This window comes from Carcharodon carcharias, chromosome 4, assembly GCF_017639515.1.
Source record: "Carcharodon carcharias isolate sCarCar2 chromosome 4, sCarCar2.pri, whole genome shotgun sequence".
Lineage (NCBI taxonomy): Eukaryota > Metazoa > Chordata > Chondrichthyes > Lamniformes > Lamnidae > Carcharodon > Carcharodon carcharias.
In genome coordinates, this window is record NC_054470.1 from 26235766 (window position 1) to 26307854 (window position 72089).

At 43.8% G+C, this 72089-nt stretch overlaps 1 protein-coding gene and 1 long non-coding RNA gene across 4 annotated transcripts; one reads left to right on the plus strand and one right to left on the minus strand.

Moving 5' to 3' along the window:
- Nucleotides 1-4460: 4460 nt before the first annotated feature.
- LOC121277358 lies at nt 4461-19601 on the minus strand. Of its 2 annotated transcripts, XR_005942861.1 has the most exons (4): nt 19517-19601; nt 19317-19424; nt 6399-6534; nt 4461-5701 (listed from the first exon to the last, which is right to left on the minus strand). It is a non-coding gene; the product is annotated as an uncharacterized LOC121277358 (long non-coding RNA). The 2 variants fall into 2 exon arrangements; XR_005942862.1 differs by lacking the exon at nt 6399-6534.
- A 415-nt stretch (nt 19602-20016) lies between these two features.
- LOC121276846 (phosphoserine aminotransferase-like) lies at nt 20017-41635 on the plus strand. Of its 2 annotated transcripts, XM_041185406.1 has the most exons (10): nt 20051-20172; nt 23075-23107; nt 29210-29270; nt 29358-29427; nt 31553-31758; nt 31850-32022; nt 37392-37561; nt 39078-39206; nt 40564-40701; nt 40907-41635. In XM_041185406.1, exons 4-10 carry the CDS (start codon nt 29360-29362, stop codon nt 41010-41012), a joined length of 990 nt encoding a protein of 329 aa, XP_041041340.1. In that variant the 5' UTR covers nt 20051-20172; nt 23075-23107; nt 29210-29270; nt 29358-29359; the 3' UTR covers nt 41013-41635. The 2 variants fall into 2 exon arrangements, with proteins under 2 accessions (XP_041041339.1, XP_041041340.1); XM_041185405.1 differs by lacking the exon at nt 23075-23107 and having other exon boundaries at nt 20017-20172.
- The last annotated feature ends 30454 nt before the right edge of the window (nt 41636-72089 follow it).

Below are 72089 nucleotides of genomic sequence, written 5' to 3' on the forward strand. Positions count from 1 at the left end.
CCAGTTGCACCTCTCCATCATCAACAATCTTGTTTGCGAAGGGCAGAGATTCCTCGCTCAAAAAAGGATATTGCAAACACCCATGCTAGGTTTGGACTGAACTTACCTGTTTGGTGATCTTCCATCACACTCCTGCTGGAACCATAGCCGGAATTTGCTGGAAAAGAGAGTTTATGGTCTCTAGTTTTTGTGGTGTGATTGTTTAAAATTTTGACCAAGTCATTTAGGGAGTATCCATGGAAATGTAGTCGTTAAGTTCAATTTTAGCTATTTTAATTCAATTAGGGTTGCTTCCTCAATTCATTGGATGCTGATTTTTCTTTTCAAGAGGCAGCTTAAAATATAAATGCTGCAAACAAAGATTAGCTTGTCTGCCACTTGTACGCTTTCCGAATGACTTGCATTAAAATCATGTGAACTGCCATTTTTAATTAAATATTGTAGTAGAAGTAAGAACTTTGCTGGCAAAGAAGGCTTTTCCAGATTTAATTTGTGCAGAGTTTTACAATCTTAAGTATTCTAGTTAAAAGTGAATCTAATAACGTCTAGCCAAGGCTGGGATTGGTAAATGGCACCTATTCAATTAACACTTTCACTTTACATTGAAGCATACTCTTAGGTTTATCCTTGGCTCACCTTAGCATCCTGCCTTTCAACTAACGGTTTTCCATCCCTACCCCTTCCTAGAAAAATCTGTATAAATCAATAGCTATTTACATATCTTCAACAATTTAAAAACTCTTTTTTCTGAGTCAATACTTCTCCAGAAAGTCAAATAATTCTATGTAATAATTTCATTATTCAACCATTATGTTTGCATGTAACATAGCCTTTAAAATATCTTAGACTCAATTATTGTTTTACTTACTTATTATCAGCAGACAGGCTTTAGAGGTAAGTGTTGTAAGAGATTTTAGTTAAATAGATTAGACATTCTTACGTGGAAACACTGGATCATTCCAAAATAATATTCAGATTGAAGCCAGCAATGGAGATTGGTGTACTGTAGAGTATAATAACATTGCGAACAGTTTCAAAGATTACATTCTGAAACTGGATATAAAATGTTTGTCACTTTACAGGCATTAAACATTGTTTCCAGTTTTTAATGGTCTTTCTCCCTGTTTTGTCCTCACCTGGATGCAACAGCGTGGAGTCGTGTAGACTTGCATAGACACCGGCATCAGTTACTGCCAAATATTATGAGTTCTCTTCTCTTTGAAATGTAAAGAAATGAAAATCACTTATTCTATTTCAAAAGACTATCAAACTAAGGAGCTAGCTGCAGCAAAGAGAAAACTGGTGGCAATAATTCACCGCATCTTAACATATTCTCTCCCTTTAAACTCATTGATTGTTTGGCTCTGCTGGCTGAATTTGTTCCTCCTTATGATCTGGCTGCATTTGCCCCTTCTGTCATAATGGCTGTTGGCTGAAACCTCATTATTTTGCAATAATCCAACTAAAACCCTATTCTACGCAATTTAAAATAAGTTAGGGAAGAGATAGCAGAAAAACTATTACATATATATCTAAAAATTCATATGAAAAGGAAATAGTGCCAGAGGACAGGCGCACAACTAATGTTATTATTATACGAATAAGTCCAGGGAATGATAGACCAATTAGCTCAATCTTATTGGTAGGAGAGATATCGGTCAGGATTTTGCAGTTGTAATGACAATGAAGCTATCAGCTTTCAGAGCCATTGGACAGCATTGTCCATGCCTCTGTTGGCCGGTTTAATGGCGGGCGGGGATTGGGGGTAAATTTGGCGAGAGGTCTAAAAATCGGTTTCATGCCAGCGTGAAATGACAGTGGGATCTTCCACCGCTGCCCGCCATGGATCGGTCACAATTCCCGCCACAGGCCAATGTGAACCGATTTGCAAACTGCTAATGGAATGCAGATGAAGGCCTGACTGGAATCTTCACCCCTCCCCCCCCCGTCAGTTGAGGGTGCTGGGGAAAGAGGGTATCAGAGTAGTTTTTCAAGGCATTAGACGGAATGGAGCTGGAGGGTGGGAAGGGTAGGCTGTGGGTGCAAGGGGTCTTCTGCATGTGAAGGGCCATGGGTGGGCGGAGTTGAGGTGTGGAGAGGTTCTCAGGGAGGGGTTGGTGGACTCCTGGGGTGAAAACTGAGGGTAACCTTGGTAGGAGGGAATGGTGAGGGTTAAATGAGGCAGAGGGAGCCAATAGGGTGGGAGGGTGAGGGTGCAATGTCATATCAAGGGGCGCTGGGTGTTGTTAGTGGCGATGCAGAGATTTGGGGGGGCGGGCAGGGTGAGGGCGGGCAAGTCAGTGGTAATGGGGATGGGATTCTTGGGGAGAAAGAGGACTTCAATGTTTCTCTTGACATTGCTAAAGGTAATGGGAGAGGATTGAAGGGTAATGGAATGGAGGTCGAAAGTAACACCGGGGGTGGTCAATGGTTATGCAGGATATGGTGTGGGTGGCTGGGGGAACGGTGAAGTTGCAGGAGTGAAGGTAAAATATTACTACCACCATTGCTGGGCTGGTTGCAACTATGTAGAGCCTCATGGTGGAGATCTTGAGCTGCTGCATGGGAGTTAGGTCATAGGGTAGGGGTGTGTGGTGTTGCTGAGATGTTCATTTCAGCTGGACAACTGAAAGGGAACCCAAGCATTAGTATTTGCAGTGCTAGGGCCCTGGGACACAGAATAGTTTGAAGGGTAAAGGATCAGTGTGTGAGGGACAGTGCTTGCAGGTGGATCGCAAGGGCCCTGGCACGTACCTTTGCCTCCCTGCAGATGCCTTATTCCAAGGGATGGAGTGTCCGTGGAAAGATGGGGGGTGGATGAATGCTAAGCCTTAAGGATTACAGCTGAATCACAGAATTTTAATGGCACAGAAGGAGGCCATTCGGCCTATCATGTCTGCACCGGCTCTCCAAATGAGCATTATGACCTAGTGCTATTGCCCTGCCTATTCTCTGTACCTCTGTACGTTGTTTCCATTCAAATAATCATCTAATGCCCTCATGAATGCCTTGATTGAACCATACTTCCAGGCAGTGCATTCCAGACCCAAACCACTTGTTGTGTGAAAAAGCTTTTTCTCAAGTCACATTTGCTTCTTTTGCAAATCACTTTAACTCTGTTCCCTCTCGTTCTTTACCCTTTTATAAGCAGGAACAGTTTCTTCCTATCTACTCTCTCCAGCCCCCTCATGATTTTGAACACCTCTATCAAATCTCCTCTTAGCCTTCTCCTCTCCAAGGAGAACAGTCCAGACCTCTCCAATCTATCTTCATAACTGAAGTTTCTCATCCCTGGAACCATTCTTATAAGTCTCTTCTGCACTCTCTCCAATGTGTTCACATCCTTCTTATAGTGTGGCACCCAGAACTGTACAGAATGCTCCAGCTGAGGTCTAATGAGTGTCTTATGAATTCAGCATAACTTCCCTGCTCTTGTACTCTATGCCCCTATTAATAAAGCCCAGGATACTATTTGCTTTATTAACTGCTCTCTCCACCTGTCCTGCCACCTTCAATTATCTATGCACATACACACATTTCTGCTCCTGCACCCCCTTCAAAATTTCACCCCTTATTTTATATTGTCTGTCCATGTTCTTCCTACCAAAATGCATCACCTCACATTTCTCTGCATTGAACTTCATCTGCCACCTATCTGCCCACTGCACCAACTTTTCTATGTCCTCTTGAAGTTCCACACCATCCTCCTCGCAGTTCACAACACTCCTAAGCTTCGTATCATCCGCAAATTTTGAAACTGCCAAGGTCTAGATCATTAATATATATCAGGAAAAGTAAGGGTCCCAATATCAACCCCTGAGGAACTCCACTGCAAATCTTCCTCCAGCCCGAAAAATATCCATTGGCCATTACACTCTGTTTCATTTTTTTCAGTCAATATTATATCCACTTTGCTTCCATGAGCAACAAACCTTCTCACAAGTTGGATGTGTGGCAGTGTATCAAATGCTTTTTGAAAGTCCATGTACACCACATCCACAGCATGAGCCTCATCGACCTTTTCAGTTACCACTTCAAAACACTCCAGCAAGCTAGTAAAACATGATTTCCCCTTTAGAAATCCAGGCTGGCTCTTCCTTTTCGACCCATATTTTTCCATGTGACTACTAATTCTATCACGAGTAATTTTCTTTAGAATCTTGCTCACCACTGAAGTTAAACTAACTGGTCTGTAATTGCTGGGCTTACCCTTACAACCTTTTTTGAACAAGGGTGTAATGTTTGCAATTCTCCAGTCCTCTGGCAACTCTCCTGAGTCTAGGAAGACTGACAGATTATGGCCTGTGCCCCTGCAATTTCTACTCTCACCTCCTTCAATATCCTTGGATGCATCCCATTAGGTCGCAGTGCCTCATCAACTTTAACCTTAAATAAGACAGTAGACATTACTAGTGTGAAAGTAATTATTTACAAAAATGACAGTCAATTGTTCACCCTTGCAAATAGTTGTGATTTTAATATTTCTCAATTTCCCTTTCTGTGCTACTTCTTACAGGTGCTCCCCCAACATCTACAGTAAAGATGGAGGCAACTGCTGATCAGTTGGTTCTGTGGCCTTGGATGATCTTGATGGGCCGTCCTCTGGAGAGCCGAGGCCTGGAGGGCCCCAGCTTCATTTGGCTAACTTGCTGTGGGCCAGCTGCTCCCTCTGCAGTCACAGAGACGAGGTTGATGGGATCACAGGCAAAGTGGATTTGGAAGAGCTGGATAAACTCTGAGATTCTTGAGTGGACGTCCCATGGGGTGTCCAGCTGCTGCTCTTCTTCCCTTTGGGTGCCTGATGGCCCCTGCCTGACTCCTAGAGGGGAAAGGGCCCTGTCCTCCTCTCACGTAGCCACTGCAGAAGCTCTCCATGGCTACTGCAGTGGAGTGCAGGCCTGTGCACTTTTCTGGCAGAATCTGCTGGACCAGGATCTCCATGGAATCCACCATCCTTCCCATGGAGACCTCAATACATGCATAGGTCGACACCACTTCATTAGCCAGCAGGCGGACGGACTCCCTTGCATCGCTTGCCACCCTGTTGAGGGCCTCCAAAACCTCTGCCTGACTTTGCCCCACCTTTTGCTGACTCTCTAACATCAGTTGGAAGGCCGATTCCAGAGGCCCATCATTGGGCATGAACCTCGCAGATATTTGCTCCCCAGCAGTCCTCTAAGTGCCAGGGAACTCAGCTGTCCCTGCCTCCTCCTACTGTAGACATGTGTCCATGCGGTGACCACCAGAGTGTGAGACCCTTCCTGCACAAGAGCTAATACCCACCAAGGTGTCTGTCTCTGAGTGGGTGGAGGTTGCAGGTATCTGTTGTGATGTCTCTACAGTTGCATATGTCTCTTTTGTGATCTCCCCGCTCCTCTTGTTTTGGGCTTGCATTAAAGTTGGGTGGCTCTTCTTCTGGCTCAGTCCTTGCCGTCCTCCCGGTGTAAGCGAGAGAGGTGAGAGTGAGTGACATCTTGAGCTGCCTCCAACATGGAGGCACCTTTTGACCTGAGGTTTCTATCTGATGCATGCTTCCTTACTCTTTGGAGGCCCAAATCCAGTCTCCCCATCTCCAGTGGTCCGGTCCCTGCTCCAGCCCTGCCTGCTGGGCTGCCCACTCCTCGAACTCAGTCACTTCCTTCAGGTGTGGCCAAACTCCTCCTGTCTTCTCCCTCTCTCGCCAGTTATGGCTTAACTTGTCCTGCACAAAGAGAACAGAGAAGATGGGGTTGATAGGGTTTGTACTTAGCATCCATTTTTACATAGCAATTTCACATTTCTTTCTATACTTCCAGTCTTAGAGATAACCCACTGGATTGTGTGACATTTCAGGAATGCTGTGAGTTGTCCAGGAGGGTGCTGGGCCATCGGCATTGGAGGGCTGACCTACGCTGGAAATAATGGGCACTGACAGCAGCAGCGACTTTCTCCCATGTAGGGCTGGTCTCCCTGCTCGGTGTTCTCTGCCCATTAACTGGGTACAGGACATCCCTCCGGGCCTCCACCTGGTCAAGGAGGATGCCCAGGGATGAGTCATTGAACTTAGGCATGGGAGGTCTCTTCCCCTTCCTGCCATCACTTTGGGCCTTGTAAATTGACTTCTGGGCGCCTTTTCAATGTGGCGCCTGGACGTGATGACGGGGCATGTGCCATGCAGACCGGCCCGCAAGCGCGATATGTTGGGAAACCCCTGACAGCATGATTAATGAGGCATGGGTTGCACGATACCACAGGAATTCCCATCAGTCTCTTCGGCGGGAAACACTCCCCGGTCCCCAACCCCACCATGGGACTTCGTCCCTGAAGGGAGAATTCTGCCCACTATAACTGTGAAACTAACAACAACACCTGGTGTCCGGACATGCATAGTTAAACAAAGAAACCAAGACGTTACTGACAATGATTCCCTGCTCCTCCATATGGCGTGTTGTTGAAGTCACTGCAGGTAGAAATCCCTTTGAATCGTTTGAATTGAGATGTACTTCACTTCTGTGTGGTTGGTCTCGCTGAAAATATGCTTTAGCAAGTTATGCCCTGTAGAATGAGGTGTAGTTAGGCTTTTAACAGTTTGCTAGGTTCATAGTTACTCCTGAACAACTTCTCTTACCCTGAAAAACTGATTTCATATTTGTGGAATGTCAGATTTCTTCATGTTGTCAAAAATTTGCTAAGCTTTTTAAATTAATAAGTAGGTTTTTTTGAACAATTTTTTATGATATTTCAGCATCTACCATAATCTCATGTGTATGTTTGCACCTTTATTTCTTTCTGCGTAAAGTGATTAAGAAGTGAAGAATAATCATTGATTTTCATTTCCTGGTTTGCTGTCTGTGAGAACTCTTCAGTGTGACTGGCTGGAATTGACAGCATCATTGTAGTTGCACACTGGAGATCCCCCCAAGTTAATAGCTGAATTAAAGTATAGTTGCCACAGAGTGGTGAGCATTGTTGCTTCGCCGCTGACTGCAAGATTTAGGCAAATGGAATTTTTACTCAAAGGAATGGAATAACATTTAGAAACATAAAATATAAGAAAAATCAACATGGGGAGAATTTTCTCCCCATTGGGGGGCACTGTGCGGGAACGGGTGCAGGCATGCAGGCAGACGATTGTCGTCCGCGATTGGCTGAGTGCTGCCATTTTAAGGTCCGCCCAGCGTGACACACACCTGGAAGTGCTGAACGCTCCCTGTGTGGGTGGGGGTTGCCTGAGTTGTGGTCTGCGCTTTTTTGCTTTTTCGCACAGAGCTGCCTCAGAGAGATTAATTTAAGTTTAAAAAATCTTAATAATGAGAAAAAAAACTTTAAGACCTGTCCCCTCATGCAAAACTGTCACATGAGCTGGAACAGGTCTATGAATTTTATTAACATTTTTTCAAACCTTTAAAAACCTTCATGAAACCTCATCCCGCCCGTGGATTAGGTTCCATGAAAAATGCGAAGGTCACCTGGGCTCTTCACCTGCTTGCCAACCTTAAGGTTGGACGGGCAGCTCAGTTTATTGCTTTAATTGATAGTTAAGTGGCCTTAATAGGCCTTTGACAGTTTGGCGGGCGCGCAGCCGACTCGGGTGCGCGCCCGCTGAAATGAAAATCTGAATGATACACGGTGATGTTGGGACACACCTTGATGTCACCAGACGTCATTTTATGCCTTGGCGAGTGGACCCCGCCCCTACTCGCTGAGCCGAAGATTCTGCCCATGGATTTCAAAAGGCAAGGTCATGCTTGCCAACCTTATTGAATGCTTTGAAGAATAACAATAAAGCAATTTATATTTGTATAGTTCCTTTAATGTAATAAAATATCCCAAGTGATTCACAATAGCACTATAAAACAAAATATGACACCAAGCCATATAAGGTGTTATTAGGTCAGAGGACCAAATATTTGGTCAAAGACATAGTTTAAGGAGAGTCTTAAAGGGGGAAAGCGAGGTAGAGAGGCAGAGAGGTGTAGGGAGAGAATTCCAGGTCTTTGGGCCTTGGCAACTGAAGCCACAGCCATCAATGGTGGAGCAATTAAAATCGAGAATGCTCAAGAGGCCAGAACTAGAGGAGCATAGATATCTTGGAGGATTGTAGGACTGGAGGAAATTACAGAGATCAGGAGGGGCAAGGTCACAGAGGGATTTGAAAACAATAATAAGAAATTTAAAATCAAGATGTTGCTTGCCTCAGAGCCAATGTAGATTAGCGAGCACAGGAGTGATAGATGAATGAGTTAAGATATTGGCAGCGGAGTTTTGGGTGACTTCAAATTTATAGAAGGTAGATTATGAGACACCTGCCAGGACTGTGTTGGAGTAATCAAGCCTAGAGATAAAAGCATAAATGTGGATTTCAGCAGTAGCTGAGATGTGACAGGGGCAAAGTCGGCTGACGTTATGGAAATGAAAATTAACGGTCTTAGTAATGGTGCGAATATGAGGTTGGAAGCTCATCACAGAGTCAAATATGACACCAAGTTGTGAAGAGTCTGGTTTAGTCTTGGACTGTTGCCAGACGGAGGGATAGACTCGATAGCTAAGGAACGGAGTTTGGAGCGGGAACCGAAAACAATGGCTCCACTTTTCCCAATATTTAATTGAAGGAAATTTCTGCTTATCCAATACTGGATTTCAGATAAGCAGTCTGATAATTTAGCAACAGTGGAGAAGTCAAGGGAAATGATGGTGAGGTAGAGCTGGGTATTCCCAGAATACATTCAAAACCTAACCTTGTGCTTTTGGATGATGTCACCAAGGGGCAGCATGTAGATGTGAAATAGGAAGGGAAAAGAATAAATATTTGAGAAACACCAGAGGTAATGGTGAGTGAACAGGATGCGAAGCCATTGCAAGTGATATTCTGCCTACAATTAGTTAAATAAGAATGGAACCAGGTGAGATAAATCCCATCCAGCTAGATGGCAGCATGGAGGTCTCGGAGAATATGTGGCAGTCAACCATCTCAAAGACTTCAGACAGGTTGAGAAGGGTGAGGAGGGATAATTTACTTTTGTCACAGTCACATAGGATGTAATTTGTGACTTTGATTGGAACCATTTCGTATTGTGGCAGGACAGGAAACCTAACTGGAGGGGTTCAAAGATGGAGTTCTTGGTAAGATGGACATGGATTTGGGAGGTAACACCACATTCAGGGCTTTGGAGAACAGAAAGAATAGACTTGGGTAATGCTGTAGATGTAATGTATTTGGATTTCCAACAGGCCTTGATAAGATACCTCACAGTAGATTTTTGATTAGGATCAGAACATGTGGAATCAGGGCCAGGTAGCAGAATGGATAGCAGGCTGGCTACAAAGCAGAAAGCCGATAGTAGGGATAAGGGAAGATATTTAGGCTAACAAAAGGTGGGAAATGGTATTACATAGACAGGTGCATGGACCACTGTTATTTAAAATTTACCTAACAATTTGGATTTAGAAATCGGAAGTACAATTTCTAAATTTGTGGACGATACCAAATTAGTCAATGTGGAGGAACGTGACAAAATAAAACAAGTACTAGGTTCATTGCTTTTTGAGGCAATGAAAAGATTTGGATCTGAAAGTAGGAAGTCTGATTAAGAAGAATGCAGTTGATACAAAAATTGGCTGTGTGGTTAACAATGACGAAGAAAGCTGTGGAATGCAGGAGGTTATCAATGGACTAATCAAGTGGATGGAACAGTGGCAAATAGAGTTCAGTTGAGAAAACTGTGAGGTAATGCATTGGGGAAGGCTAACAAAGCAAGTGAATACACAATAAATGGTAGGATACTGAGAGGTGTAGAGGAACAGAGGGACCTTGGAGTGCATGTCCACAATCCCTGAAAGTGGCTGGACAGGTAGATAAGGCAATCAAAATGGCATAAGGGATACTTGCCTTTATTAGCCAAGACAAAGAATGATGGGACACAGGTGAAGTACTGCATGCAATTCTGGTCTCTGCATTATAGAAAAGATGTGATTATACTGGAGAGGCTACAGGGGAGCTTTATGAGGATGTTGCTGGACTGGAGAATTCTGGTTAGGAGGAAAGATTGGATAGTTTAGGGTTGTTTACTTTGGAATAGAGGAGGCTGAGGGAAGACCTAATTGGAAGTGTATTAAATTATGAGGGGTGTGGTGTATAGGAAAGCCCTATTCCCCATGTTGAGGGTTCAATAACCAGGAGTCATAATTTTAGAGTAAGAGATTTAGAGGGGTTTTGAAGAGAAATCTTTTTACCCAGCAGCTGGTGGGGATCTGGAACTCACTGCCTGAAAGAGTGATATAGGAAGAAACCCTCATAACATTTAAAAAGTACTTGAATATGGACTTGAAGTGCCGTAACCCAGATGGCTGTGCACTAAGAACTGGAAAGTGGGAATGTGGCAACTTGCCAACCAGCATGGACATGATGGACCAAATGGCTGCCGTCTGTTGTAAATTTCTATTTCTATATATTAACCAACTTGCAGAATGGATTTTTATTAGGTAAATGAATTTCAATATAGATGAGTCTGAGGTGGTGCATTTCAGCAGGGCAAATAAGAAAGCCACATACTGCTTGGGTATTAGGTCTAAATAGGGTGAGGAACAATAGGATGTAGGGGTGCACATACACAGATCACTGAAAGTAACAACATATAAACACAGGCTATTAGACCCAAGTACTCTTTGCTGGTGTTTATTCTCCACCCATACCTCCTTCCATCCTTCTCACCTCATCCTGTCATTATTCCTTTCTCCTTCATGTACTTATCTAGCTCCCCCTAAAATGCATGTATGTTATCCAACTCAACTGCACCACCTGGTCGCAAGTTCCACATTCTAACCATGATCTGCGTAAAGATGTTTCTCCTGAATTCCCAAGTAAAATAGTTAATGGTGCCATAAGAAAAGCAAATGAAACACTGGGATTGATTTCTAGTGAGATAGAAATGAAAAGCAGGCAAGTCATTTTAAACTTGTACAGCTCTTAATTAGATCACATTTGGATTACTGGTCTCCATATTTTAAAAGGGATACATGGACATTGGAGAATATGCAGTAAATATTCACATGGCTACTGGGACTGAAAGGTTATAAACCATCAGGAAAGATTGAGGAGGCTGCGGCCCTTTTCTCCAGAAAATTGAAGACTGAGGGTTGACCTGATATAAGATTTTAAGAAAATGAAAGTGATAAGTTGGAGAAAATGTTTCCACTTGCAGGGCAGACCAAAACTTGGGTGTATAAATATTAGTCACTAATAAGTGCAATGTGGAATTCAGGAGAAACGTCTTTACCCAGATCATGGTTAGAATGTGGAACTTGTGACCAGATGGTGCAGCTGAGTTGGATAGCATGCATGCATTTTAGGGGAAGCTAGATAAGCATAGACCTGATGTGCTGAATAGCTTGCTTTTGTGCCATCGATGGCTCTATGACTCTATCTACTCAAGTTAACTCAATCCCAGTACTCCAGCTGCATTTTAATTCTTGCTAAACTGGTTTCATTTGCTAATTGATGATTCTAGTGATTATTTATTGTCATTGGTGAATTGGTAATTGAATGAGTGCAGTAAGAAGCAACCTATAACAAGGGATAGCATGACGCATTTTACTTTTCAATCTGCATATCTGCATATTTGCAAAAGAAAAATACAATTGCAACATCGGATAGGAACATAAGATTCAATGTGATAATGGCTAACCTGCAACATAATTCTATATACCTGCCTTTGACTCAGTTCCCTTAAAACCTTTGGTTAACAACAGTTCATCAGTCTCAAATTTAAAGTTGGCAATTGGGTATAGGGAGTACAATGTTGAAGTTTGAGGATGATTCTAGTTAAAAGTGAGCCTAAACAAGGTCTAGCCAAAGCTTGAATGGGAAAATGGCACCTGTTCAATTGACACTTTCATTTCACGTTGAAGCATAGTTGAAGGATTATCTTTTTTCATCTCAGCAATTTGCTTTTGAAGTGACAGTCTTCTACCTCTGCCCCTTCCTGGGTAGAAAACCTTTATCAATTGCTATTTACTTACCTTCAACATTTTGAAACTCTTCTATTTGTATCAATACTTCCCCAGAAAATCAAATAATCCTATACAATAATTTAATTATTCAACTAATGTGTTTGCATATAATATATCCTAGGTAGAATCATTGTTTTATTTACTTAGGGAGGTTATCATCAATAGTGAGCTTTTAAAAGGTACAATGTTGTAAGACATTTTGGTTAGGTAGATTAAACATTCTTACATGGAAACAATGGATCATGTCAAAATAATATTTAGATTGAAACCAGCAATGGAGATTGGAGTAATGTTGACTATAATAACATTGTTTCAAAGATTATGTTTTCTAACTGAATTTAAAATGTTCATCACTTCACAGGTATCAAACCTGTTTTTAATAAATTTTCTCCCTCTTTTGTCCTCACCTGGATGGAATAACATGGAATTGTGCACACTTGCATAGACACTGGCATCAGTTACTGCTAGCTATTATCAAGTCCTTTCTTCAAATAATGTGTAAAAACATCAAACTAAGGAGCTAGCTGCAGCAAAGAGTAAGCTGGTGGTAACAATTAACCACATCTTAACATATTCTCTCCCTCTGACTAAACTCAGTGATTCGTCAGCTCCGCTGGCCGAATTATCCGGCTGAAATTTTGCTAATTTGCCATAATGGCACTAAGACCTTATTCAGAGGCCTGGCAGACAGCTAATAATCCTATATGAACAAGCCAGGGAAACACAGACCACTTGGCTTAGCATCGTTAGGTAGAAAAGATATTAGCCAGGATTTTGCAGCTGTAATGATGATGGAACTGTCAGCTTTCATTACAACTATGAAAGTGACAGCCACATATGGTGTCTGGACATGCATAGTTAAACGTAGAAACCAAGTCACTGTCAGTGATTCCCTGTCTTTTCACAAAGCATGTTGCAGGTCGGAATCCTCTGGAATCATTTGAATTCATATTAACTTCCACTTATACGCTATTAGTCTTGCAGTTAAAATTCCTTTAACATTTTATGCAAAAACAGAATTACCTGGAAAAACTCAGCAGGTCTGGCAGCATCGGCGGAGGAGAAAAGAGTTGACGTTTCGAGTCCTCATGACCCTTCGACAGAACTTGAGTTTGAGTCCAAGAAAGAGTTGAAATATAAGCTGGTTTAAGGTGTGTGTGTGGGGGGCGGAGAGATAGAGAGACAGAGAGGTGGAGGGGGGGGTGTGGTTGTAGGGACAAACAAGCAGTGATAGAAGCAGATCATCAAAAGATGTCAACGACAATAGTACAATAGAACACATAGGTGTTAAAGTTAAAGTTGGTGATATTATCTAAACGAATGTGCTAATTAAGAATGGATGGTAGGGCACTCAAGGTATAGCTCTAGTGGGGGTTTTTTTTAAATTTTTTTTTATAATGGAAATAGGTGGGAAAAGGAAAATCTTTATAATTTATTGGAAAAAAAAGGGAAGGGGGAAACAGAAAGGGGGTGGGGATGGGGGAGGGAGCTCACGACCTAAAGTTGTTGAATTCAATATTCAGTCCGGAAGGCTGTAAAGTCCCTAGTCGGAAGATGAGGTGTTGTTCCTCCAGTTTGCGTTGGGCTTCACTGGAACAATGCAGCAAGCCAAGGACAGACATGTGGGCAAGAGAGCAGGGTGGAGTGTTAAAATGGCAAGCGACAGGGAGGTTTGGGTCATTCTTGCGGACAGACCGCAGGTGTTCTGCAAAGCGGTCGCCCAGTTTACGTTTGGTCTCTCCAATGTAGAGGAGACCACATTGGGAGCAACGAATGCAGTAGACTAAGTTGGGGGAAATGCAAGTGAAATGCTGCTTCACTTGAAAGGAGTGTTTGGGTCCTTGGACGGTGAGGAGAGAGTAAGTGAAGGGGCAGGTGTTGCATCTTTTGCGTGGGCATGGGGTGGTGCCATAGGAGGGGGTTGAGGAGTAGGGGGTGATGGAGGAGTGGACCAGGGTGTCCCGGAGGGAGCGATCCCTACGGAATGCCGATAAGGGGGGTGAATGGAAGATGTGTTTGGTGGTGGCATCATGCTGGAGTTGGCGGAAATGGCGGAGGATGATCCTTTGAATGCAGAGGCTGGTGGGGTGATAAGTGAGGACAAGGGGAGGGAGGGGAAGGCGTGAGGGCGGATGCGCGGGAGATGGGCCGGACACAGTTGAGGGCCCTGTCAACGACCGTGGGTGGAAAACCTCGGTTAAGGAAGAAGGAGGACATGTCAGAGGAACTGTTTTTGAATGTAGCATCATCGGAACAGATGCGACGAAGGCGAAGGAACTGAGAGAATGGGATGGAGTCCTTACAGGAAGCGGGGTGTGAGGAGCTATAGTCGAGATAGCTGTGGGAGTCGGTGGGTTTGTAATGGATATTGGTGGACAGTCTATCACCAGAGATTGAGACAGAGAGGTCAAGGAAGGGAAGGGAAGTGTCAGAGATGGAACACGTGAAAATGATGGAGGGGTGGAGATTGGAAGCAAAATTAATAAATTTTTCCAAGTCCCGTCGAGAGCATGAAGCGGCACCGAAGTAATCATCGATGTACCGGAGAAAGAGTTGTGGAAGGGGGCCGGAGTAGGACTGCAACAAGGAATGTTCCACATACCCCATAAAGAGACAGGCATAGCTGGGGACCATGCGGGTACCCATAGCCACACCTTTTATTTGGAGGAAGTGAGAGGAGTTGAAGGAGAAATTGTTCAGTGTGAGAACAAGTTCAGCCAGACGGAGGAGAGTAGTGGTGGATGGGGATTGTTCGGGCCTCTGTTCGAGGAAGAAGCTAAGGGCCCTCAGACCATCCTGGTGGGGGATGGAGGTGTAGAGGGATTGGACGTCCATGGTGAAGAGGAAGCGGTTGGGGCCAGGGAACTGGAAATTGTTGATGTGACGTAAGGTGTCAGAGGAATCACGGATGTAGGTGGGAAGGGACTGGACAAGGGGAGAGAGAAGGGAGTCAACATTTGAAGGGAGAAGGGAGTTAACATTTTATGCCCTGTTGAATGAGATGTAATTGGGTTTTTGTCAAATTTCTCCATTGTGATAAAAAATTCCTAAGATTTTTATAGTAATGTATTTTTTAAAACATTTGCATATGACATTTCACCTTAATCTTAGGTGTATGTCACAATCTTTATTTCACTGTCCGTAAATGATTAAAAAATGAAGGCTAAGCCAGGATTTTTACTTTTTAGTGTGCTGCGTGTGAGAATTCTTCAATGTGATTGGCTGTTAAGCTTAATTGATGAATTCATTGTTGCAATACGCTGGAGATCCCATTGAGTTGATACCTGAATCAAAGTAAAATTGGAAAAGGGGAAATCCATGCCACAGAGATTGCTAGATCATTATGAGCAGCTTCCTTTGAGATGAGTGGTGATAATCTTCACTTTTCCTGAGCACAAAATCTAGGCCATTGGAATTTTTACTCAAGGTTTTGAAAGAAAAACATCTAGAGATTAAAAATCTAATTAAGAAAAGTCAACATGAATATCAAAAGATAAGGTCATACTTTGTCAATCTTACTGAATTCTTTGAAGAAGCAACAGAAAGAACAGATAAAAATAGATCAGTAGACGTAATATATTTGGACTTGGATTTGGAACTCTGTACAATCTAAATGGTAGTATTTTGAGGAGGCTGCAAGAACAGATGACTTTGGCTTTATTTTCACAAATTCTTGAAGGTAGCAGGGTAGGTTGATTAGACAATTAAGAAAGCACCTGCAGTATTTTGCTTTGTAAATGGTATATTGAAATCAGAAACAAGGAAGTTATGCCATATCTTTACAAATCACTGCTTAGGCCTCAGATGGACTATTGAGTACAATTCTGGCCACCCCACTTTCTGCAAAAAGATAATTGACCTAAAATGTTAACTCTGTTTCTCTCTCCACAGATGCTGTCTCACTTATTGAGTATTTCCAGCATTTTATGAATTTGTGAAGGGTATATCATGCCTGAATAACCTGATTGAATTTTTTGGAAAGTTGACTAAAGTGGTGGACAGAGGAATGTCTAAGGGCATGATTTATATGGATTTCCAGAAGTCATTTGATAAAATCCCTCAAAGGAGACTTTTAGGTAAAGTTGAAGCTCATCATTTTTGTTAATTCATTTACAGGGTGTGGGCATCACTGGCTGGGCCAGGATTTATTGCCCATCCCTAAAGCCCTTGAGAAGGTGATGGTGAACTGCCTTCTTCAACTGCTGCAGTCCCTGTTGTGTAGGTACACCCACAGTGCTGTTAGGGAGGGAGTTCCAGGATTTTGACCCAGTGACAGTGAAGGAATGGTGATATATTTCTGTGGTAATCTGATGTGTAATATACCTTTAAGAAGAATGTTATAATAGAAGATCACATGATCTTATTATCCAATGACAGAGAAGCGTGGGCTACATTAGTAGTCTATAGTCAGTAGTCTGGAGCAGGATTCTGTAGTGTAGGGGCAGGGTTTTAGTTGTAAGTGCAGAAGTGTAGCTGCTGAGTTTCTTTGTAAATAAATAGAATGTGTTTTACATAAGAACTGTCTACTGATCTGCTATTTCTATGGTACCAACTTGATTATCCCAAAACAAGCATGCAACCTGGATCCATTAACCCAACTAAACTTGTGACCAAGGATCCAGTAATTTCCAAGTCAGGATGGTGAGTGGCTTAGAGGGAAACTTCCAGGTGATTGTGTTCCCATGTGTCTGCTGCCCTTGTCCTTCTAGATGATAGCTGTTGTGGGTTTGGAAAGTGCTGCCTAAGGAGCTTTGGTGAGTTTCTGCAGTGTATCTTGTAGATGGTATACACTGCTGCAACTGTTCATCGGTGGTGAAGGGAGTGAATGTTTGTGGATGTGGTGCCAATCAAGTGGGCTGCTTTGTCCCGGACGGTGTCAAGCTTCTTGAGTGTTATGGGGGCTGCACTTAACCAGGCAAGTGGAGAGTATTCCCGCACGCTCCAGACTTGTGCCTTGTAGATGGTGGACAGGCTTTGGGGAGTCGGGAGGCAAGTTACACACCACAGGGTTCCTAGCTTCTTACCTGCTCTTGTAGCCACCATATTTATGTGGCTAGTCCAGTTCTGTTTCTGGTCCATGGTAACACCTAGGATGTTGATTGTGGGGGATTCAGCAATGGTAATGCCATTGAATGTCAAGGGACAATGGTTAGATTCTCTCTTGTTAGAGATGGTCATTGCGTAGCACTTATGTGGCACGAATGTTACTTGCCACTTGTCAGCCCAAGTCTGGCTATTGTCTAGGTCTTGCTGCATTTGGATATGGACCTGATTAGGAAATTGGCTGAGCAGCAGAGAATTGGGATTACGGGCAGGTACTCTAATTCGATGTGACTTGTGAGCTGGATTTTCATTCTCAAGGTGGGTAGTGGGAGTCAGGAAAATTCCCAGCTCTGCCTGCCCACTTCGGGAGAATGCAACAGGAACGACAGAATTTTCAATGTTGTTGGGAGGTTGGAGGAGGCATCAGGAAAGAACTTGGAGGCAGCCACATGGACTGCTGGGTGTGGAGGCAAGCTGTTTAAAAGGCCCACCTCAGTGCTGTGACAATTTGGAGAGAATTTTCTCCCCGTCTGGTGGGGTGGTGGGGGGGGGGCATTTTTACATGGGCGGGCCAATTAAGGCCCACCCAGCATGACTTGCACCTGGAAGCACCAAGCGCTCCCCGTGAGGGCAGGGGGAGGAGGCTGAGCCAGGGCCTGCGCACTTTTGCGCATGCGCGCCCAAGAGTGCAGAAATCTCCCTGAGGCAGCTCTGTGATTAGTTTCATTATCAATAATATTAGTAAGGAAAAAAAAATTAAGACATGTCCCCTCATGTGACAGTGTCACATGAGGTGGGACATGTCAATGAACTTTAATGAAAACTTTTATTCAATTTATAAACACTTAATTAAACTTCGTCCCACCCGTGCATGAGGTTTCATGATAAATGTGAGGGCTGCCTGGGCTCTTCGCTTGCCCACCAAGCTTTAGGTTGGACGGGCAGCTCCATTAAGTATTTTAATTGATATTTAAATGGCCTCAATAGGCCTTTGATAGTTTGGTGGGTGCACAGCCAACTCCGGTGCACACCCCCTAAACTGAAAATCGGAATGACACAAGGAGACATCGGGACACACGCCCGACATCACCGCGCAGCATTTCACGCATCGGCAGGGCCCACCCCCGCACACCGTCCCGAAGATTCTGGCCTTTGTCCCAGTTATAACTGCAAAAGCAAAGTCCTCTAGCCCTTACAGTTCACACACTCCCACCCCTTACATACACCCATGCTCCATCCATGTTACTCATGCCCCCCCCACCCATCTCCCATGGCCCCTCATGCCTCCATGCCAAGATATGTCCCCACCCACCCCTATGGCCCCTCATGCCCCAAGCTATGGCACTTCCATGCCAATTCACCCACCATACACTGTATAGAACTAAAGAACCTTCCATGTGTTAAAAGAAACACGTTTTAAAATATGTCTATTGATAACTTTCCACTTTCTTAAAAAAAGACCTCATTTTTACTACAGGCCAATAAAAGTGTCAAGCATCCTTAAAGTATCAATAGCTGAAACTGCAAGCACTTAAATCCTCTTCATCTTGTGCAAATAAACATGGTGCAATTGACAGAAGAGATTAGAGATTCAGGACTGTCAATCAAGCTATGTTTTTCTCTGGGGCTCAATATAATAGATGTCTAGGCTCTAAACCAAGAATGCATAATCAGGTGTGAAGATGGTGGACATATAGATTGACAAGTTGGAGACATCTGATGATAGGAACCTCTGGAGGTTGATTTTTCAGAGGGGCAATGGAAGAAGCGAGGAAGAACCAAGAGCTCAGCTGGCCGAGAAGACGACCCAGAGAAAGCAGAGGTCAGCAAATCCTGCACTTTCTCAGTCCACATTCCTCATCTGCAGCAAATGCGACAGAGATTGCCATGCCAGAGCCACACACGTGATGTTCAGCACAGACTTGACCAGCAAGGTGTAAACTTTGTCTCATGAGACAGGAGGCTGTCAAGGACCTGTCCATGCAATAAGTCACTAAATTCCAAAGCAATTCATTATACATAGTTAACTCTGTCATGTTCTGTGCAAATGTTGCCAGTCCTGCTGAGCATTTACAGCATTTTCTGTTTTTCTTTCAGATTTCCAGCATCCGTAGTATTTTGCTTTTTAATTATAAATGAATCATGTTTGATACTTCTGTGAAAGAATTGATCAGGTAATGCAAAATACACAAATTTTGCATGGAAGCTCAAAGCTGAGAAGAGACAGTATGTAGGAAGAGCCTAGAGTGGGAAACTGCAGACATCTTAAACAAAAACAGAATTACCTGGTAAAACTCTGCAGGTCTGGCAGCATCGGCGGAGAAGAAAAGAGTTGACGTTTCGAGTCCTCATGACCATTCAACAGAACTAGGTGAATCTGCAACTGCAGACATCTTGTTGGGAAGCAGAAGAGGAAAAATGAGCATGATGATGTCATGTGTTATTTACAGCCAGCATGTTTATAACAACCAGCCGATATACATACCTTGATTCAAAACATAGGATTCCAAATTGCCTTGTTGCAAAGCTACTCTTTGGCTAATAGAGGAACATACGTAGTGACACCACCTCTTTATACATATATTTGAAGTAAATATTCATTCCCTGTATGTTCATTGTAAATGTACGAAACACAGCATTATATAAACAAAAACAGGCTTTTTTTCTTAGACATCAGGTTTCCAGTGGGGAATTTCTTTGTAAATTTAATTAAAATATATTTATTATGGATCTCTAATAAAGTGTAATCTAAATGAGTTTGTTATACACTTGACCTATTCAGTCGGGATTCAAGGGACTAATTAATTTGCCTCGGCGTTCCACATTCACGTACTGTCTGGTGCAATCGGTGCCATTCTTGCACAAAGCTGCCGCAGTCACGCAAACAGCTCGTGTAGGAGCGAACAGCCAATTAGATAGAACATTAGCCTGAGAATAACCAATTAGAAGGCGCTGAATACAACAGCCATGTGAAAACAGCCAATAAGAAGCGTAAGCAATGTATCGGCGCAGTCTGGAGGAGGATTGCAGTTAAAGTGAAGGGAGAGCAAGAGTTTGTGCAAAAATACACAATCCGAAATGGAAAGTGGTAGGAAGCGACTTATCAACTTCGGTGCTGGTCCTTCCAAGCTCCCGCTACCGGTGAGTTACTCGGTGTCCCTTCTCTGTTAACCAGTCGTGTTGACAATGCCGGAGCATTGAATTGCAAAACGTTTGAACTTGGAATGTGTGTATGTATGTAGCATAACAAATTAATGGAAGGCTTTGCTGGAAGGCAGAAAACTATCTTGAGTCGCGCCATCGATGTCAACGTTACATATCTTTTTGATCAGTAGCAACTTGGGACGGATGGGAGGAGAGAGATTCTCCATCTGTTCTTATGATGCCACTTTCCAAAACAGTTCCTCTGACATGTCTTCCTTCTTCCTTAACCAAGGTTTTCCACCCACGGTGGTTGACAGAGCCTTCAACCGTGTCTGGCCCATCTCCCACGCATCCGCCCTCACACCTTCCTCTCCCTCCCAGAACCATGATAGGGTGACCTTTGTCCTCACTTACCACCCCACTAGCCTCCGCATTCAAAGGATCGTCCTCCGCCATTTCTGCCAACTCTAGCATGATGCCACCACCAAACACATCTTCCCTTCACCCCCCCCCCCCAGGTGGCATTCCGTAGGGATCGTTCCCTCTGGGACACCATGGTCCACTCCTCCATCACCCCCTACACCTCAACCCCCTCCCATGGCACCTTCCCATGCAACCAAAGAAGGTGCAACACCTGCCCCTTTACTTCCCCCCTCCTCACCGTCCAAGGGCCCAAACACTCCTTTCAAGTGAAGCAGCATTTCACTTGCACTTCCCTCAATTTAGTCTACTGCATTTGTTGCTCCCAGTGTGGTTTCCTCTACATTGGAGAGACCAAACGCAGACTGGGTGACCGCTTTGCAGAACACCTTCAGTCTGTCTGCAAGCATGACCCAGACCTTCCTGTCGCTTGCCATTTCAACACTCCACCCTGCTCTCATCCCCACATGTCCGTTCTTGGCCTGCTGCATTGTTCCAGTGAAGCTCAACGCAAACTGGAGGAACAGGACCTCATCTTCTGACTAGGCACTTTACAGCCTTCTGGACTGAATATTGACTTCAACAATTTTAGATCATGAACTCTGTCCTCCATCCCCACCCCCTTTCCAATCCCCCTTTTTTCCAATAATTTATATAGATTTTTCTTTTCCCACCTATTTCCATTATTTTTAAATGTATTTCCATCCATTGTTTTATCTCTACCTTTTAGCCTATTTCGATCCCTTCCCTTCACCCCACCCCCACCCCCACTAGGGCTATCTGTACCTTGCTTGTCCAGCTTTCTACCCTGAATTAACACATTCCTTAGATAATATCACCACCTTCAATACCTCTTTGTCCTTTTGTCTATGAAATCTTTTGGCTATTTCCACCTATCACTGACCCTCTATCCAGCTCTACCTGTCCATCCCTTTAAACCAGCTTATGTTTCACCTCTTTTCTATTTTTACTTAGTTCTGTTGAAGAGTCATATGGAATCGAAACGTTAACTGTGTTCCTCTCCGCAGATGCTGCCAGACCTGTTGAGTTTTTCCAGGTATTTTTATTTTTGTTTTGGATTTCCAGCATCCGCAGTTTTTTGCTTTTATATTTTTGGGAGAAGAGAGACCTTTGTTAAAAGTTTTACACATGATAATGTATATTATCTTCACGCATGCTCATTTCGTAGATTGAGATTCATTTTAAACGGATGCTATCTGCCGCCTTCTGTGCCTTTTTGAAATGCCCCCCCTCTGGTCATTTCATCCAGTGGTAAAGGGGGCTGTGGGCGTTAGAGTGCTTGTGGCTCGTGTGATCTTCTCAAATAAGTGATTACTTGATATCCTTCTAAAAACTGCTCGGATGCTTATGGCTGTTTATAGGGCTTATTTGATGTGTGCTCCTGCAGTTTGAATGTATTAGAAATAATCTTCAATAAAAACTTTTCCATAGTGCCTAGCTTTTCCTAGTTCTTGGCTAATAGTAGCCAGCGAATTACATGAAGTGACTTCTCATCCCAAGCTTGGGCAGTTATCTCTGGTGGCCCCATGCTATTTCTCATTTTATATAGTGCCCCTCAGCCACATCATCCAAAAACATAGCCCCATTCATGTGGAAATGGACGATATCCACCTCACTCCCACCTGCTCAATTCATTCAGTCTTTAAATTGTCAAACTCTTTGCCTGACATCCAGTATTACATGAGCAGAAATTTCCTCCAATTAACCATTAGGAAGACTGAAGTCATTGTCTTTGGTCCCTGCTACAAACTCTCTTGCTTAACCACTGACTTCATTCGTTTCCCTTGCAACTTTTTGAGTCTGAACTAGACTGTTCACATATTTGTCATATTTGAACTCCAAATGAGTTCCTGAGCACATACCTGTGCCATCACTAAGACTGTCTACTTCCACTGCTGTAACATTGCCTGGCTGCACCCTTGCCTCAGCTCATCTGGTGCTGAAGCCCTCCATGCTGTTGTACTTCTAGACTTGACTATCTCCAATAAATTCCTGACTGGCCTCTATATTTTCCCCTCCATGAACTTGAGGTAATTCAAAACTCAGCTGCCTATGTCCTAACTTGTCACACCCTGTTCACCATCACCTGTATACTTATAGACTTGCATTGGGTCCTAGTTGAGTAGCCTCTTGTTTTTAATTCTCATCCTTTTCAAATCGGTTTGTGGCCTCAGCCCATACCTATCTGTAACTTCCAGCTTAAAACACTCCAATATCTGTGCTCTTCTAATTCTAGCTTTTGAGTGTCTGATTTTAAATATTCCACCATTGGTGGCTGTGCCTTCAGCTGTTTGAACATTGAGCTCCAGAATTCCCTGCCTCTGCTCCTCTACCCCTCTATCCTTCTTGAAGACCCTCCCTTTAAAACCTAACTGATTGACAAAGCTTTTGGTCATCTGCCCTAATATCTCCTTATGGGATTCGGTACTAAATTTTGTTTGATATTGCTCCTGTGCAGTGCCTTGGTGTTGAAACATGTTAAAGAAGCCATGTAAGTACATGTCCTTGTTTTTGGATATTGCAAATTTAAGGTTAACTAGCATTGAGTTATTGGTAATTCTGTGATGTGAGCTTATTCTTGCTAGGTTGAGCAGCTGCTTGGAATAATTCCAGCTGTTTGATACTTTTTTTTCATCTGATCTGTCAGGGGTGGTGTGAACAAGTATCTTATCACTGATGCCATGATAAATCTATTCAGGCAGCATGCAGTAGCTACAAATGTTCAGTGGAGAATGTTATACAGTAGATTTCCTTAACCAGTTGTTATAAAACAAATCTACAAAGTTTTTGGTATTTTGTTTAAGGAAACATTATTCAGTGGGCAGTTTGGTACATATCACTGGTTTACTTTCATAGCCAGTGGCTGAAATAATTTTTCCTCCTGATAATTTGGCCCAATTTCTGTCCACTGCATACATCCTAAAATTTCTTACCAATGTGTTACATGTACTTAAGAATGCTGGAAATAGTCATCATCCCAGTCAGCATCTGTGGAGAGAAACAAAGTTAATCTTTCAGGTTGCTGGCCTTTAAGTCAGTTCAGTGCCACTCTGTGTTAATTTAAGTGACATAGGAAGAAACTTTTCCCCTTAGTGGAGGAGTCCATAACCAGAGGGCATAGATTTAAGGTAAGGGGCAGGAGGTTTAGAGGGATTTGAGGTAAATTTTTTTCACTCAGCGGGTGTTTGGAATCTAGAACACTGCCTGCAGGGCTGGTAAAGGCAGGAAATCTCAACATTTAAGAAGTATTTAGATGAACACTTTAAAAGCCATAGCACAGAGAACTACGGGCCAAGTGCTGGAAAATGGGATTAGAATAGAAAGGTGCTTGATGGCCAGCATGGACACAATGGGCCGAAGGGCCTGTTTCTGTGCTGCATAACTCTGACTTTATGACTCTATCAATAATTTTTATTGCTGCATTTTAGGTCTTGGGAGTTTTTAAATCAGTTATGAGATGTGAATGTTGTGGAAAAGCTGAGCATTTATTGCCCATCCCCAATTTCCATTGAGCAGGTGATGGTCAGCCCCTACCTTGAACTGCTGCAGTCTGTGTGGTATAGGTACACCCACAGTGCTTTGGGTGTGGAGTTCCTGGAGTTTGACATGGCAACAGTGAAGCAATTAGTTTGTAGTCCTTGTAATGTTGGCCTGTGACTTGAAGAGGAGCTTGCAGTTGCTGGTGTTCCCATGCCTCTACTGACCTTGTTCTTCTAGTGCTGTTAAAGTCTTGAGTTGCTACAGTGCGTCTTGTAGATGGGACACTGCAGCCAGTGTCAGTGGAGGAAGTGAATTTTTCAGGTGGTGGTTGGGGTGCCCATCAAATGGGCTTCTAAGGTTGATGTTGAACTTTTGTTGCTGGAGCTCCACTCATCTAGTCAAGTGGAGAGTGTTGCATCACTTTCCTCACTGCCATGTAGATGGCGGAGAAACTCCATGAGTCAGGAGATGAGTTACTTGTCACAATACCCAGCTTCTGACCTGCTCTTGTAGCCACAGTATTTGTGGTTAGTCTAGTGGGTGATGACCAAAATGTTGATGGTGAGGGATTTGGTGATGGTAACCCCATTGATGGTTATGGAGTGTTAGTTAGAAACTGCCTTCTGAGATGGTCATTACCTCAGTTACCTGGGTTGGATGTTACTTCACACTTATCAGATCAAACCTGGACATTGCCCAGGTCTTGTTGTATGGATGTTCTTGTTATCTGAGGAGTTATGAATGGAACTGAATGCTATAAACATCCCCACTTCTGACTTTTATGATGGATTGAAGCAGTTGAAGTTGGTTGGGGCACTGACATGAAGAACTCTTCAGTGATGTTTAGGATATCGCTGGATTTCATCTCTTTTGTTCATACTTAGCCCACGGCTGTAATGTGATTCTGGCAGAAACAAAACAGGACCTTTGAGTAAGTGCTGCAAGATAGGGTGTTGTCAACAGTGCTTCTGTCACTTTGCTGTTTGAGAATGGACTGATAGGGTGGTATTTGATCAGACTTTTATTTGTCCAGGTATGTCCTAACTGCCAGTTTTGCATATTATTGGATAGATGCTAGTGTTGTAACTGTACTGGAACAGCTTTGCTTGGTGTGCAGTGTAGCGCAAAGCTTCACAGTGTAGAAGGTCAGAGTGGGATGGAGAAGTCAAATTGGAAGCTTGACTGTGACTGAACTGAATGCAGGTATTTGGAGAAAAAAGTAGGCCATTCGAGCCTGCTCCTCCACTCTGATCACCTTCTACCTTAATTCCATCTTCCCACACTATCTCCATAATTCTCTGAGATTGGCTGGTCACCTCAATGTAGAGGAGTACCAGTCATAAATAATGAATATAGTGTATAAAATGATGTTACCTAACTTAGTTTTTGGGGTCTTGCATGGTGGGAAGGGAGAAGGTAAAAAGGACAGATGCTGCAGGTGGTTGAGGGGTGAACCAGAGTGCCATGGAGAGGAAGATATACTTGGAGGTAGTAGCAATGGACAGCAAATGATCAATTAAATGTGAGGCTTGTGTGGTGAATAGTGAGGACAAGGGGAGCCCTTATCATGGCTCTTGGAAAGAGAGCAGAAAGAGCAAGAAGGGAACTAGAATCTGATTTCTGCCTTTAAAAAAAAAACAGCTAGGCCCAACCATCTTCAGCTGCTTCAACAATGACCTTCCTTCCATCATAAGGTCAGAAGTGGGGATGTTCACTGATCGTGGAAGATTGTACAATGTTCAGCACCATTCACAAATCCTCAGGTGCTGAAGCAGCCCATGTCCAAATGCAGCAAGACCTGGACAATATCCAGACTAGGGCTGACAAGTGGCAAGTAACATTCGCACCACATAAGTGTCAGGTGATGAATATCTCCAACAAGAGAGAATCCAACCATCGCCCCTGGGTATTCAATGACATTACCATCACTGAATTCCCCACCATCAACATCCTGGGGATTATCATTGACCAGAAGCTGAACTGGACTTGCCATATAAATACAGTGGCTATGAGAGCAGCTCAGAGGCTAGGAATCGTGTGACGAGTAATTTAACTCCCCAAAGCCTATCCACCATCTACAAGGCACAAGTCAGGAATGTGATGGAATACTCCCCACTTGCCTGGATGAGTGCAGCTCCCACAACACTGAAGAAGCTGGACACCGTCCAGGACAAAGCAGTCCCTTTGTTTGGCACCACATCCACAAACATTCAGTCCCTCCCAATGCACAGTAGCAGCAGTGTGTATCATCTACAAGATGCACTGCAGGAATTCGCCAAGGATCCTTAGACAGCACCTTCTAAACCCACGACCACTACCATCTAGAAGGACAAGGGCTGCAGATAAATGGGAAAACCACCACCTGGGAGCTTTCCTCCAAGTCACTCCCCATCCAGACTTGGAAATATATTGTTGTTCCTTCACTATCACTGGGTCAAATTTCTGGAACTCCTTTCCTAACAGCACTGTGGGTGTACCTACACCACATGGACTGTAGCAATTCAAGAAGGCATCTCACCATCACCTTCTCAAGGGCAACTAGGGATGGACAATGAATGCTGGCCCAGCCAGCGAAGCCCACGTCCCGTGAATGAATTTTTAAAAAAAATCTGGGTTCCATTAAATGATCTTGTGATCAGTTTGCCTTGGAGCTAACCAGCAGGAGTCAAAAGGTTAACTGTAGGGGTGAGAAGGGTCTTGGCGGTGGCTCTTTTTTTTCAAGTTTAATTTGAGAACTTATAACCAGCTGGAGTAGAATTCGGTTGAAATTTTGGGTGTTGGTTAACAGAGTTCAACCTCTTGTTAACTGAAGCACTTTACTGACATTGAGTTGTATAACCAGACTGAGGAGAGTTTTAGATACAAAACTCCATGGTTAAAGAATATTACAAACAGGAGAGTTCTGATTTAAAGTGGCTATGCTTAAGAGGCCAGAGATACCTATAGTTTGCAACTTTGGGACAGTTGGAGGAAGATTGAAGAAATTAACCTTGCTGGAAATAAACAGAAGGTCCAAGCAATAGTAACCCATAAATGAATTGTTGCCACAGTAAGTATCAGACTTGAGAGTTTTGGGGAAATTGAATCACAGAATATTTACAGCACAGAAGAAAGCCAATCTGCCCATCAAGTCCATGCTGCCTCTACATATGCAATTCAACTAATCCCATTCTCCTGCCCTTTCCCCACAACCTGAATACTTTTTCAGGTGCTTATCCAACTCCCTTCTTGAAGCTGCAATTGAATCTGCTTCCACCACCCTCTGTCAGTACATTCCAGATCCTAACCACTCACTATATTTATTTAAGAAAAAAATGTGCTTCACATTGCCTTTGATACTCTTGCCAATCACCTTTTAAATAGGTGCTCTCTGGTTCTTTACCCCTCTGCTAAAGGGAATACTTTCTCTCTATCTATTGTCTAAACCCTTCAAGACATTGAACACCTCTATTAAATCCCCTCTTAATCGTCTCTAAGGGGAAGATTGCCTTTGCCAATCTGTTCATGTAACTGAAGTCCTTCATCCTTGGAACCATTCTCATAAATTTTCTCTGCATTCTCTCTCATGCTTTCACATCCTTCCTGAACACAATACAGTTGAGGTAGGACCAGTGCTTTATAAAGTTTCATCATGGGCAGGATCTTGCGGTTGGCGAGTGGGGATTGGGCCTGTTTGCTGATGCGTAAAATGACGCGGGATGATGTCGGGTGGAACTCCCGACGTCACCCCGCTTCACTTCCATTTTCAGGTCGGCAAGGATGCAGCCGAGTCAGCTGCGTGCCCGCCGGCCTGTCAACGGCCTATTGAGGTCATTAAAAAAACAAGGTAATTAATGGACCTGCCCGTCCAACCTTAAGGTTGGTGGGCAGGCAAGAGCCCTGGCAGGCTTCAGAAAAAGCATGAAACCTCATCCGCGGGCGGGATGAGGTTTCGTGAGGGTATTTAAATTTTTGTCAAATCTTTCAATAAAAGTTATGGACATGTCACAACTCATGTGACAGTGTCACACGAGGGGACATGTCAGGGAAATATTTTTATCATTTCTATTAAATTTTAATTCCGAGCCGATCTCCCTGAGGCAGCACTTAGCCTCAGGGAGATCTGTTTATTGGGGGCACCGATCGGAGGCACACACGCTCCCGCACAGTGGATAGACTGACTCTTCTGTCTGGTTGTAAACAATTGTGCTTTTGAGCTGTCCATTTACACTCAAGATAAGAGTTGGGGTCTTGAGGAATGCTCATCAGCATTTCTACCTGAATACAAGGTCCATGTGATTCACATTCCTCTGGAAAGGGTCGAAGATATCCCTGCAAACTTGCAGACTCTTAAGGTCTGGGGTGAGGGGGAAAGAGTGAGTAGTTAAAGGCCAAAGTCTCTATGCTTCACTGTGCAGGAATGCAGCTGAGATTTTGTGCTCTGATTGGAAAGACCAAATTTGTGAGGAGTTGAAATGAGGCTAGAGGATTTGCCTAGCTTGTGCAGTAGGAGGAATCTTTGGGGTTTGTGGGGGTTGGTACCTCACTGAGAGAGAGAGAGAGTTCCAAGATTATTAGTTACTAGGCTGAGAAAAGAAAAGAACCAAGTTAAACCCTCTGGAGCCAAGAATCACTTCAGACTGATTCTGGGAGAACTGAATGTTTACTTAAAGGACAATATAAAGTATACCTGTGAAGTGTGCTTTTTTTTGGTTGTGCTAAAAAGGGAAAAGTTCTGTTTCTAGTTTAAAGTATAAGTCTTCTGTTTTAATAAAAGTCTTGAAACAAAACCTTGTTATTCTTTCAGCTATTAAATTGAAGTTTGGAGCTTTTTAAAGAAAAATAAGTCTCTGGAAAGATCATGACATCTAGTTTGGCTTTGAATATATGAATTTGCCATATTACTTGGATTTTAGTATACTGGGAGTTTTTTTTAATCTAAATAATATGTTAATGAATACATTCCCTGTAAAATAAATGAGGGAAAATTAAGGGAAATTAAAACAGCAAAATTTTAAACATTTGTGGGTCAGTCAGCATTTGAGAAGTTCCTGCTTTTATGGTTCACTGTATATGTTATGATTTGATCTGTTGTTTTTCCCTTGGTTTAATGGATGATATTTCATATCTCCAGGCCTTGCTTCAAGCACAGAAAGAGCTGTTGGATTACAAGGGACTTGGAATTAGTGTTCTAGGTAAGCTCCCAAGTAGGTGGGTTATCTTCGTTAACCAACCATCATGTTTTCCATGTTCTAACTCCATCTTTCTTTTCCTCCCAACAGAAATGAGCCACAGATCTTCAGACTTCGTCAAAATTCTCAATGCAACAGAAAACGACCTGCGAGAGTTGCTGTAAGGAGCGCATGCACTTAAATTCAGCTGCAATGGTTGAAAGTTTACAAGAAAGACATGCATTTATATAGCGCTGTTCACAATCACCAGGTGTCCAAGTGCTTTGCAGCCAATGAAATACTTTTTAAAGTGTGGTCACTGTTGCAATGCAGGAAACACAGCAGCTAATTTTCAATCAGCAAATGGCAACAATGACCAGATAATCTTGTTTTTATTGTGATGTTGACTGAGGGATAAATACTGGGGATAACTCCCCTCTTCAAAAGAGTGCAATGGGATTTTTAGACATGCTTCTGGTCTGAAAGGCAGCACCTCCAACAGTGCAAAGCTTCCTCAGTACTGCATGGAACCATCAGCCTTGATTTTTGTGCTCAAGCCCTGGCGTGGGACTTGAACCTGGAACCTTATGATTCAGAGGCGAGTGTGCTACCAACTGAGCCAATGCAGATAATGATAATGTAGATACCTTGTGAGAATAACTGAACACCAGTGGATGAGATCAGCCTGGAATAAATTAGTTGCAGATTTGTAAGTGCAGAAACAGCCTGCTTGCACATTGTGAATGTACGTACAGATAAAGGCCAGTTTGATGTTAAGCTGCTTCATTTAGTTGGTGGCATTATTACACAGCACATCCAACCAGCTCATTGAATCTTTGAGCGTTTTGCATGTCCAAATGTTTTATGGTGTATGTAATTAGTTAACCAGAGAATCTGTTTGCTTAAATGACAGTTTTAACATTTGCTAATTATACTGTCAAATGGATGATTTTTTAATGCTAAGTGTCCTTTCCAATTAAATTTGCGTTGTATTTGTTAAAATTATTTTTATTGTGCAGTGTAGTAATAATCAAAACAAAGGTCCAAAGCCCACAAGGCAGTGGTTCTTGCATCACTTCTTTATGGGTGCAAGACTTGGACAACCTACTAGCATCACAAAACTACTAGAAGCATTCAATTTTTGCAGTCTGAGACATTTTTGCAACATCAGGTGGCAGGAATAAATCTGTGACACAGATTCTTGTAAAGTGCTGCTTACCTGACACTGAGACCATGCTCATGAGTTCAGCTTTGCTAGGTTGGTCATATGGTTTGCATGGAGGATTCCCACATAGCATAGGCAATACTCTACAGCCAGCTGAGCATGGGAACCCGCATCACAGGCTATCCCATCCTTGGATATAAAGACAGACCCAAGTGGAGAAATCTCTGTCATCAAGCCTTTTCAACTTTTGAGAACAACAAGAGACAAGTGCCTTCAGGATTAGTGAGTGTGGCACAAAGCCAATACCTCCTGTTATACAAGTTGAGACTTGGCCTAATATTCATGCAACAACACCAACCGGCTTTTTTAAAAAACTTGCTGAACACTCATCCGTTGAAATAGTGGGAGAGTCCATCAGTAATGGAGGTTAAGAGGATGGGTGATTTATTATATAATGTTCAGAGTCCCTAGGAATTGGTGATTTTCATTGCCACCATTGACTGAGTGAATGTTCACGTTTGGATGAGACTTTAAACTGAAGAAGACAGGCAAACCTTAGGTTGACTTGAAAGATCCCAAAGCACCTTTCAAAAATTTAAGGGAGTTGTGGTTGTTACCTTTTCCCTGCATTTAAAACTGGTTATGCTACAAAAATATTCTTATGGCTGCACTTGCTGACACCGTAACTGCAGAGGGTGCGCTCCCTACACACTGATAGCGACATCTCAGTGGGAGGCTACGTGAGCAACATAATGGGCAGCAGGGAGTGGGAAGGAATGGTGAAGAGAGCAGGAGGTTTCAGGGTGTGGGTGGCGGATGCACAATAATGACGTCAGCCTGTGTTCTGGGGGATGGAGTAGCAACAGAGTTCCTGTTTGTGGCAGGAATTAGTATATTTCTATTGGGTGAGATCATGCAAGTGCTGGATAAGTAATTTAATATGCAGCGCTACAATTGAGAGAACAGCTTTTTAATTTTGAAGTGATTGTTTTTGTGCATGTTTGCTATAAAGAATACTAACTCGTTCTAATTTTACTTCAAAAATAGTTTCTACCAAAGTTTACAACAGTGTTTGGTGCTCTCTTGAGTGAGGGGAAATTTCACCTGCAATCTTATGACTCCTGTGTGTATCTTAATACAGAAATATCCCAGAAAACTACAAAGTGATTTTTCTCCAAGGAGGTGGAACTGGTCAGTTCAGTGCTGTCCCTCTAAATCTTATTGGATTAAAAGAAGAGCGATGTGCTGATTATGTGGTTACTGGATCCTGGTCTGCTAATGCAGCCAAAGAGGCAGCAAAATATGGAAAAGTGAACATTGTCCACCCCAAGCTTGATGCTTACATAAGTAAGAACCTGCTTGTTGGCAGTAGATGCTTAATGGATCCATTACTGCTGACTGAATACATAAGACGATAAAGTTTTCCCTTGTTTTCCAGAAATCCCAAATCCAAGTAACTGGAATTTGAACCCAAATGCCTCTTATGTTTACTATTGCGCCAATGAGACGGTACACGGTGTGGAATTCCCCTTTATTCCAGACACAAAAGGAAATGTGCTGGTCTGTGACATGTCGTCAAGTTTTCTTTCAAAGCCGGTGGATGTCTCCAAGGTATGATCTAAATTTCAACTTTCGACACAACCTTTGCCTCTACATTGGAATGGGTAACTAGTTCACTGGAAAAATTATTCTGTACAAATGAAAGAGCCATTTCCCTGAGATCAGGAAAATTGGCATTGTTTTTCCTAAGAGCAGAGAAGGTTCAAGAAAAATTAGATGGAGGTGTCAGAAATCATGAATGCTTTTGATGGAGAAAATAAGGCAAAACTGCTTCCAGTGGTAGAGAGTGGAGAAAGTGTTCTTTTATGCCACAAGTGTTTGTGACCTGAAAAGGCGGTGGAAGCAGATCCTATCAAATATTTATCCAATTTCCTTTTTAGAACTTTTTAAGCAGAAACATGCATGAACAATGAGGAGAGAGTAGGGGAGCGGGATGTTGCTTTTCAAAAAAGCATGTTCAGACTTGATGGACTGAATGGTGTCTTGTGTTATATCATTTTATGAAATGTTTTGGAATCTGATGCTAGTGTTCAGGTAAAACAAAGCATGCCAGAAAACCAAAGTAGTTATTTTTGACAGTAGTTTGGTGGTGCTAATGGTTGGTATGTACCTGTAAAGGATAGACAGCTGTGCACAATTGCTAGCTTAAAATGCAGTTGGATGACAGTCTTTTGATGTTGCAAATAACACAATGGGAATTAACTTAGATGGGTAGCAGGATACTAGAGAATATTAGGATATTAGAGAATCTAAGGGAGAGTTCAGGAATATTGATGGAATCCTTGTTAAAACTATGCGGGGGTGTAATAACCACTTGGAAAACTAACTTGGGATCTGGATAGAGCACAGGTGATGGCAAGAATCTCTACCAAGCACTTTAAGCATGCTAATAAAATGGCCTGGAGAGGCTGTGGGGTGACTATTAGACCTTTTAAGGGAGAATCTGGTAATATAAGGTATGGACACTTTTAGGAGAAACCAGATGGCCTATTCAGTTGTTTGACTTTTTTTTTAAGAGTTTTTAAAAACATATATATATTTTGCCTTCTTCACAATAACCTCTAATCGCCCAAGGATCTGATCTTGGTAACTTGTTTTCTCCATTTAATATGCTACCCTATAGTGATCTCCTAAGCCATGACCTTCATTTCCACAAGTAATTTTACACCAAGCTATTTTTCCAGCCCTCCACCACACCCACCCACCCCCAAGTGCCTGCTATGAAACTGAATTCCAGTCTTCAATTTGCCATGGCTTTCTCCAGCTAAGCATTGGGGCAAACCAAATCCCATGCTATTGCTGTTGACTCCATTTTCCTTTCTCTTTTTTCTCCCCACCACCACCATCTGGGCTGAACCAGAAAGTTCCCAAGGTACATTTTTTTAGACCTCCGATTTTCTCCACAAAGACTACTTGATTTCACAGTTTAAGGAAAGTGATGCATATTACTGAAAACTTCCATCTATGGCTTTGCTACATACAAACATTCAGTAAAATTGTAGTTGTTTTCCTGAAAATTGTGACTTTAAGGGAAATAAATTCTTTGATTCCTATGGAAACCCGTGTTAGAGTCGGAGTTAGGTTCTTTCGGACATTTCTTGCCCTGGATAAACCATTGTATGAGTTGATACACTGTACTGTGCATTCCTAGCTGCAATAACTTGTATTTGGTGATTTATTTTATTTCATAAAAGGAATACAATATAAATGTAAATTTAAAAAAAAAACTCTCCAGCTGCCTGGTTTCGGATTGACCAGGGGTTGGGGGGAGACAGTTGACAGCTGAATAAGGCCCAGTGGTGGCAATGGGCACCAGGGACTTTTAAAAGTGAAAATGGAGGGTGGGGATGGGAACTGAAGGCAGGAGCAGAGGGGAGAGATGCACTGACCCCAACAGAATTAAAGAAAATATCATGTGTATGTGTGGAATGTGCAGGTCATAACCAAGTTTGTGGCAAACGACGTTATTGTGACGTCACAACATTAAAACAGATATAGTTCCTATTTTATGAATGACGTTAAAACAAAGTTGACTGAATCAGTGTTAACTGGGGACTTGCTATACTGCAATGTTGTCCTGCTAAGCTCTCACTTTGCAGCCTCCATAAACTTTAGTTTTTCAAAACTGCTCCTTAGGATTCTGTATAATATGATGGGTTAACAGTGTACTGTGAACTAGTTGGCATAAGCTATAGTCAAGGAATGTAGAGACTTGCATTTGATGCAGTTTGGTAAAAGGTTTGGAGCATCTGAGCAATAATGGGGAAAAAAAGCTTAACTATAGAGGAGATGTGTGGGGCACGCTTTTTACGCAGAGGGTAGTGAGCATCTGGAATTCGCTGCCAGAGGAGGTGGTGGAAGCAGGTATGATATTGGTGTTTAAGAGGCAGCTTGACAAATACATGAATAGGATGGGAATAGAGAAATACAGAGCCCGGAAGTGCAAAGTGTTTTAGTTGACGGGCAGTATGATCGGCGCAGGCTTGGAGGGCCTGTTCCTGTGCAGCACTGTTCTTTGTTCTAATATAAAATTCAATATTACTATACTTGAATTTGTGCTGGAGGCTAACAAGTTGTTTAGATTAGATCATTAAATTTCTATAGGCCAAAGCTGAGCAAGCAGGATGTATTGAAAATTTAAGTAAAGGATTTAAAGAATTATAGCTAGTTTGGGGGATATACCTGGCTTAGGTTGTTGTTATTTTGCAGTAATAGTGCTGTTTAAAACTGTGTAGAAATTTCTTATTTAAACAAGAGGCATGAATGGCCACCCACATTGCAGTGACAAGTACATGGTTCAGCATTGGTTTCTACTGATTTTAGCATATACTCCTCTCTTCCTCAAATGCACTTTTTAGAACCCAAATCTCTGACTGAGCTTTTAGTCAAAACCCCCCCCCCCCCCACCCACCGATGTTTCAGATTTGAGCATTTAATCTAGGCTGACACTGAGGAGGAAGACACCAATAACTCCCCAGAAATGCTAGGGATCTAAGGGTGAGAAGGAGCAATTGAAGGAAATTAGTATCACTAAAAAATAGTGCTAGAGAAATTAATGGGACTGAGCTGATAAATCCCTAGGGCTTGATGATCTACTAAGATCAGGGTACTAAAGGTGGCGGCCATGGGAATAGTGGATGCTTTGGTTGTCACCTTCCCAAATTCCGGAACAGTCCCAGCAGATTGGAGGGTGGCAAATGTAACCCCACTATTTAAAAAAAAATGGAGGAAGGAAGAATACAGCAAATTACAGACTGATTAGCCTAACATCAGTAGTAGGGAAAATACTAGAGTCTATTATAAAGGATGTGATAACAGAACATTTAAATATCAATGGGATTAGACTAAGTCAACATGGATTTATGAAAGGGAAATCATGTTTGACAAACCTTCTGGAGTTTTTGAGGACGTAACTAGCAGAGTAGATAAGGGAGAACCAGTAGGTGTGGTGTATTAGGATTTTCAGAAGGCTTTTGATAAAGCTCCACATAACAGGTTAGTGTGTAAAATTAATGCACATGGGATTGGGTGTAATATATTGGCATGGATTGAGAATTGGTTAGAAGACAGGAAACAGAATAAATGGCTACAACACTGGCATCTACCTGGCAATGTGGAAGATTGCCCAGATATGTCCTGTACACAAGGCAGGATAAATCCTACCTAGCCAGTGACTGCACCATCAGTCTACTCTTGATCATCAGTAAAGTGATGGAAGGGGTAATCAATAGTGCTATCAAGTGGCACTTGCTTAACAATAACCTGATTACTGATGCTCTACTGGGTTCTGCCAGGGCCACTCAGCCCCTGACCTCATTACAGCCTTGCTTCAAACATAAACAAAAGAGCTGAACTCCCAAGGTGAGGTGCCCTTGACATGAAGGCAGCATTTGACCAACTGGCATCAAAGACTCCTTGCAAAACGAGTCAATGGGAATTGAGGAAAATTCTTCACTGGAGTCATACCTAGCACAAAGAAGATGGTTGTGATTGTTGGAGGTCAATCCAGTTCCAGGACATCACTGCAGGAGTTCCTCAGGGTCGTGTCCTCGGCCCAACCATCTTCAGCTGCTTCATCAATGACCTCCCTTCCATCATAAAGTCAAAAGTGAGGATGTTCGTTGATGATTGCACAATATTCAGCACCATTTGTGACGACTCAGATACTGAAGCAATCCATGTCCAAATGTAGTAAGATCCAGTCTTGTGTGGTAGAAATGCTACTTGACACATCAGCCCAAGTGCCAGGCAATGACCATCTCCAATAAAGGAGAACCTAACCATCACTCCTTGAAATTCAATGGCATTACCATTGCTGAATTCCCCCACTATCAACATTCTGTGGATTATATTGGCCAGAAACTGAACTGGACTAGCAGTATAAATACTGTGGTTACAAGAGCAGGTCAGAGGCCAGGAATCCTGTGGCGAGTAACTCACCTCCTGACTCCCCAAAGCCTGTCCACCATCTACAAGGCACAAATCTGGAGTGTGGTGGAATACTCCCCACTTGCCTGGATGAGTGCAGCTCCAACAACACTTAAGAAGCTCAATGCCACCCAGGATGAAGTAGCCTGCTTGATTGCCACCCCATCCACAAACATTCACTCCCTCCACCACTGATGCACTGGAAGCAGTGTGCACCATCTACAAGATGCACTGTAGGAACTCACCAAACCTCTTTAGACAGCACCTTCCAAACACACTATCACTACCATCTGAAAGGACAAGGGTAGCAAACACATGGGAACACCACCATCCTGGAAGTTTCCATCCAAGCCATTCTGACTTGGAAATATATCACTATTCCTTTACAGGTGCTGGGTCAAAATCCTGGAACTCCCTCCCTAACAGCACTGTAGGTGTGCCAACAACATATGGACTACCGCAGGCCAAGGCAGCTCACCGTCACCTTCTCGAGGGCAATTAGGGGTGGGCAATAAATGCTGGCCTAGCCAGCGACACTCTCATCCCATGAATGAATAATAAAAAAAGCCATTCGTATGTGGAATGTCGCTGTTTGCAAGTTGGCTGCTGCATTTCCTCCTCTACACGACAATGATACACTGGTATTAAAGTGAGCTTTGGGATATACTGATCTTGTGTAGGGTGTTATATAAATGCAAGACTTTTTCCATCTTTGGCTTTTTCCCTTGCATCAACTAAGTACTTGATGGGTTTTTCTAGCTACAGGAGCCCTGGACTTTCTGGACCTCCAACATAATAACAAACCCATTCAGAGTACCTGACAGCTGAATCCAACTTCTGGTAGTTTTTGAATTAAAAACTGAAACGAGTATTTGGGAGATGGTGATAACTAGAACTTGCTTCATTTAACTCAGTAGTCTGTTTGCTATTTGGAAATTAGATGAGAGCTTGCAGATCAACAAAACTGATGAGAATTTTGTTCCTTTCTGCAGTTTGGTTTGATTTTTGCTGGTGCTCAGAAGAATGTTGGTTGTGCTGGAGTGACTGTGGTAATAATCAGAGAGGATCTTTTGGGATTTGCACTGAAGGAATGTCCAATAGTTTTTGACTATAAAGTACAAGGGAATAGCAGTTCTCTCTACAATACTCCACCAACCTACAGGTAAATAGTTTCTGTTTAACTTGCATGACTAAATGTTGGTACAGTTATTGGCTGTCTTTTTATTGTGCTCCATGTGGCAACTTGAGAAATCAAAAAATTTGAAAGAACAGATTCTAAGTGTAAATGGTACAAGCTCAGGGAAGGAGCAGATGGTTGGCTAACTACCAGTATCCAAAAGTTGTAAGCAGAGTTGTGCTGCTCTGCTGTTAACACTTCCCTGTCTGCCTCACTATTTATTTGAAATATATTGAATTTGGTTGTAGATACAAGCTAAACACTCAACAGCAAGTTAAGGCTTGTCATTTCAAGTCTGTGTCCCCATGACTTATCCTTGCATGTAGAATAGTGTACATTGCTCTCTATAGCAACATCTGGGCCCTTTGCTGTGTTTACTTACTGACTACAATGAAATACCCATAGTAGTGCTGGAATAAATGACCTCGTATTTGCCTCCACTGTAAAATGTAGAGTTGACATGATGCCCCTGAGCATTAATGGTCTTTAATACTTAATATTTTTTTTACTTGCATTCCTGCCCAAGTTTAACATGGTTTGGAACACAAAGCTCGTAATTCTAATTAACCTAGATTTTTTTCTGAAATCTAGAATTCGTGCCCTAATTATTATTATTAATATTATTATTGGTAACTAATTTCATTGGGTTGGAGCGCAACGTGCCAAGTGTGTCCTAGAGCGTGTCCATTTTAGAGAGTGGTGCCTAAACTTACCAGCATCCTTTTTAGGAGGATGTTCATTTACTTTAAGCTGATTCAATGAACTTGATGGGCTGAATTTTTCTGTTGGCGAGCTGGGGGCGGGACCCTCTGACACGGGATAACATCAGGCGGAACCCCCGATGTCATCCCGCCCCATTTTAAATATTCAGGAAGGCAGGGGGTCAGCAAGATCAGCTGTCTGCCTGTCAATGGCCAATTGAGGCCATCGATAGGATAGTTAAAACAATTAAAGGCCCTGCCCGTCCAACATTAAGGCTGGCTGGCAGGCCAGGAGCCCCAGTGGGCTTCTGAAAAAACATGAAACCTCATCCACTGGTGGGATGAGGTTTCATGTCGGTTTTTTAAAATGTTTAATAAAGTTTCTGTGCACTTTATTAACATGTCCCATCTTGTGTGTCATTGTCACATGAGGGGGGGCGTGTTAGTGATTTTTTAATTTTTCTATTTTTAAACTTAACCCTTTCAGCGCTTTCCCTGAGGCAGCACTTAACCTCAGGGAGATGTGCGCACTCGCATTTGGGGAATTCACCCCCCCGCCCCCCCCCCACCCGCACAGGAAGCGCATAGCGCTTTCTGTTGGGCGTCATGCTGGGCAGGCCTTAATTGGCCCGCCCACGTAAAATGGCGGCGACCGGCTGCCGACCTGCCGCTGAGTCGTTTGGGCCCCCCCCGCCCGTCAAGGGCAAAACTCAGCCCGATGTCTTTAGCCTTGTTTGCTCTTCCACCTGTCTGTGAAATGTATACAGGATAATAACTGGATCAGATTTTTTTTCTTTCAGCATTTACATTATGGGTTTGGTCTTGCAATGGATTAAGAAGTGCGGTGGTGCTCAAGCGATGGATCGAAACAGTGTTGCTAAATCCAAGCTGATTTATGATGTAATTGATGGATCCAGTGGATTCTATGTGTAAGTTGGTATTTTTGATACTTTACAGGCTTTGAAACATTTTTACTTAAGTTCATATCTGACCATTAAAAGTTGCTGCACTTTGTGCGAGAAAATAACATTTACTGGCCCAGAGATCCTGAATTTAAATCCCACCATTGGTAATTTGAGTTAGTATAAAATGGCTGAAAACTGCTGGATTATTTTTTAATTAATGCCTTTTTTTTCTAGGAAAGGATTTTGCCACCCCTACCTGGTCTGGCTAACATGCTATTTCCAGGCCCAGACTTGTTGGGGCAATCTTAACATTTCGTGATGGTGTAATATGGCGGATATCAGGCTGTTATTCATCTGTATTGCATTTAATGGAAAAATAAAATGGCTGGGATATGTGATGGCTGATCCGATTTTAAAGTCCATATAAGCAGTCACAAAAGTTAATTACTGAGTTGCTTTAAATTTCTTCAGTAAATAGGGATTGGCAACAACTACTATAGTACCATCTCAGATTGCAGGAACACAAATCAGTTATCTGTACTTTTTTAAAGAAATGTTTACAGACTTCAGTCTTATTGGAACGTGATGGTGAGCACCTCTCTTTAACCACTGCAGTCCTTTTGGTGTAGGAACTCCCTACAAGGACAGTTGGTGTACCAAGATTTTGATTTTCCAGTAACAGTGAAAGAATAGCGATTATAGCTCCAAGATGCGTGACTTGGAGGGGAATTTCTGGTAGGGATGTTCCCATGCCTGCAGCTCTTCTCCTTTTGAGACAGTAGAGTTTGTGCTTTGGATGGTGTTCTTGAAGGACCATTGGTCAGTTGCTGCAGTGCAACTTGTATATAGTACTTAACTGCAGCCACTGTGCACCGATGATGGAGGGGGTGGAAGTTTAAGGCGGTAGATGGGGCACTGATGAAGTGGGCTGTTCTGTCCTAGATGGTGTCAAGCTGCTTGTGGTGTTGGAGCTGTACTCATCCAGGCAAATGGTGAGTATTCCATCACACTCCTGACTTGTGCCTTGTAGATGCTGGACAGGCTTTGGGGAGTCAGGAGGTCAGTTATTTGCTACAGAATTTCCAGCCTCTGACCTGCTTTTGTAGCCACAGTATTTATGTGGCTGGTCCACTTCTGTCTCTGGTCAATAGGGGGGATTTGGTATGGTGATGCCATTGAATGGCAAGGGGAAATAGTTTGTCTCTTTTGGAGACAGTCATCACAGTATCGTATGACTCCAGTCAGTGGAGAGTTTCTTCTCTGCCATTGACTTCAAGTTTCTAGGGTGTCTTGATGCCACATCTGGTTAAATGTTGCCTCGATAGAGGTCTGTGATTATCTCCTCCCCTCAATGGAATCAAATCTTTTTGTTGTCAATTAGGTGTCCAGCTGCTTCAATCTGTAGAAGCAGAATGAATATTCCATTCCACGTTGGAAATGCTAATGGAGACAGTGCTCTTGAAACGGAGTTTCTCGATGAAGCTGCCAAACATAACATGATATCATTAAAAGGCCACAGGTAAATCTACCAATAAGCTATGCAGTTTGTATAGTGGAAGCTGTGACTCTGCTAACTTAAGTAAACCTTTGGGAATGCTATTAATTGAGTTTTATAAATATGCAGTTGCAAGTTCAAAGAGGTAGGTAGAGAGGTGGGGTCTAACGCTTATTATAAGTTTGTCTTTAAATAGCACTAATTCCATATGGTCTGCTGTTTGTACTAGGTCGGTTGGTGGAATTCGTGTTTCCCTCTATAATGCTGTGACAGTGGAAGAAGCTCAAAAATTGGCAGAGTTCATGATCAACTTTATGAAGGAACATCTTGTGTAAACATTTCAGTTTTGGTTTTAACACTGCATCTTATTTCTACAATGTAAACCCCTGGGTTTTCAGGAAATGTTCAGCAGGTCTGGCAGCATCTGTGGAGAGAGAAATGGAGTTAACATTCCTGACGTAAGATCATTGACCTTAAACGGTCTCGTGCTTGCCAAACCTGCTGAACATTTCCGGCATCTGCAGCATTTTGCCTTTGCTCTAACATTTTGTGTACTGTTGGTTATATACATGTAAGATTTAATTAGTGTTGGTAGTATCAGAAACTTTCAAAAATGCAAATCTTAATACACCAAACTAGGTATAAACTAAGTTAGTGGAGGAACTACCAATGCAATATTAAAGAATCAGAATCTTAATCTAAAGCTTTTCTTTGTCTCACCTTTCAATTCAGACTTGCCCTGTAAAGCTAGCCTTCTAACTGACTAAATTGTGGCTATGAAGCTCTTTGCAGGGAAAATGCAATGTAATAGGGTGATGGTTAAATAAAACCTGAATATGGACCATAATGTTACATAATGTCATTTATTTTTACATGGTAGAGCTGATCAGATATCCAGGCAGTGTGTGGACCACATTCAATACATGTTGAATTAGAAATAAAGCTGAAACATATGGCACTCTTTTGCATTAGATTTTTATTGATTGATGTTCCCTTTATAACCTTGGAGCTGTTGGTTTGAACCTTTGCAAAAACATTTGTTACAAATGACTGGGCTGAGGCTATCTTAACTAGTGTTTGGGTTTGGCATAATATTAACACTTGATAGGAAAAGTATCTCCATATCTGAATAATTGTGCTTCAAGAAAACTGAAGTTCAACACCTTCCATTTTTTCCTCTGGTATGTGTGAAAATGGAGATATTGGTATACTGAAAATTGTAAATTTTTTCCTTTCATGGTTCAAGTCATAATTCTTGCATTCCCTTCCCCCAACAGTATTAACATCAGAACTTATTGCCTATGGAAATGAAGATCCGTGATTTCAAAAGAAAATTGGATGGGCGCATGAAGGAAATTAACTTGCAGCTGTGGGGATAGGTTAGGGGAATGGGACTGATTGAATTGCTGTATGGAGAGCTGGCATGGGCTGAATAACCACAACCTGTGTTGTTTGACTCCAACTAGGCCTTAGAATTACTGTAACTGCGCATAACACCAAACTTGTCCTGCTGGCCCTAATTTGTATTAAATGAACAATTTGGTATCTAACCAAATGGCATAACTAGAAATGCAAATTTGGACAGGTAATGGCTAAAGTTGTGAATACATTGAATAGATATGCAGATGCAATATTTAAAGTTAAGTTGACTAAATGACCCAGAGCATTTATGGAAATATTCTGATAGCACTGCTTGTTCTATTTTGTTAGAAAATTACAAATCAATTTTGACTTTAAAACCCCTGGAAAAATGAAAATACTGTATCTGGCCCTTTTTTTGTTTGCAAATCCTGCTGGAACACTATCTTTGGATGAACAATTGCTGTAATTATTGTAACAAACCAGTTGTGGCTCCTATGTGTTCCAATGCACAATCACACTCTTCGGCAAAATGGATATCACGTGCACTCCCCACAATTGGTGTGCATTGTTTTTAACTGCTTGCTTGCAATTGCTACACCGTCACTTCCTCTCAGGTCAGTTTATTGAGATGACAGCTGAATGGGTAAGCAAATGATTTCACAAACTTGTGAAAGGTCTGTGCCCACCAATGACTTAAGTCCTGATCTAAATCAACAATTCTCGTGTATAGAACTTGATCAATAACTAAGATTAATTTGATACTCTACAATCTAACATGAGAAATGTTAAGGGGCTTGAAGGTAATTGCTGGGAGGATGTTTCCCCTCACTGGTGAGTCCTAGAACTAATCTCAGAATAAGATTCAAAAGATTGTGAGTCTTTGGAATTCTCTAACCCTAAAGGGCTGGGGATGTACAGTTCTCGAATATACTCAAGACAAAGACCAGTAGATTTTTGGACATGGAGATAGTGTGGGACAGTGGAATTTTGATGGATCAGCAATGATTATAATGAATGGTGGAGCAGGCTCAAAGGGCCAAATCTATTTGCTATGCTCTTATGGGAAAACATCCCATAAAGGCACAGTGCTCAGTCTTTTTCTTCTATGATGCATCTTGGCATGTTTTTCTATGGTGAAGGCACTATATAAATAGAAGTTGTTGAAATGTTTAAGGATTTGGGTGGGCAAGTTGGATAAAGTTTGAGGGGAAAAACTTTTTTCTGCAATGAATGGTTAGCATTTGGAATATGCTTCCTGTTAGGATGATGAATACAGATTTGAAGGAAAGAGAATTGCAGGGGTATGGGGAACTAACTCCATTGCTTTTTGGAAAAAACTCAATGGCCAGCTCCTATGCTGTTCTCGTCAATAGCTCTGATTTTTTAACTAGGGACAAGAGGTGTATGACAAGCAAGCCCACACATGCCTGCATAGTCCCAAGGTACTTATTCAAATCCTTTGCTTCTCAGGCCTCATTCCAACATCTCAAAACCTGAATCCAGTGAAAATTATGCACTGTGGGTGAGAAATGGGATATCATGTGGCAATAGGCTGCTTGCAGGGACATGAGAAAACTTCAATGGTGTCAAGGACCAAGGGTTTTACAGGTTGAACTGATGATTGCTGTGCCATTAACTCATAAGAAAATTCTGATCAACAAATGGATTAGCAAAATCAATATTGACCCGTTGCTATAATCTTGAAAGCTAATTCTGAGGATTTACTGGATTTGTAAAGGATTTAGTTTAATTACCTTAAGATGAAAAATTCTACCCTCCGGTCAGCATCAGGATGAAAATATGGCCATGGAACAAAGTGCCCATGTAGGCCTTTCATATACACCAAGGGAAGTTTTCTCATTGAGTCAGGGTGACTCTAAAAACTTGAAAAAATGGGCAAGACCCAGATGCAAAAATCCTGTAAAGTGTATCATAATGAAATCTGAGCTTTCTATGGGTTTATAAATAGAGGTATAGAGTACAAAGAAGTTTTGTCAAACCTGTGTGAAACTGTTTGACTCCACTGTGACTATTTCTCCATTCTGGGCACCCCAAGGATGTGAGGGGGATACGGTTAAAGGAAGGGAAAAGAGGCCCAGAAACAGGAAAAGCACCAGGGCCTATGCTTTCTCTCTCTGGCCCCCATTTCCTGCAAATCCCATTTTTGCTGGACGGGGTGTGATTCACACAGGAAGGAAAATTCATCAGGGCCGTTTGAACTCTGAGTTAAACAACCCCATTTTTGCTGTTAAGGCTTTAACGTGCAGTGTGGGAGTCACAAATTTATGGAGTAGATGTAAATACTCTTAAGGATGGATAAGACCTGTTTTAAAGTATTATTTATCTGAAGTTATAACACCCGGCTTTGTCACCACCACCCCTCTCAGCTCCTTCATGTTCTCTGGTTGCCTACTGCTCGTTCAATATCCAGTACTAGCTGAATAGAAATTTCCTCCAATCAAATATTGGGAAGCCCAAAGTCTTCTTGCATTGCATGTTAATGTATTAGCACATATATTTAAAACTTATTTCAAAACAAAGGTACAAATTTTAGTTGGTCAGGAAATAATCCCTCGTGGAAGAGTTGACTCAAATCTACATGATTGAGCTGTATACAACAAAGCACCTTATTTCAAGTTATTAAAGTTGGAGAAGTTAATGGTTAGTGGAGTTTGAAACCCTTTTGGTTTTCCCAACAACTTGAGGTACTTGTAATGCAATGAGGAATGTGCTCAAGGAAATTGTTTTAGTCAAACTAACTGAAACCCAGAGAAAGCTGTTGTGTGGCAAAATAAAAAAGTGTTACTTGCATTTGGAAAAGAAGATTCATGCAGTGGGAGCAAGCAAGGGGTGGTGGAAGCAAGCCAGTGGCAGACATGAATGCTTCCTGAACTGCAGGCATTAAGTGATGTCATTTTGCACAGGCATAAAACTGGCACTGATGTGAGCAATCGTGCATGCGCTGGTGGACACGGTGTGAGCTCAGCATGCATGCGCGATTGTTCCTGGCAGCAGACAGATCAGCATCAGAAGTTGGTGATTTTAAAATTCTCATTCTTGTTTTCAAACCCATCCATAGCCTCCCCTCTCTCCACCTCTTTAATCTCCTCCAGCCCTACAACCCTCTGAGATATCTGCATTCCTCCAATTCTGTCCTCTTGAACATTCCCAAGTTTATTTGCTCCACCATTGGTATCTACCAAGGCAGTAGACTCTGGAATTTCCTTTCTAAACCTCTCTGCCGCTCTACCTCTTTCTCCCTGTAAGATATTGCCAAAACCTACTTCTTTGACTAAGCTTTTGGGTTCAAACTTCTTCTGGGTAATTGCCCTGCTCTGGAACCATCCAAAAATGTGATTTAAATCACAAACTTCAGATGGTCCCAGCTGTGTTATACAAATAGTTACTCAGAAAATGTTAGAAGAATTAAAACCTCCTCCAAATTCTGGGTAACTATTGTAAAAATACAGACCGGTCCCCCCTCTATGGGACTCCCCCGACACCCCTAACCCCCAGCAGTATTCCCCCACCCTCTGACTACCCACCCTCAAGACACGGTATTCCCCACCGCCCAGGCCCCCCAAGGGATTCCCCCTGACCCAACCTAACTTCATCCCCTCCATCCCAGAAGTTCCAACCCACCCCGCCCCCCCCGACTCTCCAATCCCTGCAGGCCTGACCCCACCCCCATCTGACACGACCCCTCTCAGCAGTACCCAGCCCCCTTCCCCACCCCTGACCTGACCTCTAACAATCACCCTCCCAGGTCTGACACCATGACGCCAACACCACCCCACTGATGTCCGACCCCCGGCACCACCACCTCACCCCACCCCCAGCTGATGTCCAACCCCACCCGATCCCTGTCGATATCTGGCCCCTTCCCAACCCCCATCCCCCAAATCCTATCTGTTTACCTTAGGCACTTACCTTCTCCATGGCCTGTCAATTTCAATCAGACCTTTAAAGTTACCTGGTTTATGGCAGGTAGTGCCATAAAAAGGGGACATGCCCTTCTTCAATCCGACTCTGTTGGGCTGCGATGCTGAGCTTTGGAGACAGCTGCACTGCCTTTTTTTTATTCGATCATGGGATGTGGGCAGCACTGGCTAGGCTAGCATTTACTGCCCATCTTAATTGCCCTTGTTCAGAGGGCATTTTTTAAGAGTCAACCACCTTGCTGGGGTCCGGAGTCACATGTAGGCCACACCAGGTAAGGACAGCAGCTCTCCTTCCCTAAAAGACATTAGTGAACCAGATAGGTTTTTAGAACAATTGACAATGGTTTCATAGTCATCATTAGACTTTTAATTCCTGATCTTTGTTGAATTCAAATTCTGCTGTCTATAGTGGTGGGATTCAAACCTGGGTCCCCAGAGCGTTACCCTAGGTCTCTGGATTACTAGTCCAGCAACAATACCACTATGCCATCTCCACCCCCCCAGAACTTGCACGGCCTGAGTCAGAAGATTGGGCAAGACAGGCAGGGAAGAAATTTGCATGGGTAATTGGGCATGGAGTGGCAATCTGATGTTGTTTGCCACTCTGAGAAAGTTATGGCCCATTGAAAATACATTACTCTGGGCAATAGCTAAGTTTGGGGTACAAGGTGAGAATAGTGCTTTTAAAATGTGAATTTGGTTATATTTGAAAATTTTGAGCTATATTTGAAAATGGGAAGGTGGTGCAGAGCAGTTAAATTGAAGTTCTAAATAGATTAAATACAATTAAGTGTATATTCCTTAATAGACATTTATAATGAGAATGGCAGCACAAGCAGGGACAGAGATGTGCTTTGTGTATCAACTATTAACAACTTGCACCTTTAATGTAATAGAACATCTAAAGCATTTGACATAAGCACTAGACAAAACTGACATCAAGCCATTTGAGGAGATGTTTGGACCAGGGCCTGGGAAAGGGCAAGGTGCTAAAAGCTGGAGCCCATGCTCTAGGGGGGCCTGGGCTCATTGGCCGAGTAGCCTGTCAATTGGAACGATCGGTGTCCAAAACAGCCAATCTGGCGCATAAACCATCCCGATTTACAGGCCACAACAAAAACAAAAATACCTGGAAAAACTCAGGTCTAACAGCATCTGCGGAGAGGGATACAGTTGGCGTTTCGAGTCCATATGACCTTTCATCAAAACTAAAAAATATAGAAATGAGATGAAATATAAGCTGGTAGAGGGGGGTAGGACAGGAGAGCTCGATCGGGGGCCAGTGATAGTTGGAGGGGCCAAGAAGAAACTGCCAAAGATGCCATAGACAAAAGGACAATGGGGTGTTGACGGTGGTGATATTACCTAAAAGATGTGCTAATGGGGAAATTAAGGGTAACAAGCAGGACAAGCTAGTGGCAGATGGCCCAAGTGGGGGGGTGGGGTGGGGGGAAGGGATCGAAATGGGCTAAAAGGTTGAGATAAAACAATAGATCGAAATAAATTTAAAAATAGGTGGGAAAAGAAAAATATATTTGTAAAAAAATGATAAATTATTGGGAAAAGAGGGGTCGGAAAGTCGGGGGGATGGAGGAGAGAGTTCATGATCTGAAATTGTTGAACTCAATATTAAGTCCAGAAGGCTGTAAAGTGCCTAGTCGGAAGATGAGGTGCTGTTCCTCTAGTTTGCGTTGAGCTTCACTGGAACATTGCAGCAGGCCAAGGACAGGACATGTGGGCATGAGAGTAGGGTGGTGTGTTGAAATGGTAAACGACAGAGAGGTCTGGGTCATGCTTGCGGACAGACCGAAGGTGTTCTGCAAAGTGGTCACCCAGTCTACTCAGCCAATGATGACTGTCGATCTTAACAACAGAAATCATTGACAGAGTAGGACGCACCTGATTCCCCAGTCCCTCCTTGCTTACCTCATGGACTGTTGTGTTTGGGTGTTGTCGAGTGTTGCTTTCTTCATTCTCATTCAGACCTGGCTAGAGGCTGCTGGAGCACAAGGTAAGGTAAAGCACCTAGTGCCTTTATGTTTAGTTTACACCCACGGGGCCCTTGGCTCCCGACTTTTCCACCAAGTCCTCTTTCAAGTGATTGGGGCCTATTGCCCTTCCCAATCTCTCCTTGGTCCCTCAACAATGGTGTGTGGCCCTGGGCCTTTCTCCTCCAAACCTCTCCTCTCTCCCTCAGGTCATTGTTGTCTCTGGTCCTGCCCTGGCCCTTCCTGACCACTCCTCCACGTCCTCACTCAGTCGATGGTGTCTGTAGTTCCAAGCCCCTCCTTAGTACCTCGACACTAGTCTGGCTCTGGCCTGGCTTCCCCTGTGTGAGTATATGAAAGTATAAGTGTGAGAGAGTGGGTGTAATAGTAAGAGGGAGGGAATGAGTGTGATTGTGAGAGTGAGCATGTGGGAGAGAGTGACTGAGTGAGTGTGAACATGTGTGATTTTGAGAGTGAATGAATGTGTGAGTGAGTGAGAGAGTGAGTGAGTGTGAGGGTGTGAGAGAATGGGTGGGTGAGTAAGAGGGGGATAGAGAGAATCCTGAGACTGGGAGTGACCTGGACATACACACACACACACACACACACACACACCCTTCCACTCCCCTTTCCCTCCCCAAAGACCTATCCACACATCAGGCAGGGGGGGGAGGAAAACCCAGGCTGAAAGGCAACCCGCTTCCAACCCCCACTTTCCCATGAATTCTGCTGAGGCTAGCTCGGAGCGTGCACCACTAAAATCAAATGCAAGATTGGTGTTAGTGAAACTCAACTCCTTAGCTCGGCCGTGGTGAGCTCCTCCCCTTCCCTGGTGACCAAGACTTGGGGCCGAGTCTGTCTCTGTCTCTCTCTCTGAGAGGCTCACAAAAAGTCTGATTGCATTTTGGAGGGCTGGCAAAAAGGGTTTTTTTACTCCAATAAAAATGGAAAATATTGGAATTGCTCAGCATATCTGGTGGCATCTGTGCTGAGAGAAACAGATGTCAGTAACCTTTTGTCAGAATTAGTGCATACCAAGGACGTGAAGTGCTGATTCTGTTTCTCTCTCCACAGATGCTGCCTGACCTGCTGAGTATTTCCAGCACTTTCTCTTTATATTTCAGATTTCCAGCATCTGCAGTTCTTTGCTCTCCTATTATCTGGGCATTTGTAAGTGTGGTTAGTTTCAATTTAAAATGAGAAAATATTTATCACTCAATGCAAAAGTGTATTTTTTCTGTTAACAAGGCCCACTTGTGTGCACATAATTGTAGGTGAATTGGTTGGTGCTAATTTACTGGAAGGTTTTGTCATTTTTAAAATTTGGAAGTAAAACCAGGAATCCTGCACCTAAAATGTTGTAAAACTGGAGCAGAGCACAGCATGGAATGAATTGAAAAGTTATTTTAAAGTTGCATACAGGACAGATGATGCCTGCTTTTGGAAATATTGATGTGTCTATGATATATGCAGATCAGACTATTGCCTTGTCATTGCATGTTTTTCGAGTAAAGGCCCCACCTTATTTGGAAGCAGCTGGTTGACTTCAACACAGTTAAATTAACTGGAAATTATAAGCCTGAAAATTGGTGTGATGAAAGAGTCACTGCATAAGTACACAGTATTTGATGATACACTAAAGGCTATGTTTGGCAATGATGCTAAATTAAGAGCAAAGACCACATTTCTTTAAAAAAGAAACATTTCTGCTCAGATGTAAGGATTAGAATAACAGCAGTTGACTTGATTCAGTTGATTTGAGTCATCAATCTGTCACGATCAAAGCATCCCGATACATCCAATTAAAGTATTTTCTCAGATTATTTAATTACAATATAAATTTTGCAGCCATAACCAATTCCTTAAACAGCTTGCTTCAGTTAAGATATGTCATGGAATCAGACTAAGGATTAATGAATGTATCCACTTTTCACCTGTTAAAAAAAAGTTTTAGTTTATTATAATTCTTTGGTCTGGCACATGGACTGCTGGGGATTATTTCATGTACTTTCAACAGGACTGGAGAAAGACCAAAACAGATGCTTGTGGTTACTGACCTCTACAGTTAGGATACCAACTATAACCAGTTTTATTCTTTATGGCCCAACACCCCAAAACAATCAGGGGCAATTGTAACAGGAGGAGATCTGCTTAAAGTTAGGGTCAAATTCACCAAGGTTTGCCAAGGTAAGGGGAGATGGTGGCATAGTGGTCATGTTACTAGATTAATAATCCAGAGGTCCAGGCTAATGCTCTGGGCTCATGGGTTCAAATCCCACCATGGTAACAGGTGGAGCTTAAATTCAATTAATAAAATCTGGAACTGAAAACTGGTCTTAATAATGGCAACCATGATGTGATTGTTGTAAAGGCTCATCTGGTTCACTAATGTCCTTCAGTGTAACAGGAGTAGATTTACTTAAATGGTATAAAAGCACCAATCATTCATAAAGGGTTGCATAAACATGTGGGCTCATTTATTTAAACTAGGCACAGGAGAACATATGTACGTGAATAGAAAGCTTGCAGACATCAGAGATGTGCTGTGTTCTGCCCACAGCCAAAAGTGAAACTGAGACAGGATTATATGACACACTTCCCTTCCACTGATGGCTTGCTGCTATCCTTTAAAGGCATATTACAACAGCCCACTTTCTTTGTAAAGATATTTACCCCTTTCAAAGAAATATAACTATTTACAATACTTGTTGATGTTTAGTTACCATTACATAAGTATATCGAACTGAGGAAACTATGACTCTCTAAAGTGTATATATAATCTGCTGGTATGCTCAGATCTTGTACTGATAACCTTGTCTGGAAGTTTCCTCAATTGCTCACAGTGATCTGTGGGATTGTCACTCTTGGATGTTATTCCTGGTTGCATTTGAGATCTTGTTCTTGATGCAATAGGACTGTACGGTGGTTGAGAATCTGCAATGGATCTGATTTGTCTTTGGTTATGCTTCACTGTTATGCCTTTGTGTGTAATGACTTCATAGGATCTTGACTCTGAAAAAATCCTTGTCACCTTGGCTGGTTGCCACATACCTTCTGTGGGACCTGGATGCAAACTTGTTGTCCCAACTCTAAACTTGGTAATTCTGTACCTGCAATTTTATTGTGCACATCGGTAATCTTCTCTTGTAGTTTTAAAAGTTGTTCTCTAGTGTCTGAGAGAGTCAACTGGGTAAGAGTAGATAAAATGAATGCAGTGGTCTACCAAACATGAGCTCTGCCCGTCATAGAATAGTTGCAGTTAAAAGTGTTGCTTTCAGTTGTGACATTACAATATAATCTTGCTTGGTCTGTCTACATTTGAGATTGAAGGATTTCACCATGTGAATCATTCATTCAGCTAAACCATCAGATATAGCGTAATGAGGAAAAGTAATCTGATTGATACTCCACTTGTCCCACATACCTTGAAATTATTTACCAATAAATTGCAGACCATAATCCATAATGATCTTCCTAGGCACAACAATTAAACTGAAAACAGCACTTAGCGTGTGTGCAACAATTGTGCTTGAGATATTAGCAATTGTTGAATAATGGGGTACTTGGTAAAGTAGTCGATGATGACAATGAAGTCAGTGCTATGGACATGAAAGATGTTGGATGCGATTTTGGACCAAGGATGGGTCGGAACTTCATGCTGAATCAATGGTGCTTTGTGCTGACTTGGTATGATGCTCTTGACCTGCTTCGCACTTCTTGATGATGACTTCAATGTCATTGTTCATACTTGGCCAATAGGCTGTCTCTCTTGCAAGTCTTCTCATTTGATCTATGGCCACGTGTGAGTGATGAAGTTGTTGAGGAATATCAGGTCGCAAAGATTCTGGTTTGATGACCTGCCTGCCTTTAAAAGTGACTCCCTGGACGATGCCGAGCTCATCCAGGTAAGGCCAAAATGGTCTCACATATTCGTGGACATGTTGAATTGAATCAGGCCATCCTTCAATGATAGTTTTCCATAGTTTCTACAGTGTGGAATCTTTCGCCATTTCTTCTTCTTGTTGCTGCTGCCATTTGTGTTGCATAAAATGCACCAGATCAATTTCCAGGAATATCTTCAAGTTTGATGTAATTGAATTCAACTTGTAGATCCAAGTTGATATCTACTGTTTTTGCTGGGTTAGGCAATCTGCTGATGGTAATCAGTGTGACCATCAAGTTACCTGGCTTTTACCTAATCTCACAGTTATAACCTTGAATCTATATCAAGGTTGATTGCAATCTTGGCAGTAGACTGGTCGATGGTTTTCACCAAATCATCTCCAGTGACATGTGGTTGGTCTCTACCACAAATCTTTTGCCAAATAGATAGGTATGAAAATGTGTGATTCCAAACACTAAAGCTAACGTTTCCCACTCAATGTTGGAGTAGTTGGAATTTGCCTTTTTATAGTATGCATGCTTCCAGACATTTCTGTGAGGCATCTGTTTGCAGCATTGTTGTCTTCTTAGGATTGTAAAATTACAATGTCGATGTTTCTGATAAAGACTTGTTCAGTGCTTTGATGAGGTATTGGTGGCCTTCATGCCACAGGAAAGGCAAATCCTTTCTTATCAGTTTCCTTAGAGATGAAGATTTTTCAGTGAAATTGGGAATGTACGGAGACAAGAAATTAAAGAGACCTAGACTTCTTCAAAGATTGTCCTTACCTTGAGGAGTTGGCATGGCCTTAATATCGTCTATTTTACTTGGATTGGGACATATGCCAGCACTGGAATAAATAGAACTGAAGAAATTGATCTGCTACTTGTTGGTGGCACATTTCAGACTGTCGAACACAAATTCTTCATTACGTGCTGCTTGCATCAAAGTGCAGATTGTGGTCATGTTCTTGCTTTGTTCTTCCCACAACAGCAACGTCACCAGTGATACAGATGTATCCTGGCACAGTGCATGTAATATGGTCATCTGAGCTTGCAAGAGGTCCTGGCTAACAGATAGCCCAAAAGGAAGCAGTTGAAAACAGTATCTTCTGAATGGGGTGTGAAATGTAGTAAGCTCTTGGGACTTCTCTGTGACATGTATTGTAAAGTAGCCATGCTCAGCATCAAGCTTCAAGAAAAATTTTGCACCTGCTAATCTTGGATTTAACTCTTCTAATGTGGGTATTTTGTAAGGACAACATTTCAAAGCTGTGTTTAAATGTTGTGGATCAAGGTGTGCTCTCAATGATCTGTCCTTCTTTATGGTGCATGTAATTGAGCTGCACCAAACTGTGTGCTCATGTACTCTGCTAACAATTCCATTTTTCACCACTTGGTCTAGTTCGACCTTCAGTTTTCTCATACATGGATGCTGCATTTACATGGTGGATCAATTGACAGACTTGAATTCTCATGAAAGTGTAATGTTACAGCTCCCTTGAAACTGACAATTTTGTCAAAACATTCTGGATTTTCTGATGTTAGGTCATATATTGAGGTGATAGGAATAGTTTCTGAGGTTGATTTGCTGCATGAGGTCTGACTGATTCTATGGATTTTCACTAGTGTAAGGTCATGGCATGCTGGTAGACCTGTGATCGTCAAGCCATTAGCCTCCACAATGTCGAACATCTATGGCACCCAGGAGGATTGATTGTACTTGCACTCTCAGACTATGGATCCAGCTGATGGAATTAGTGAACCGTATTATGCTGAAAGTTTCACAGCAATAGATTTCGTCATGACCTTCTATGTCTATGGATACATGTCTTTTAGAATTCGCAGGGGTAGTAGATTGGTACTTTCCCCTGTGTCAATCTTGGCCAATAATGAATAGTTACAACTTACCTAGGACAGATAATTTGAATCTTAGCAAACATTTTGGACAATGTGATGGTGTCTATGTTTTCCATAAGATTGTGCGAAACGTGTTCACTGCTCTTCGCCTTGTCATGCAAATCATTGTCATTTTCTGGTTTGTTAATCACCTCATGTATATGTTCCTGAAGGGATACTGGACAGTCATTCTTATTGCTTGAAGGTACCCATCTGGATCAGTGCTCGGCTCTTAGTAACTGCATTGGCCTTTGCTCTAGTGCACTGCCACTGCCAATAGCCCTTTCTGTCACATGCCCTACAGAATTGGTTGAAAGCTGGGCATTTTCTTGGCCCATGCAGAAGGCCATGTTTCCCACATTTCTTGCTAGGTTTGGATGTTCTAGTAAGTATGTCAACAGTTGAGGTGGTACTTAGGACTTGTAAGCACTGTCGCCCTGCGAGGATTGCTACGTACTTATGTCCATCCTTGGGTAGCTCTTCAATGCTATATGTTTTGGGTTTGTCTCGCAGATCCTGCTGGAATGCAATCTTCAACTCAACAATTCTGTCGGTTAGTTCTGTGTTTGAACAATCAGAGTACGTAGACTTTTCTTGTATCTGCTGATGAAGTGATCTATGAATTCTGTAGGCTGTTGAAATGATGTAAACTCTAATCAATGAAAATAGAAGTTTAATCTGATTCTGAACTGGTCTTCCAATGCATCCCATATCTTTTGGGGATCCTTTAGCTCTTCTACTGTTAATCCTGACATGCTGAGCCCGTGTGGACCTTTATTTCCAGTTGCTAGGCAAATTTTTGTGGCTTGTTTGTCTGGTTCAGACACACCTGAATCAAGAAGCCATGCTCTGTTGGTGCATGACCGTGATGACCATTCAACCATTGTCAATTGTCGTAAAAACCCATCTGAGGAAATCTGCTGTCCTTACCTGGTCTGGTCTGTGGTTGACTCTTAAATGCCCTCTGAAATGGCCCTCCTAGCAAGTTGTAACAAATTGCTACAAAGTCACAAAAATGGAATGAAACCGGATGGACCACCCGGCATCGACCTAGGCACTGGAAGTGACAACGGCAATCTCAGCCCTGTCAACCCTGCAAAGCCCTCCTTACTAAGATCTGGGGGCTTGTGCCAAAATTGGGAGAGCTGTCTCACAGCCTAGTCAAGCATCAGCCTGACATAGTCATCCTCATGGAATCATACCTTACAGATAATGTCCCAGACACCACCATCACCATCCCTGGGTATGTCCTGTCCCACCGGCAGGACAGACGCAGCAGAGGTACTGGCACAGTGGTATACAGTCGGGAGGGAATTGCCCTGGGAGCTCTCAACATCGACTCCGGATCCCAAGCAGTCTTGTCTAGTCAAACATGGGCTAGGAAATGTCCTGCTAATTACCACATACCCCCTCCCTCAGCTGATGAATTAGTGCACTTCCATGTTGAACACCACTTGGAGGAAGCACTGAAGATGGCAAGGGCACAGAATGTACTCTGGGTGGGGGACTTCAATGTCCATCACCAAGAGTGGCTCGGTAGCACCACTATTGACCGAGCTGGCCAAGTCCTAAAGGACATAACTGCTAGACTGGGTCTGCGGCATGTGGTGAGGGAACCAACTAGAGGGAAGAGCATACTTGACCTTATCCTCACCAACCTACCTGCCGCGGATGCACCTGTCCATGACAATATCAGTAGGAATGACTACCGCACAGTCATTGTGGAGACATGTGCACCTTCACATTGAGGATACCCTCCACCATCATGCTAAATAGGATAGATTGTGAACAGACCTAGCAACTCAAGACTGGCCATCCATGGCCCACAGCGCCATCGGCAGCAGCAGAATTGTACTCGAACACAATCTGTAACCTGGCTGATCCCCCACTCTACCATTACCATGAAGCCAGGGGATCAACCCTGGTTCAATGAAGACTGCAGGAAAGCATGCCAGGAGCAGCACCAGGCATACCTAAAAATGAGGTGTCAATCTGGTGAAGCTATAACACAAGACTTCTCGCGTGCCGAACAGCATAAGCAGCAAGTGATGGGCAGAGTTAAGCAATCCCACAACCAACGGATCAGATATAAGCTCTGCAGTCCTGCCACATCCAGTCGTGAATGGTGGTGGACAATTAAACAGCTCACTGGAGGAGGAGGCTCCACAAATATCCTTATCCTCAATGATGGAGAAGCCCAGCACATCCGTGCAAAAGATGAGGCTGAAGCAGTTGCTACAGTCTTTAGCCAGAGGTGCCGAGTGGATGATCCATCTCGGCCTCCGTCTCTGGAGGTCTCCAGCATCACAGATGCCAGTCCCCAGCCAAATTGGTTCAATCCATGTGATATAAAGAAATGGCTGAAGGCACTGGATACTGCAAAGGCTATGGGCCCTGATAATATTCTGCCAATAGTACTTCAAACTTGTGCTCCAGAACTTGCCGCGCCCCTAGGCAAGCTGTACCAGTATAGCTACAACACTGGCATGTACCCGGCTATGTGGAAAATTACCCAGGTATGCCCTGTACACAAAAAGCAGGACAAATTCAACCCAGCCAGTTACCACCCCATCTGTCTACTCTCGATCATCAGTAATGGAAGGGGTCATCAACAGTGCTGTCAAGCGTCACTTGCTTAGCAATAATCTGCTCACTGACACCCAGTTTGGGTTCCTCCAGGGCACTTAACTCCTAACATCATTAGAGCCTTGGTTCAAACATGGACAAAAGAGCTGAACTCCCAAGGCGAGATGACAGTGACTGCCCTTGACATCAAGACCGCATTTGACCGAGTGTGGCATCAAGGAGCCTGAGCAAAACTGGAGTCAATGGGAATCAGGGGGAAAACTCTCTGCTGTTTGAAGTCACACCTAGCACAAAGAAGATAGTTGTGATTGTTGGAGGTCAGTCATCTCAGCTCCAGGACGTCACTGCAGGAGTTCCTCAGGGTTGTGCCCTCAGCCCAACCATCTTCAACTGCTTCATCAATGACTTTCCTTCCATTATAAGGTCAGAGTGGGGATGTTCGCTTCTGACTGCAGAATGTTGAGCACCATTCACGACTCCTCAGATACTGAAGTAACACATGTCCAAATGCAGCAAGATCTGGACAATATCCAGGTTTGGGCTGACAAGTGGCAAGTAACATTCATGCCACACAAGTGTCAGGCAATGACCATCTCCAACAAGAGAGAATCTAACCATTGCCCCTTGATGTTCAATGGCATTACCATCATTGAATTCCCCAAATCAACATCCTGGGGGTTGCCATTGACCACAAACTAAACTGGACTAGCCATATAAATGCTGTGGCTACAGGAGCAGGTCGGAGGCAAGGAATCATGCAGTGAGCAGCTAGCCTCCTTACTCCTCAAAGCCTGTCCACCATCTACAAGGCACAAGTCAGGAGTGTGATAGAATACTCCCCATTGTCTACATGAGTGCAGCTCCCACAGCGCTCAAGAAGCTTGACACCCTCCAGGACAAAGCAGCCCGCTTGATTGGCACCACATCCACAAACATTCACTCCCTCCACCAGTAATGCACTGTAGCAGCAGCGTATACAAGATGCACTATGGGGATTCACTGAGGCTCCTTCGACAGCAATTTCCAAACCCACAACCATTATCATCTAGAAGGACAAGGGCAGCAGATAGATGGGAACACCATCATCTGGAAGTTCCCCTCCAAGTCACTCACCATCCTGACTTGGAAATGTATCGCCGTTCCTTCACTGGCGCTGGGTCAAAATCCTGTATCTCCCTTCCTAACAATACTGTGGGTGTACCTACACTACATGGACTGCAGCAGTTCAAGAAGGCAGCTCACCAACACTTTCTCAAGGGCAACTAGGGATGGGCAACAAATGTTGACCTAGCCATCGAAGCCCACATCCTGTGAATGAATAAAAAACAAGTTTGTTTCTCATGATGATTAATGTCCCTTTTGTTCCGCTGTCCTGGGTAAAAGATGGCGGCCTGTGAAACTTTGTTCAGAAGAATATTGCTGACTTCTGATAACCCCTCTGGCTTTTGATTACCAGCAGATGTAAATTGTAAACTCAGAAGAAATTCTCTGTTATAATGCTTTTTACTTTCTGGATTCAGTATTTCCTTTCGTCTGTGAACTACTTGGCCCAAGTTTTAACTAACATTTGTTCTCATTTTTCTTTCATGACTGCAGGTTTTTCATGTCTGAATTTACATTTCAGCCAGGCAACCATCCGGGTCAGATTTCTCCTGTTTAAATGGAGAATTATGGTCCCCTTCGCTGCTATAAGAATTTTGTTAAGATTATGTTTATGTTCTGATAAAAATTCTTGATATTCTTTTTTAATTGTCTCTCATAGTTTTCTGCACTCTTTCTGGTTTTCATCTTCCCATTCAGTACAAACTTTGTCCAATTCTTTCTGAGCAAGAGACACAGCTTCTTCATTTTTGAGTTTCATTTTCTGCTCCAAAACTTTAATGAAGTCCTATAATACCACCGCATCAACATTAGCTACAAACAAGCCCTTTTGCTACAAAGCAAAATGTTGTCCATTGTCTTTGGTTGTCCATTAGCCTGGATTTTGCTGCCGAATCCTGTTCTGACAGCTGTGGCTTAGAATCTGCAGGCAATTTCCACTGAGTCAGATCCAATTCGTTTGCAGGTGCAGTTAGCCCCTTATTGTCAGTTTGAGGTCTCAAGGGTTCTTTAGCCTCAGAAGTTTGACCATTTGATTCTTTGAATACAACTTTGGTCAAAGCAGAACTTACTACAGCAGGATTACAATAGTCCCACATTTCTCTAGTCCATTGTGAATTTCAGTGGATTTGCTTACAGTCTCTGAAGACGATAGCACTTTATTTCCTATTAGGTCACTTCCTAGAATAAAATCAACAGAATTAATAGGCAAATTTGACACCACTCCAACAAAAAGAGACCCATTGACTAAAGCACAATTCAAATTCATTCTACACAAGGGAACAGGTGAACAATTTCCATCAATGTCCTGTATCAATATACTTTTATTTAGTGAAATCTCTGGAGAGACAGAGTTCATCAAACAGAGAATGACTTTCTTTTTTGGCTCCTTTGTCAGGCAAAAATGGAGTTACTTCACCCTTAAATATAAAACTCTCAGTCTTTTATGTTCCAATTTACAACCACTGTAAACACATTACATGATTTTGGTTTGTTACAAACTTCATTGACTGTTACATTATTTCCTGGAGAAACAGTAGACACACCGACAAAAGCTAATGGCTTAGCATTCAACCTCTAGCAGCCAGCTTTCACGTGCCCTGTTTATGGCAAAAGTAATATATTTGCCTCCTGGAATCATATAAAGATGAATCATATTTATCCCCGACACTGTCTCTTTCATTACTCTGAGAAGCATCCAGAACAAAGCAGCCCGTGTGATTGGTGGCACACCACAAACATTCACTCCCTCTGTTGGAGATTAATCACACCGAGGCATCATTAATACATAGAAACCCCATTTATTACTTGTGCATAAGGGAGAGCAATACAACGAGAGCTATTGTACGGTCTCAAAGCAGAATACACAAACACTTGCTTAAAAGCATTTTACAACCAATCAGTAAATTTTGCACATCTCAATCCACTTATTTGCATACGTTAACTGACCAATCCATGTTTTAGTTAATTTCCATTTCTACACAACAGGCGCAGTGTCTACACACTTGGTTATCAAAACTTTGATTACATTCGGCCCGAGATAGAGACACATGGGATGTCTCAGTGTTCATCCTACAGTAGTCAGACAAGATGGTATTGTTCAAGGTTACAGTATTTTTCCCTTAGGCCGAAGCATTTAATTCAATTTCTCCATTAACCCTTTGAGTACTATGTGGGTTCCCTATTTGTCTAGGCCACCACACCTCCACCACTGACACACAGTGGGAGCAGTATGTACCGTCTATAAGATGCACTACAGGGGCTCACCATGCAAGATTCCTCAAATAGCACCTTCCAAAACCATGACTGCTACCATATAGGAGGACAAGGGCAGTAGATGCATGGGAACACCACCACCTGCAAGTTCACCTCCAAGCCATACACCACCCTGACTTGGAAATATATTGCCATTCCTTCTCTGTCGCCGGGTCAAAATCCTGTGATTCTCCTGCCTGGGGAATCTAGAATAGGGGGTGACAGGCCTGGATTTTCACAGAGTTGTAAAGACTCTGCGTCTCGTCCAAAATAGTACTGGGACCCAGATCCAGAAGTCCCATTTCCAACAGATCCTACTTACATCTGTAAGGCAAAAGGGGCGGGATGTAATTCACAATGCTTAGTTTAAACAGACCCTATTTTCGCTGGAGCGGGGTCTGTTTCTGTCAAGTTTTCAAGTTATTTAAATCCCCTGCCCTTTAAATTTTGAAAAAATATACGAAATATGAGCAGAAGCAGGTCATTCAGTCCCTCGAGCCTGCTCCACCATTCAATAAGATCATAGCTGATCTGTTTGTGTTTCAAGTTCCACATTCCCATCTACCTCAATAACCTTTGATTCCCTCGCCTAACAAAAATGTATCCACCTCTGCCTTAAAAATATTTAGTGACCCCTCCACTGCCTTCTGAGGCAGAGTTCCAAAGTCGCACAACCATCTGAGAGAAAAAGTTCCTCCTCATCTCTGTGCAATAAGGGTGCCCCCTAATTTTTAAAAAGTTCCCCTAGTTCTGGACTCACCCACCAGAAGAAACATCCTTTCTATGTCCACCTTGTCAAGACCATTCAGGATCTTATGTACTTCAATCAAGTTACCCCTCACTCTTCTAAACACAGGTGGAAACAAGTCCAGTCTGTCTAACCTTTGCTTTTAAGACAACCCATTCATTCCAGGTATCAACCTAGTAAGCCTCCCCTGAACTGCTTACAACACACTTACACCCTTACTTAAATAAGGACAAAACTGCACACAGTATTCGAGGTGTGTTCTCAGCAATGTCCTGTGTAACTGAAGCATAACATCCTTTATGTTCAATTCCTCTTGTAATTAAGGATACCATTCCATTAGCCATCATGATTACTTGCTGTACTTGCAGACTAACTTTTTGTGACTCATGCACGAGAACACCTAGATCTTTATGTACCTCGGAATTCTGCAGTCATTCTCCATTTAAGTAATACTCTGCTTTTTTATTCTTCCTGCCAAAATGGACAAGTTCACATTTTCCCACATTATACTCCATCTTCCAGATTTTTTCCCACTCACTACATCCATCTGCAAGCTCCTTATATCTTCCTCACAACACTTTTCTATTTAACTTTGTGTCATCTGCAAATTTAGCTACCATGCATTTGCTCCCCTCATCTAAGTCATTGATATAAATTGTAAAAGGTTGAAGTCCCCTGTGGGACTCCACTCATCACATCCTGCCAATCAGATAAAGACCCATTTATATAGCCTGTTGTGCCTCTGAGTTGAAAAAAATCGGTGCTTTCTATTTCAATATCTGTTTGTTGACATAAGCCTGAGGGCTATTATTTTACATTATTACTCCTTGACTGCTTCCACAACCTATCATAATCATAGTGGGGGGTTTAAGTTCACAATTTGATTGACAGATCCATTAAGTTATTAAGGGATTAGCTGTCTTTGATGTGGGGCTATGAATACAAATGTTCATTTTTATAAACGATTAAGTACATGAGAGGATTTAAAAGTATTAAATGGGCTTTTATCAATGAGGGCGTTTTTTATTTAGTGAAATCTGAGATAGATACTTAGGACTTTATTTCATCTCAGAATGGCTCCTAAGCTCAGTGCATGCTGGATACTGGGTGAGGTGGAATGGATGGTGTAAGGGCAAAGGGTGATGGGTGGGGGCATGTGCTGGTATGAGTTGGCATTAAATTGCCACCAAGCCTAAAAGGAGCCATGAGGATGAGTTGTCGGGGGGCCATCTGTTGGCATGAGTTTGCACCAAGTTGGTACAGGGGCAATAAGGGGCCCAAGGGAAGAGTGGAGGGCATAGATTGGCATGCAGGGCATGTGGGGCCATTGGGAAGGGACATGGGTTAGCATGAGTTGGCATGGATGGGGCATGAGGAGTTGATGGGGACTGAGGGGTGTGAGCTGTGAGGTTTAGAGGGCCTAATTTTCAACAACACAACTGAAACAAACTCCCAGAGCACTGAGGCCGGCCTCTTAACCAGTTCGCCTCGAAACTCGGCAGCTTCTTGGCTGCCTTCGAACTGTCTCAGTGGAGCAGCTAGTCCAACTCCAGCACGCACCCACGACTCCCCCCACCACTTCCCCGGAAAGAAGATCCCGTTATTCTGGGCGCTTTATTCCAAGGTTGGTGTGGCAAGCCGGGAAATTTCCTGCCTCAAGAGCAAAAATCCAGTCTGCAGTCTCAGAATAAGGCTATTCATTTAGGACTGGGATGAGGAGAAATTTCTTCACTCAAAGAGTTGTGAATCTTTGGAATTCTCTATCCTAGAGAGCTATGGATGCTTAGTCATTGAATATGTTCAAGGCAGAGGCTGATAGATTTTTGCATACTAAGGGAATTAAGAGATATGTAGATTGTGCAGGAAGGTAGCGTTCAGGTAGAAGATCAGCCTTGATTTTATTGAATGGCGGAACAGTCTCGAAGGAGCGAATGGCCTACTCCTGCTCCTATTTCTTATGTTCTTATGCAACATGCATGCTCACCTTCAATGTCAGTCTGAGACCTAGGAACAAATCCTGCAGCTGGACTTAACTGGAAGCTGAATAATTCCTCCCTTCATGAGGTAAACAGTTAATGTGTTGTGGACAGAATTTAACATTGTTTCAAAACACCAAACAGGGAACACCTTGTTCCAGACTTAAATCTTAATTCTGTATTATATTGTTAAGCTGTAAATAATAAGTGGGTACACAAAGAGAGATAGCCAAAACTAAATTCACTTGCATAAAGCAGGGGTCATTAATCTTCTCAGCAGGGTCATTTGTTGGTAAAGTCCATCATATTTTTGCAAGCCTACCGCTTTGTTCAGGGCTGCTAGGTATGCATCCAGGTTGTGCCTCTGGAACTGCTATCAGACCCATTACCTATGCAAACCAGGGGTCTAACATCTATTCCAGGCCCCTTTGCAAATTGGTCTGCGTACGTTACAGTCAGTTTCTTCAGGCACTCATCTGCCAACTCAGCTACATTAAATGATTTGCTGGAGACTGCCACTGAAAAGCTTCATATTCACTGTTTATCTCATTAGGTCTTAGATTGTTCCTCCTGGCTCCACATTAGAACCACGGGTCACTGCCAAAGTTCCCACTGAGCAGTGCAACATCTTGAAAGTACCTATGCAGACCATGCACAAATCAGCCTCTTTAAGTTACCGTGCACTGTGCATGTGTGACTGTGTAATAAAGTTTAAAGGGACTGCACACTTAAACAAACCGCTCACTACAAAAAGAAAATTAGTGATTATTGGTCACTGCTCACCCCACTCCTGATTCTTCCCCTCTGAGCTGGCTGATCTAGCTGCCCCCCACCCCCCCCACCCACCCCAAGCCAGTAACCTGTCTCTGGGGTCTCCAATGCCATCCACAGCTTTCTGGCACTATCTTAATAAGACCAGTAGACCATTTTGCCGTGGTCCTGCCTCCTGCCTCATTGTTGTATATTGCACTGAGCAGGCAGAATTTTCCCTTCATGAAACTAAGTGTGGTGTCGGGTGTTTTCGGCACGCGCTCCATTCCCAGGAATGGCTGCAGGAAGCACAGCAGATCTCACCTCTCTGGCAGGTCAGGTCAGCGCAGCTGCCAACTGTGTCCGAAAGGCCATCTGGTGCAGGAAGAGGATGAATGATCTCCTCCCCTCCGCCAGGGTAAGTCATCCTTCAACTCCCTCCAAAATCAAACTCTCATCATGGCATCATGCACTCAAACGGTAACTCTCTTCAGAGATCTCATGTAACCATTAGCGGGGGACACACCGTCTCACCAAGACTTTGAGATCACCACCATCCCATCCATCATGTTGCTCACACTCCAGCCTCTGGCCCTTCTGGGGAGGGCTCACCACACACAGGGAACCTGCATCTCACCCAACCTCTGCTCCATCCCTTCTCATCACCTGCCTTTCTTTCTTCTTCATACTGATGCACAACAGGCACGAGAGAGTGCAGACCAGGGCAGAGACACCATTGCCCTCACTGAGTCTGAGGAGGCTGCAGCTGTACTGGCTGGAGAGGACAGGGGTCACTCCTGTGGGGAAGGGGAGATCGGCCTCTCCTACCAACCCAGTATGGATCACAGCTCCATCGCTTCATCAAATCCTGACAATCACAGTGAGTCACATGCAGTCTTAATACTCATTAACTGAAACACTATTTTTTATTTTCTAAGCACCAGCAGATTGAGGCCCCCAAGCCTGTCCAGCACCAGTGTGAGCTCCCAGACTTCATCCAAAGAGGAAGCTCTTGAAGAACCATCACAGCACGCACACGCACGCTGCACCAGCTCAGGGACACATGTGGGTGGGGCACAGCTGTAGATTATGCTCGGGCTCACTTTCTGGGGAACACCTCACTGACACGTCCCTGCAGCAGTTGGAGGCAGGGACATTCGACGGTTGCTGAAAACGAGTCACCCGCTCGGTCCAAGTCAGATTATATGCCTTTGGATGCAGCCATCAAATCAATGCTGGAGATGCAATGACAGGTGGCGGAACATCAGGCAGATTCAACAGTCACTCAACAGACTAGAGCGAACGATGGAGGAGTGCGTCCACTTACTGTCTGATGTCATGGCTCCAACATGTGAGTGCCTCGAGGTCACCATGGGAAGGCTGGCGACCACCACAGAAACCATGGTCCAGCAGGTCTTGCCGGATTTGTGCTTGGCCCTGCACTCCATGGCCACACATCCTGGTGGGCACCATCAGGATGCAGGCGACATAGGGATGAGGCATCTTGACCCCCCTCCAGGTGCACCATCTCCTGCAGGAGTCAGGGTGGGGCTCTCGGGCACTCACAGGGAGGATGAACATCAGCCGGACACCCCGGGGGCCTCCTCTCAGGAGTCTCCAAGGGTGTGCAGCTGCTCACAGCTCCCTCTGCCTGTGACCCCATCAACTCCAGCTTCTCAGGCCGCCGAGGGCGCTTCTGCCTCTGGGCATGTGACCCTTATCAGACCAGGGCCCACCAGGCCTCAGGCCATCAGAGGACATCTGCGAAGGTCATCACAGACATCAGGATATAGCAGTCAGTGGGCTGCTTCCACCTCTGCCGCAAATGCCGGGGCTGCACCCAGGCATAGCACTAGATTTAGGAAAGTTGATGTCACTTTTGGGTCACGGGTGTGCTATACATGTAAATAAATTGCACTTTTGTTAATACGTTTGATGGTTATGTGAATGTTCCTGTCAACTGAAGGCATTGTGATTTTGTTCTCCGGAATCCTCTTATTTTGAGGTTTAGCCTTTCTCCCACTCAGTGATAGTGCCCCACTGTGAGATTCACATTCATGTGATGTCAACCTCAGTTGAACTAGTCTCTCAACCCTCGTGTGATGTCAGGGAGATTTGAAGCATGTGATATGAGTATTTCTAACCCTTCTTCCTCAAAGAACACCATTGAGCAACGGCAGCTCATCAGCATTGATAATCAGCATTTGAGTCTCCTCAGTGGTAGTGGCAGAAGAAAAGACCTGCATGGGAGGAGGAGATCTCTAGGCATGTCCTCATCTCAGCCACAGCAGTGTTTGTATCATTAGACGGCGACGAAGACTTTAAGTCTTCTCTCGCATCACTCTTGTTCCTAAGTGGACTCTCAGTTCCAGAGTGAGCTCATTCACAGGGCCGCATGAACCAAAGCAAATATCTTGGCCTGGCGATTCATGAGGCCAGAATGCCCAAATGTGACTGCAGGACTCGTTCTCACTGCAAGTGGGTGGACACCTGCTCTGAAGAAGGGTCATACTGACTCGAAACATTAATCCTATTTCTCTCTCCATAGATGCTCCTAGACCTGCTGTGTTTTTCCAGCATTTTCTGTTTTTGTATAAAAGCAAGGATGTTATACTTCAGTTATGCAGGACATTGGTGAGCTACATCTCAAACATTGTGTGCAATTTTGGTCTGCTTATTTAAGGAAGGATGTAAATGTGTTGGAGGCTGATCAGAGAAGGTTTATTAGATTGATACCTGGAATGAGCGGGTTGTCTTATGAGGAGAGGTTAGACAGACTGGGTTTGTTTCCACTGGAGTTTAGAAGAGTGAGGGGTGACTTGATTCAAGTATATAAGATCCTGAATGGTATTGACAAGGAAAGGATGTTTCCTCTTGTGGGTCAGTCCAGAACTAGGGAGCACTGTTTTAAAACAAGAGGTTGCTCTTTTACGACAGAGATGAGGAGAAATTTTTTCTCTCAGAGGGTTGTGCGACTTTGGATCTCCCTGCCTCAGAAGGTAGTGGAGGCGGGGTCATTGAATATTTTTAAGGCAGGGGTAGATCGATTCCTATTAGGCAAGGGAATCAAAGGCTATCGGGTGCAGCTGGGAATGTGGAATTCAAAATGCAAACAGACCATGATCTTAATGAATGGCAAAGCAAGCTCGAGGGGCCAAATGGCCTACCTCTGCTCCTATTCCGTATTTTCATACATTGCACTGAGCAGACCTAACAGCCTCAAGAGCAGGCAGCCATTATTGAACAACTTTATTTATACCTCCCCAAGAGAGTGGGCATCATAAAAGGGCATTGCAACACAAAGCTCAGATATTGCTACACTCATTAGGCATGTGCAATGCGTGTTGCACCAGGTTTGTGCCCCAGTTCAGGTGCATCCATTCTCTAGGCCTATAAGCCGACAATAACTATTACTTATATAGCACCTTAAATGTCATAAAACATCCTAAAGCACTTCAAAGGAGTGTTATCCAACAAAATTTGACACCAAGCAACAAAAGGAGATAATAGGATAGATGCCAAAATACTTAGTCAAAGAGGTAGCTTCTAATCTTAAAAGAAGAGAGTGAAGAAGAAAGAACTGGGAGGAAATTCCAGGGCTCAGGGTGTTGGCAGCAGAAGACACAGCCACCAATGTTGGAGTGATTAAATCAGTGATGCTCAAAAGGCAAGAAGTAAATGAGTGCAGATATCTTGAAGGTTTGTAGGCCTGGAAAAGATCACAGAGGGAGGGAGGGGCCAGGCCATGGAGGGATTTGAAAACAAGAACCTGAACTTTAGAATTGTGGCGTTGTTTAATTGGGAGCCAATGTAGGTTACCAACACAAGGGTGATGGTGAACAGGATACGAGTTAGGACACGGGCAACAGAGTCTTTGGAGAATCTCAAGTTCACGGCGGGTTAGAACGTGGGAGGATAACCAGGAGTGTGTTAGAATAGTTTAGAGGCTCCGAGGGCATGGGTGCACGTTTCAGCAGCAGATGAGATGAGGCAGCAATGTTACGGGGGCGGAAACAGGCAGTTTTAGAAATGACGTGGATCTGTGGTCGGAAGCTCACCATGGGGTGACATATGACACCAGGGTTGTGAACAGCCTGCTCCAGCCTTAGACAGTTGCTAGGGAGAGGGATTGAGTCAGTGGTGAGGGGACTGGAGTTTGTGATGGAAATTTTGGTTTTTCCGAGATTTATTAGGAGGAAATTTCTGTCCACCTGGTACTGGATGTCGGATAAGCAGTCTAAAAATCTAGGCCAGAGTTTTGAGTTCGGTGGGCAGGGGTGGCTGGTGGACCCAGGAGCGAGCGTGAAATGGCCCGCGATTGGCCCCCGACTGCGATTTCACACTGGTGGGCCAATTAAGGCCTCCCGAGCAGGAATGGCGTCTCCCCAATGGTTGGGGAGGGGCGGACAGGGACGGGAATAGTGCCTGTCAGCTACCAGGTCCAATGGCGACCCAGTGGCAGACTTAAAACTAGCACAATCAGGCCCTGGAAGGCTGCCAGCGAGGAAGACATCTTTGGTGTTGTCAGCAGGAGATTAAAGATTATGGGTTCCAATGCAGCTGAAGACGCCACAGGAGGGCAGGTCGGGTGGGCACTCAGGTCCCGGTTTTCTGATGAGTGCCTTATGGTCCTCCTGGAGGAGGTGTCTGCCAGGAGGGACACTCTTGTTCCCAGGGATGGAAGGAGGAGGCCACCGCACCTTACAAAAAGAGCTTGTGAGGAGCTGGCAGTGCTGGTCAGCAGCCATGATGTGCGGTGCACCTGGGTCCAATGCCGCAAGAGTTTAACGGTTTAACGACCTGCTGTCCTCAGGAAGGGGGAGTACTGTGTTGGCATGGATCAGTGTGGAGAAGTGTTAAGGGCTTGCCGTCCCCCCATGGAGCTCAGTGGCGTTAGAGCCTGAGTGCCAACTGTCAATGACACTGGAGCTGGCCAAGGGGGTGAGCCCTGGCTGCTTGGACTGAGTGCCTTGCAGCTTAAGGGCGATGGTCTGGATGTGCTCTGCAAGGTGCTTCTCAGGTGGGGTTGGCCAGGCTGCAATGGTGCTGTAGGTAGAGAGTGAACCAATCAATGCTCCTCTGCTCTTTCAGGAGATGACCACCCAAAACAACATTGAAAGGTCACGGACTGGCAGAGGCCCCGCTAACCCCTTTAATCTTAACCAGATACGAGCAGGACAGCTTGGAGCTAGTGAGATGCTAGCACCTCTCGTCGACTGGCCGCGGAGAGGCTGGGGTGTCAGACAAAGGTAAGAGTGCAGTGCACAAAGGTGAGTTTCGGATGGTGCAAACATTCTTGTGTAGCCTCATCATTGCTGGGAGCTTCAAAACTGGATTCCTCATTGATCATTGAAAGATGATGGCACCATGATGCAGATCTCCATTGTCCCACCAGGGTGCACAGTGACAATGTAATGACTGAAACTAATGACATATCATTATTCTCCCTTAGGTTTACCACCACACATCCAATCGCAGGACCCTGAAGGGCCACCCCTAATGCCAGAGTACCGCCAGGCTCTAGATGCACCTGCGTCACACCAGCTCTCTGAACCAGACACCAGCGCAGATACCAGCACCTTGGTGGGCGTAGGATCTTCGGCTTGAATGTTGGGGTGCATAATGGTGAGGGCACTTTACACTCACTTGAGGTGCCAGTGGAGGCAGGGAGTGCCCAGGCTGTCGGCAGTCGGAGGACTGCTGGAGATCAGGACAATGCTGAGTTGAAGGCTGATGATGAGCCTCTGGAGTTCTTCATTAGGCGGCAGATGCTGGACGTCCAGCGAGATGTGCGGGAGGACCTGGCGGAGATCTTTGAGGGTATGCATGCCATGGTCTCTGTTGTGGAGGAACCCATGTGGAGCATGAGCATGCGTTCACCCTCATGGCGACTGTCATGGAGAGGGAGCTCCAGGAACAGAATCAGGGGTTCCTGGGTTTGCGTTTGGACCTGCAATCCCTCACACAGGCACTGACCTCAGGTGGTCAATGTCCATGTGGGAGATGGATGAGGCACTCATTATCCCTGCTAGGTCCTCGTCAACCTTTGGCGAGCAGGTTGGTACAGAGTGACCTCATGTTGGCGCACGAGCTGCCTGTCATCTCTGCGGGCTCCTCTCAGGGCACATTGGCTGATAGCAGCTGCTCCTCCGCCCCTCTGCCAGTGAACGTGGCATCTGATGAGACTGGGGAGATGCCAGAAGTGGAACTGACTGCTCCATCCCAGGTGGGAGCAGCACAGGCTCCACTGGCCAGAAGGTGACCACCAAGGTCATCAAGGCCAACAGGACACCAGAGTCAGCAGGCTGTCTGCAATGCCGCTGCCAGCGATGGGGGAGCACCAAGACCTAGCACTTGCAAATGTAAGGCACCATGAGCACAAGAGGGACTGGTCACAGGTGTTCTTCTGTTGTGCAATGTTTTCTTTATTTTAACTGGTCTAGGGTTGAAGACCAGAGAAGGTTCTGTTAATTTGTTTTGACTGTCAACATGAGATAAATTTTTTCTTGTCATAATGGCCTGAGTATGCTTCATCTATTTTATTTAATGTGGTTCAGGGTATGCCAGTGTGTAATGCTGGACGTGGGTGGCTGGAAACTTTATTGCACAGGCACTAAGTGGACTTTGGGGTCAAAGGAAAGGGTCATGTCAGATATTTGGGATGGAGGTGGCAGCCCTGGCATGAGGGGTAGCATTTATTTGGCAGTCTAGCTGGAGGAGTGTTGAGTCAAATCGTCGCTGGTGTTCCTGCCTCCTTGATGTTTACAGAAGTCTGGCTCCACGCCCTCAGTGTACTCCTCATTGTGCTCCTCTTCTGACTCACTACTGGATTCGTCATCTGTGGCCTGTGCAGCTGTGTCAACATCCTCTTCCTCCAGTGGGTCCCCCCTTGCCATTGCCAGATTGTGGAGACTGCAGCATGCAATCACTATCAGTGATACCCACTCTGGGGGATATTGTAGTGCTCCCCCTGAATGGTCCAGGCAACTGAAGGGTGTCTTAGGTACTCTCTATCACCGCCCTTGTGAAGGCTTGGCTCCTGCTGTACTGATGCTCTGCCTCTGTTCTTTGGTGGCAGGGAGGCGTCATAAGCCACCTTTTCAAGGGATAGCCCTTGCCACCCGGCAGCCATCCATCCAATCGGGCTGGAGTACTGAAGAGATCGGCATCTGGGAGTTTCTCAGGAAGTATGTGTCATGGGAGCAGAATCTGCATCCTATGGTCACATACTATCTGCATGTTCATGGAGTGGAATCCCTTCCTGTTAACGAAGGCACCCGACTGACCCACTGGCTCCTTGATGGCCACATGTGTGCAGTCGATGGCATCTCAAATGTGATGGAACCCAGCAATCATTGCAAAGCCTCTGGCTCGCTCAGCCTGGCTGGCCTCTTCCATTTGGAAATAAATGAATGTCAATACCCGCCTGAACAGATCTTCTGTCACCAGCTTGACACAACTATGGACAACTGATTGGGAAACCCCACACAGATCCCCCACTGACCACTGGAAAGAGTTGGAGGCATAGAAGTTGAGGGCCACTGTGACCTTCAGAGCCACTGGCATGGGGTGTCCACCCATACAGTCGGAGTTGATCTTAGGCCCAGTCATCTGACAGCTGGAGATCACTGTCTCCCTTGTGAGGTGGAGCCTCATTTGGCATTGCACCTCGGACATATTGAGGTAGCTGCATCACCACCTGTAAACCCTGGCAGCAGGATAGTGGCATCTTCTTTGGCCCCTTCTGCCTTGGACTGCCAGCTGACCCTGCACCTGTGCCAGGCCTGTGCCCGTGCCTCTCCTCCCACAGTTCGCTCCTGTGGAAGCTGCATAGAGACACTGGTCTCCCCTCCCTTCTGCCCCTCTCTTCCTCCTCAGAGGAGGTGTCACCAGTGAGACCACAGTCCCCATTACCAGGGTAACAGAAGACTGCCTGATACCTGGAAGGGTGCACGAGGTCTAAATTCTCCAGGGTACTTGTCAACACCAAGGAGTCTTGAAATGAAGCCTGGGAATGCTAACAATGAATTCCCGATCAGAAATGAAGCTGCCATATACCAATAAGTCACCAGCAGCAAACTATCTACCAAAATCCTCACTATTCACAATGGCAATGCTGCTGACTCTTTTTATCCCACCCGTGGATGAGATTTTTGAAATTGTTGGCTGGCTGCCTGCCCGTTTTGCCTGTGCAACGAGCGCGAAATCACACGGGCAACAAAAAATCGGCATTAATTGACTTTTTAATGGCCTTAACTGGACCCTTATTTAATGGCGGGCGTGGCTCCGGCAACCACTCACGCCCGCCGAGTGAAATATCACGCGAGTGTACGAAGACTTCAGGAAACTCACCCGATGTCATTGTGTGCTATCTTACGCCCGAGCGTGTTGGGCGCGCGCCCACATGCCGAGCGATTAGTTCTGCCCTAGAGACAGTAGAGGAGTTGAAAGAGGCTGTGGTGAGTTAAGGCTGGGTGCCATCAGTGTACATGTGGTAGTTGATGCTTTGTTTTCAGATAATGTTGCTGAGGTGCAGAATGTAGATGAGAAATAGGAGGGAGGCCAAGGGTAGATTCCTGGGGAGCTCCAGAAGAAACTATGCAGGAGTTGGAAGAGAAGCCATTGCAGTGATTTTCTGGCTGCGAGTGTGGTCCCACCCAGCTGCATTACAGTGGAGGAGGATGGTGTTATCAACTGTGCCAGAGGCCACTGTCAGATCTAGAAGGATGAGGAGGAATATTTTATCTTGTCACAGTCACATTGGATGTTATTTGTGACTTTAATAAGAGCCATTTTGGCACTGTGACAATGGCAGAAACTTGATAGTTCTGGGAAAGATAGATTTTGGAAGCAAGAGCATACTTAAGGACTTTGGATAGGAAACTGAAGTTGGAGATGGGGAAGTAGTTTGCAAGGCTGGAAGGGT

Excerpts from the sequence above, each read along its gene's own strand:
- LOC121276846 (XM_041185405.1), top strand. The coding sequence starts at position 20,110 with ATGGAAAGTGGTAGGAAGCGACTTATCAACTTCGGTGCTGGTCCTTCC. Across the intron at positions 37,562-39,077 it reads AATACTCCACCAACCTACAG|CATTTACATTATGGGTTTGG; the intron begins GTAAATAGTTTC and ends TTTTTCTTTCAG. Across the intron at positions 40,702-40,906 it reads ATATCATTAAAAGGCCACAG|GTCGGTTGGTGGAATTCGTG; the intron begins GTAAATCTACCA and ends TGTTTGTACTAG.